Genomic DNA, 72,089 nt, shown 5'->3' on the forward strand with positions numbered 1-72,089 from the left:
ATTACCACCACAGTATTCTAGGATAAGCAGTGCTATTGTAGCGTAAATTCTACTCGGTATCTCCTAAGTTGGATCTAGATCCAATTAACCCCCCCTTTTCAGAGCGTCTGTCAGGGGGAACCCACCCTCCAAAATGTCTGTCACTGGTCATTCTGTAATCAGTAGAGTCTGCAGATATATTATATATTAGTTTCATCTGGTATCTCATATATTGGATCTAGACCCAAAATCTAACGAGCAATTAGTGGTGCTTGTTAAGTAAGCCACCCATATATTTTCGGCAGACGGTCAGTTTCACAGTTTACAAGTCTACTCCTAAATACAAATACCAGTAGGGGTTACAGTCGGTATCTCATTCGTTGTATCTCAATGGTCCGGGCTGCTGGTCTACTTTGCCTTAAACGACCGATTTCCAACTCAGGCATATGTTCTTACTCTCTTTCTTCCTGCTGCATTACCAACATTTCTCTCGCTGCATTTTCATTACTTCTCTCTCGCCTGCTCTTTCATCTCTCTCATACTTTTCTCTTTCTTTCCTTTCAACATACTCACGGAAATCATTCCCCTCTAGACCTAGAAGCTTACCCGACTCAATAAACTCTTTCAACATCTCACTCATTCTGGTTCTTTCTATATTCTCCCTGTTACAATGTCACGGCGCTGAATATCCTGGAAAGGTCGCCAATAATGTCATGGACACCTAGGTCCGCTAGAGGTTCTTAATTATAATAAACAAAAAGAATTCAACACCAACAGTTGAAACTGGAGATACGAATATAGAGAGAAACACAAACAGAACAAAGGTTTATTTACAAGCTTACCAACAAAGATAAATGCAGAATGGTTTCTCCTATTTACATAACAAAAATAAAATCTTACAGTATGCGAACTGGGGAAATGGTGGGGTAATGAAATAGTTGCTGACCAGTTTTGCAGCTGTCGAAAATCAATGCTCAAAGCGACGACTTCACAAAGGAGGGCTGTATAACTATAGACTTCTTCTTGACTCCGTACTGCAGAAAACAATGTCTATTCTTGATACTCAAAGGGCATGTTACTCCTTAAAACCACCTTGTAGGACGTTTCTTCTCTGAAGGTTTGCTCAACATAGAAATATCTCTGTCACTCACTCTGACTGGACAACTTGACTCGAATCTGATCCCACTCTCGCGCGCCTTCTTCCTCTCTTATCCTTCGTCTGTTCCTTCTTCTCTCATTTCTCTCTGATGATCTGATCTCTCTCTCGGATCTCTGATTTCTGATGATCTCTACTTCCTCAGGCCATATATATATACGGCAATCTGGGGCGGGGCTGAAGGGGGCAGAGCATAACAGTGAACATCAGACTCCCGAGATGATAGGAACATTTTAGAAATCATAATATGCGGCGTTTCTAACGACTTGTCGGCGCCTGTTGAGTTCCATATCCCGCCTGGCGATTCTCGAACAATCATGAGAACAGGTGCCTCCAACACGTGCACAAATGCCCCTTTGCTGCAGACCTACTTGAAGAAAATGCATTTCCCTTTCTTTTAACTTATCATTCTTTGCTATAAAGCGATTACCATGACATGGCATTAAAGGCCGATAGTCGAATCTCAGAACATGGACATTAGAGGTGCAAAAAATTTTTATTAAGGGGGCCAGCCGGAACCCCTATATATGGTGGTATAGGGCGAAAAATGCAAAGTCATGAAAAAATTCATGGAGCTTCATATGGCAATTGAGAATATGTATACGAAATATTTCGTCAAAATTCCTCTTACTTTCGTAGTTACAGGGTAATTAGTAAACATAACTCAATAAGCCTAAAACATTCATCCGTACAAGAAAATGCAATATTTCTTCTGTTATCGTAAATTTTGATAATTATTGGCAAAGAAATTGTGAGAAATGGCATCTGTAAAGATTCCGTGGCTCGCAGAACCGTCTGAAGCGAGTATCTGGTTCAATCATGATTCAGTTGGACCATAGACGTCAAGTAGATTACACGTTCGAGTTTCACCTCGTGACATTCGCTTGCTTTTACGTATGTTTATGTATGTTTCGGCAAGAAGTTCATCATGCCAATGAGGAAAAGACAAGGAAAACATCTCGCTAACATACAGACGAAGAAAAATCGCTCAAGTATTATCACAGAATATCATAATATACGCGTAGTTAGTGAAGAGAGAGGGGAGGGTTGCCTAGTAATGCCCCCCTTCTTGCCTGACAGCACACGTCACACTGTGCTCAAGGCTAGGATCTTTGAGCAAAGAGATCTTCATTTATGATAAATAACATAGTTTTGGTTTATTTAATACCCAAAATGGAATATGAAATTCATAATAATCATGATTTATTAAATTGTCTTTGTAAAAAGAGAGTACACCTTCGAGTTTTACCTTTGACATTCTCTTGCATTTACGTTTGTTTATCTTTGTTTCGGCAAGAATGTCATCATGCCAAAAAGGAAAATACAAGGAAAACATCTCGCTAACATACAGAAGAAAATTCGCTGTAATAAGCCGAGTTAGTGAAGGGGAGAGAGGGGGTTACGTAGGAGGGAGTGCCCCATCTTGCCTCAAGCAGTGCTCCAGGCTACGATATATGAGCAAAGGGATCATCACTTATGATTAAATTATGATAAATAAAATAGTTTTGGTTTATTAATACACTAAAAAGAAATATACATTCATAATAGTCATTATTTATTAACATTGTCTTTATAGAAATACGAAGGAAAACTTTGAACGCCCGTATCTCAAAACTATACTTATTGACCTTCAAAATCTATCTCCTCACTTAGTTTTGAAGCTATAACATTGGAATTTGGTATATAACTCAGAAAGACATTATAGAACAATCAAATAGAGCCCTTTTTTCCAATTTTTGTTTCGTCTTTTTTTTATAAATTTTTTTCTCTTGATTTATAGGGTTTACTTTTTTACCATATTGAAAAATTCATATCTAGCAAAAAAATGACTTAGAAAAAAACTCTCCATTTGATTGGAGGTCGACATCAGGTCTATATATGGTAGTAATCCCATGTCTTAATATTAAATATCAAGGGAGGAGATAGAATTTGAAAAATGGTTATTTTCGGGATAAATTGCTCTGGCGTCACAAAACCGAAGGTCAGAGGCAAAAATCATATGTGGTTTGGAGATGTCCCAGGTCACCTTATTAAGTGGTATGAATGTCAAAGTCCTGTCGTTAAAAAACGGCATTAGCCGGCCGGCCCCCTTAATGAATTCTTTTTCAGTATCTCGAACTGCTTGAGATGACGTGCGATGTGGCTGAAAACCTTTTCCTCTCATGTTGGATTCATGAGAATTATTATCATTTTATTTTTGTGAACTCATTGGTGAGATGTATCACTGTTCTGTTTATGAGATTTATTATAATTTTATCTCATTAGTGACATGTGTGCTAATAACAGTTATATTTCCTTATGACAGGAAGTCTGTCGATCTGTCACTCTGTCGGCCTTTTTTTTATCATTCATAATGTTGTTGAAGAGAAGAATTTATTTCCTGCATGACTATTTCATTTTTGTGGAATTAATATGTCAGAGTTTGGAGAAAGGTGTCTCATCTATCTGTTTCATTTGTGGGAATTTTTCAGTTCCCCGGATCTCGTTCTAAACAGTCCGTTTTCTGTGTTGGGTTTCAATTAACGATTTTGGGCTTTCGTTTGATCATCTTAATCAAGCAGTTCTGGCAAAAGTTAAAACTTTGCTATTCTTTTAAAGAATGAAGTCTATTTTTGTAGTTCAGAGTCTGATTCGGTGCCTTAATTCAGTTTTGTAGCTGTCTTGTATGGTGATTAGAGGTTGCAGGTTACCGTACTCCTTCCCCACTCCAAAGCTGAGAAAAAGACAATTTTTTTTTTATTTCACAGACTTCAAAAGAAAAGAAACAAAAAATAAAAGTGGACGAACTACTGAATGCCATTTCAGTGACTAAATCTTATGTGATATCGTTGTTGATAAGCTTACTGCATTCATCGTGATTTATACTCGTCTGTTCTTACAGATGAATACATTTTATTTATATATGGATCCGGCATCATAACTTTCCCATATATTTGCATAAAGACAGCTATTTACTTTTCAACAATTATATATAAATCTAAGAAGTACTATGTAAATATCCTTCCTCTGAAGAAATAAATGCTATTTGTTAATAATGAAACATTTCCCAATCGCTGCATAGGAACTAAGGAGGAGTCAGGAATGAGAGAATCCGCTGATCTGTAAAACTCTTGCCAAAAAATATTGTGGCATTTGCCCTTAATTCAGTGAGTGTCAGAAATAACCGGAAAAAGATTTTTAAATCTAGCCACCCCGATTCCTTAAGGATTGATTTCAGAAAACTACTATATATAAAACAATTTTTTTCCACAACTTAAAATTATTATCTTAATTATTACCTTTAGGTATTATTTATTATGAACTGATGCAAAAGTGACAAATCTTATATTTCTAAATTTAACCTAATTGGGTTAGCTTTGATTGGTGATACCTACTATTCAGATTTTACTGGGTTCTTATCCTCTATGCTATAAAATCAAGGACAAGCTGGCCTAATTAAGTGACATGGAGATTAAAGTGAAGTTATCATCAAGAATTTGCTAGATAACCTAGGAAAGCTCACCAGCTTTAAATTCTATAAGATAGTGAATCGTCACCAAACTCGGCTTTGTCATCACAAACAAATAATATGAGATCAAATGCACAACTAAAATACATTCTACATTAACCCAGGCAAACCTAATATCTACATTTGTAGCACTTATATACTTAAAATATTTTTTTTTTTTTTGAGGTCCTCACAAGTACAATATTTTGTGTTAAAAGTCCTCATTAGTAGTACAATATTTTGTATTATAAGTCATCATAAGTACCTGCAAACAATTTTAAGAATTCGCAAGTATACGTAGTATTTCCTTACATTTGTGATTGAAATGTAGTAACCTGTAACCTTCCTTTTTCCCATTGTTTTAGGTTAAGCTGACCTTGTGTCAGCACGGGCTCTTGCTCACCAAGCAGCCCATAAATTTTTTTCAAAATCTCCATTCGCCCCCATGCATCCTCCCTCCCGTAGGGGGTTATACATAGAGTGCTTCCAGTTTCTGTTCAAAGAATTAAGGGATGGTGAGGAGTAACTTTGGTCAGGAAAGCTGTGGGTATGGAAGAAGTATTAGGAATGAAGGAGACAGGAGGGAGAGAGAGAGATCAGGAGAGAGAGAGAGAGAGAGAGAGAGAGAGAGAGAGAGAGAGAGAGAAATTGTATCGCGTCTAACACCATAAAATTATGATGGCGACGAGATTGTAGGAAATATGATGCTGCCACGAAAACAAATCAGCCCAACTTGGTTACGACTAAAATATGGAATAGTTTACCTATTGCATATGTGGATGTTTAAGCGAGAAACAAATTCTTTCCTGCTCTCTCTCTCTCTCTCTCTCTCTTCTCTCTCTCTCTCTCTCTCTCTCTCTGCTGTAGTTCGGAATTTTTTAATCTTTGTATTTTATGACTTCCTCCTTTCCTTATTTTTGAATTTAATTTAAAACCTTTCCTTCAATCTTATAAGACCTTGAAATTATAACAGAGGACAGCAGTCTTGATGGTTCCTTCCCCACATTAGACCCTGGTGGAACAAGGCACCGGCTACTTATGACTTATAGTAAGCTAACCTATGATCTATGATCCTGTATCAGTCAATCTAAATATGTATAAAAACTTCGAATGTATGAAGATGGAAGAAGGGAAGGAGGAATATGACCTATCAGACTACCACCTTACAAAAGTCCAATTCAATTGTTATACAAGAGCAAGAATGACCAATTTATGGATGAAGCAAAAGAAATCAGATACGTGAAAATAACAGAAGAGTCCATCAGGACATACCTCGAATATATGGAAAGTAAATAAAGACACCAAGACAGAAAAGGAGATCTTGGGAAACAATTGGTGAAGCAAAAGCGAACACCCTCGAGAACGCTATGAAGAGGAGGTTAATACTAAAGGGAAAGCAAGATGAAATAGAGCCTGAATGGGTCACAAAGCAATAAAGAAAAAAGGAAATTTTAAGCCAAATAAGGATATATAACAAATTAAAAAGAAAAGCCACAAGCACAGAAGAAAAGAGATACTATGAATAAGCATGTTATAGACAAAAACAAAAAGTAGATAGCTACAAATCATAATAATAAAAAAAAACATATGAAGAATATGAAGAAAATGTTAGAAATGAGATAATGAATGACAAAAACAGTCACAGGAAATCCTGGGAATATATAGACATGCAGAGTGGAAAGACCACCTGAGAAAAAGAATGGATCAAGATATTTGACGAAAATAAGAAGCAAGAGATTAAGGAAGAAACCCTAGGGAAAGAGCTGATATAAAGTTTGGAAAACAATGTACCAAAAAGAAGAAAATAAAATAGGAGAAATATGGATTGAGAGCAAGAAAGAACAGTATAAACATGACATGGAAGGAATGATGAAAAGATTAGGACAGCATATGATATACCATATACCATTAAGAAAACACATAGATAGAGTGTATGACTTAAGAAAGACAGAAATTAAGCCCGTGGAAGAAGTCAATAAATAACTGGAGAAGATGTAAAATATCAGCTCAGGAAAATGAGGTCAAATATATTAGGGCTGTTTGCCTTGTATAATAAGGCGCCCTATGAGGTAATGTTAGACTTGCGATAATCTTACGCTAAGTCGGTTGGTTATGCACTTCAATACTCATTGGAGTGTCTTGGGGTTGTAGATCACTTACGAAGTCGGTATTATCTTCTTTGGTTATGACGACGATGTGTTAAACTCATGATGATTCGGCAATGATGTGAGGTTCTAGTAGAAAACACGAAGTATAAAAATATACTTATATTCTCTGAGATTACATGATGAAGTTCAGAGGAATTTGTACAGGTCTCCTAATGACGATGGCTTGATCGCTTCTGCCAACGATGATGGCTAATTCCACTCTCTACCATCTCGGTTACAAGTCATAAAGGAAGTAAACAGTAGCTCGAACATATGAACATACATACAAAATGAGATACATTAGAAATCACGTAGGCCGTTTGAATTATAGGTCGCGGTAGTTGTCTCAAGCAGGGAGCTTGGACTAATGTTTCAAAACAAATGAATGACCACAGGTGACGGCACGTCACCTTAGCCTACTTTATTGTATACGTCATCTTAGCGTCTCTAGTCTGATCACATTCCTGCAAGCAATCTGGTTGACCTCTTTAGTTTTAGTCTTTTTTATATATGGAATAACATTCCATATTTTTATTATGTAACTCTTACAAATAAAGCACCGGGGCTAGACGGAATGAAACCAGTTATGTTAAAACTATTCTTACAAAGCACCAACATTCAAAGAGAAGTGGCAGAATGTTTAAACAACCTATAAAGAAAGGCAGGAAAACACAGAGCAGCTGGTTTAAGTAAAAAACAACACTTACACCCCACAGTCAAAGATCTTAGGTCAATTGCATTAACAAGTGTATCATATATGGTTTTCACTGGGATCCTGAAACCAAAATAGAAAACCAATTCAGAAATATAGGGAAAACAAATGAACTGCAATCAGGCTTTAGTGTACAAAGAAGAGGAGTTGATAAGTTATATATCTTAGAATATTGCATTAAAGAAATGTATAGGAAAAAAGGACCCATTATTTGCGGTATCAATTGATGACTAATGTCCTTTTATTTAAAGATCTGCTGATGGGAAGGGTGAAAATAGAAAAGAATATATAAAAGATTTATGGTATTGCAGAGAGGAAAAACTTAAACGAACATTAACAAAAGAGGAATAAAAACAAGCAGGGGAGCCATTTAAAAACGAATTCCACCTACTACTACTAATACCCATCGGCTAGAGTACTTATCATTATTCTAATTATCTATTAATGAAATAAATTAGCTACATTTTTTCATTACTTCTCAAATTATTATATCTAACTTTCCCCTTTTCATCAATTAGGTTTGAATCAAAACATCAAAATTCAAACGGGAACACGAACGAGAAGTCCTCAGGAGAAGACGCCCAAAACGTAAACAACCGACATTACCGGAATCCATTATTTGCCTTAAGAATACCATTAAGTTATCCAGTCCGGTAGTAAATTGCATGAATTTTTAATTATATTCCCACTGATTACTTACAGTTATCCACCAATTGACTTATTAGAATGAATGAAAACAATCGGAACCACTTTGAAACCAGAACAACAAACATAAATAATGTTAAATAGAAGACGCTTAAAATGTCAACAAAGCGACGCCATTGACTGGGATAGTAGGATAACTTTATTCAAACTTTTTATCTTATATAATAATTGCCGTCTTCAGAATCAAGACAATTCTTAATCACTCGTAATAATTGATAAATTTCAAAGGCAACTGATAATTACGGTAATAATGTGAGTTATAGATGTTTATAGATAATATAATTAACTTATATAGTTATGGTACTCCTATAGACCTTATTAGCCCTCTATGGGGACTTAACGTAAGATTGTCTAAATGAAATGAGTTATATTTTATGATTTCTTAACGATTTACTCATAGGCTAATGTCAAGTTTAAGTTGTAAGTTTCTGTAGGATCTCATTGCTGTAGGCTACAGGATGCCTGTATCCGGTATCCTGGCATACTTTATCCTAAGACTGTCTGGTTCAATGATACTGTATGATTTCTTAATGATTTCACAGAAGGTATAGGTACGGCAATTTAATCTATAACCTTATAGCCTAGGCTAGGCTATAGCCCCATATCCTAGGATATTTTTTCAATTTATCAAAAGACGAGAGTAGAGGAGAATTTATGCTACAAAATAAGTGGTGCAAATTGTGTCTTTCACCAGTTTTTGTCGTTTATTTTTACAGGTATTCTCTTACTTACATGGGATTACTATGAGATTCAGGGTCTCTGTAACATGGTTTTTTGGACTTTGCTCCTTGTCAAAGCATCGGATGTAGCTGAAAGTTGACGTATGTATATTTTACAACCACACACAAATTTTGTCAGCATTATCAATAACCTAAACCCGATAGTTTTAATTTTTATAGAGTAAAAATGATCTAGCCGACGCCATGGCCAATGATTACGAGCCAAGAGTCGAAAAACACTCATTACGTAAGCAAGGTAAGTAAGCGCCTTTTGACTAAATGTTGCACCGCCCATCCACCAGACAGAAATGCCGTCGGCTCTGAAACCCAAAGACTTTATGAATGGCGGAACGATACATAGATGTGGGGTATCAGTGCTAGCATAGTAATACTACTGTAGCAGTAGTGCCGCAACAGTATAGCAATAATATACATGAATTAAACGTTTAGACCAACTGCTGGGATCCTTGAGGATCATTTAGCACTTCTTACAACTACTCGAGAAATTAGTTTTTATAGCCAGAAGTTAAATTTTCTAATCCAACAATGCCCATGGTAGCCTTAAGTGTTATCCTGAATTATAACGAGGCGAAAGTGGGTGGAGCCTCATGAAGTCCCCATTCTGACGATAATTATTGGTGAAGGTTTAAAGCCAATATACGGTACCGGCTATTTTTTTTCAGTAAATAGGTTTGATAGCCAATAAATAAAAATTGCTTAACATTGGATATAGCAGTTATCAAATCAAGCTTGTCTACTATGTTTTTGGTAATTACCAACTATTCCCTACATCTTGTCAATCTTATTGTGACCTATAAAGTAGAATGTAATTTCTTTGGAAACTTATTTTGGGAGTTAGACTAATAATCGAAGTGTTTTTGTATTTATTAACATATTTTGTTGGTTTGTTCATTATGACAATTATCAGTGGGGAGGTTCCAGAGTTCATAAAGGTGTACTGCTTTGCTTGTATTTAAATTTGTATGTCATTGTTGCCAGAGGTTTAGCCTTCGTTACGTATAGCCAATCATCCATCGAGAAAGAGGGAAGAAATGATGTAATAAGTTACGTAACGAGTGCGTTCGAAACCTTTTCTCTGAGTAAGTTGGCCCGTCTTCAAAAAAGGTCACTTTTACATTATAAGTACCAAATTTATTCAACCTACGTAATGCAGAATACACTCAAAATTTATGTGTTGACATAATATGTATTCTGAATAAGCGTTATATTTATGAAATGCATAGATAAAAAGTTATTGCGAAAAAACTGTGTTACAGAGGCCCTGAATCTCATAGTAGGTTCCAAAAAACACATCGTTTGTTGTAAAAGTCGTATCTCGAATATAGCCTTACCTACACTGGGGTAATCAGTATCATCCTTGCAAATATGGTAGCCTAGCCTACACTACACACTATACTCTATACATATGTGGCATAGTAATTACTTAAATCAGCTAATTCTCTACATTCAATGCAGTTTGACTTATGATAATTCAGTACAAAGTGAAATTGAATAACACTAACAAGAGTTAGCCTAGCGTAGGGGAAAGAACCGAGTGGACTAGCTGATCCAGCCTTGGCCGCTTGTTGATACACCCTCTGAAAAAGTGCTTTAACACGTTCTGACACCGGAGATGGGTACCAATCACGAGTCATTGGTGGTGAGAGCAACACCTTGAGACCTATAATCTCCTTTCAAAGTAAGTATTTTCTCCAAAATTAGAAATTAAAGTCATATTTTAAGATTAAACAAAGGTTAATGAAAGTTTAGCCATGTGCAGTGCTAACATACCTCCATGACGCTTCCAAAATTTTTACTTAAAACTCCAAAAATGTTGAGGATTGACGCCATCTTGATGTTTTCGGAGTCACTTGTGTCCATAAACTTTCCATTCCATGTGCTAAATCTGCACACCACTTGTACCCATAGATGCTGGGACACTGTCTTCACAACCATCGTAAACAATGACGCCATCCGCCTCGGATCCAAGAAAAGTCACGATTTTTTGGTAGAAAGAAGAAGCGTGTGCTATATAATTGTTTAAATAAATAGTTAAACATCAGTATAATGTCAAGAATTGCATACATTTTTTTACATATTCTTGATAATTAAAAGTAACTAGATTCCTGACTCAAATATCAACAGTTTTGCTGTGAACAGTACCAGGGAAACAACCGAGTGGACTAGCTGATCCAGTCTTGCCCACTTGTTGATCCACCCTCCGAAAAAGTACTTTAACACGTCCTGACACCGGAGATGGACACCAGTCATGAGTCATTGGTGGTGGGAGCATCACTTCGAGACCTCTACTCTCCTTTTGAAGTAAGCAAAAGAACTTTTTTCACATTATGTTGAAGGAACTTCAATTTTTTGAATGGTATGCTTAAAGATGTAATTGTATTCTTGTTTAACCAATTAGATATTGAGTGAATAAGGGTGATCCACCTGAGTACAATGGATCTAAGGCAGTTGTTTCCCCTAGAGGATTTATGCTACAAAATAACTGGTGCAAATTGTGTCTTTCACCAGTGTTTTTTTTTTCTTTTTGCAGATATTCTCCTACTTACAGTGGGGTTAGGTTCCAAAAAACCCCATCATTTGTTGGAGAAATCATATCTCGAATATAGTCAAACCTACACTGGGTAATCAGTATCATCCTTACATATATGGTAGGCTAACCTACACTACGCAGTATACTCTATACATATGTGGTATAGTAATTATTTAAATCAGCTAATTCTTCACATTCAATGCAGTTTGACTTATGATAATTCAGTACTAAGAGAAATTGAATAACACTAACAAGAGTTAGCCTAGCATATACTATGGTATATCGTATACATATATAGTAGCCTAGCCTACAGTATACTATATATTACAAGTATGGCATAGTAATTATTAATATCAGCTTATTTTGGATGTTCGTTGCATTCTGATGTTTAATTCAGTACAAAAATAAATTGAACACGAATCAGATTCAGTCAGACGTTGTCATAATTGAATGGTGTGAGGGTGATGATGGCTACATATAATTATAAAATACAAACATAGAATATGCATCTTTTCCAGGTAACTTTTAAAAAGTCTTATATTCCTTCATTGTATCCAATAATATGTGTTTCTAAGTCGAAATACAACTTGAATACATGTAGTTGTGAACTAAATTATTTTCTTTGTAATAGATTACATTGGGGGCATGTTTATTGTGTAAAAAAAGTGATTCAGTTCGCTATTTTCACTTTATTTCATTGTGATACGAGCTTTACGTTCCTTATCTTTTATCAGCGTCAAAACAATAGTAAAATATGTTTTTCCTTGCCAGGTATTTTTGATTAAAATAGTTTTCCCTCAATTTTATCTACAGTTGTGTTTGATGGTATATCAAAGTTTACAGGAGTTTTATCCTTGTTGCTGATGCACGATAATAGTCATTAGCAGCTTGAACACTGTTTTCTCAGCTTCAGCTACAACTTGCAGTTTAAATTTACCAGCATATTATCTTCTGATCTTTTATCCATAGGGAATAAAGTTATTACATAGAAATATATCAGACCTGTATTACATAACGTCATTTCTGGGCTCAACCTGTGTCGTCCCGTGAAATGCTCCTTATAGCACTCATTTCTAAGGTATAAATATTGCTAAATATACAAGAGAAAAAGCCATATGGAATGCCAGGGTTATACCCAGCTTGCTCACCCTCATAGGGTGTCGGTATGGTATCTGGGGCGTGTGAAAACCACTACCTGAGGTCCTCTGCCAATTAGACTTCTCCTTTCTCAAATTCCCCCACTCTAAAGAAAGGCCGTTCCATGGCCATCTACTGCCCGCTACAGCTACTACTCACGCCCCGTCCGACATTCCTTTAATAGCACTTTTTGCGATCGCACGTGTGTGATATCGTGGCAAGTTTTTGCGTAATTTCCAATATGTCTGAACGTCAGGAAGCTTCCTCACCTAAGTTGAGTACTGCAATTGTCATTTTTGTTCACAGTAGGGTAGCGATGCAATTTATGAGTTTGTTTTTGATTGATGATACGTAGCAGGAGCCCAGCATGACGCCGCTCCCGAGTCAACCATCTTGTGTGCATCGCTACCCGCATGCATATTCATAACAATATCATGACGACTTTCAATCAGTTCTTCATACTGATTGTAGTCGTGTTTAACATTGATTTAAGCATTTGTTAGGAATTTTATGATGTTTGCATTAGATAAGATCGTTACCTGACGTGAGTGGATACCCTAGCCTACCCGACCAGACCAAGATTGGTTTTGGAAGGTAGGCTAGGCAGGGGATATCACGACCCCCTTCTTAGTTAGTATAGACTGACGATACCAGCCGATTCGTTGGTTTGCTTGTATAGCCAGTACCAGAGAATCGTATTCCTGGCTCGTCTGTAGGAATCTTTTACCGGTCCAGATCGAAATTCGATTTTGGAGGGTTAAGTTAGCCCTTATAGTGGCCTCCTTGTGATGTCCTATAGAGCCACCCTGGCCTACCTGACCAGATCGGAGTTACACTCCGATTTTGGAGGGTTAGGCTAGCTGCTCAAGTGGTCTTTCACACTCCCCCTCCCCTCTCCCCCTTCTCACGTCAGGACCTCCTGTATTATCTTATCAATTGTTTATTATTTGTAAGTGCGTGCCTATTTTATTGAAGGTGCAGTCGACCTTTAAGTCTTCTGCCCCCTTTGGAGTAGGTTGGTTCACAGCTTCTCGGAGGGTTGTCCCATCTGATCGGTTGCCGTGACCAACTGACCACGAGTGTGCCACTCCTCTCGGCGCCTCCCTCCCTCCAGGGCCCACTTCAGTGGGGCGATAATGGCTCACCATACATTACCTTCTGGTAATAACAGCTAGAGCCGTAACCTTGGTTGGAGGAAAAGGGGGGTGGTTGGGGGAGTGGGATAGCTCTTGACGCTCTGTGGGTATGACACCGGTTGGCGTCCACCTCGGCGAGGTAGGGATGGCCACCTAACTCGTCGAGATGGTATATGCCGGGTTTGGATTACCCTGTTTTCGGCACTCTATCCCCGGATTCCTATTCTTTTGCTACTTCCCCACTCCAGTGGGACCGGAACTAGGCTAGAGAATTCGTTCCCATTACATTGACAATAGCTACGATTCCCAAGTTGAGCAGACTCAGGCCTAGGTTTTACCTATTTTCCCTGTTTTGCTCCTACTAGGCCAGACCCGGAACTATAATTATAGCAATAACGAATAGGCGGAATACAGAGTAGGCGAAGACAGACAGAGTTTAATTAAGTAGTTTTAGAGTTTAGTTTTAATATTTATACCTCCAGGGTATGTTTCCGGTTCGTTTTTACTACGTCAGGTAATATCTCACCCCGCCGGGTATTCCGGGACTGGAACAACACATACCAAGTTCCCTTTGCTCCCCCTTTTCAATACTCTCTGTCAGTGATCTCTGCTTCCCACTCCGGTGGGGGCGGATTGGGGCTAAGAGAAGCGCTCCCAGAATACTGGGAATTGCTACTCCGGTGTGATCGGACTCAGGCCAGGTTTATCCTTTCCCTGTTCTGCTCGTACCAAGCCAATCTTGTTAAAGACACTCACGACGAGAGCTCGATTATGGATCCGGAGCACGCAGGAACTTTAGGAGATGAAAGAGTGTATTATTAGTAATTTAGTAAACATGCACGTCCCGCCGGACTCAACTCCGGCGGGTTTACTTAACAATATTCATGCCTGCCGGATGCAATTCCAGCGGGCCTATTTAGCCATACTCATGTATCATTTAAACTTACAGATGGTTCGGTGTCAGGAGACTGCATGCACGGCGGTTCTTCAACAGCCATGCGGACACGAGGTCTGCAGGTCCCATGCCGGGTGTGCAGTCCAGGTGGATGACCTCCTGGTGTGGCACCCTGATGGCTGCGAAGTGTGTTATACACTTGTGACTGACCTCACTAACGAGTCGGTAGGTACCATTTCAACTAAGTGATACTCTGAGAATTATATTGAGTTACATTGAGTTACGTAGATCAATATTAAATTATGGATCAATAGACATAAGGACAAGAGGTCCTGATTCAACTATCTCTTACAGACTCCTCAGGCCCTCAAGGCAACCCTCAAGATCTGGGTGGGCGGATTTGGTAGGAACGTCAAATCCAAGCAGCCCTACATGCTGTCAGAGGAGATGTGCTCCCTCCTCTACCCCAATGCGAAGATGTTGGCAGCTGTAGCGGCGGAGGTGGCGGCTCCTATCATAGCCAAGATCCGCGAAGAAACCCAGGTCTTACCGGAAGAACTGGAGGGACTAGGCGAAGAGGTCCCCGAGGAGGTAGCAGCCATCAGTCTAGAGCATGAGCCGATGGTCGTCGACACACAAGGACAAGGTAGGGAGGTAAGTGAGGCAGGTGGTCTCCGGACTAAAGTTATGTCCTTTAGTTCGTCTCATTCTTCATCTTTTTCCTTCCAGGGATTTACTGGGAAATCCACGAACTGTATGGACAGGTCGTGCTCAGTAATTCCTAAAATAAAAACCATTAAGAAGCCTCTACCGAAGGCTACCAAGCCCCCAAAACCTCCCAAAACGAGTTCCGCCAGTACGTCATCAGCTTCTAAACCGGTGGCGGACTCAGCTAAAGCTGCTCCCCCGCACCAGGGGTCGAGAGCTAAAGGTTCCAGAGCCAGACCCATGAAGTCCGGCTTTGACCCAGCAGCCTTTTCAAGTCTGCTTATGCAGGAGGTGGGCAACTTGGTTCAGACCAAGTTCCAAGAAATGTCATCTCAGCTCATTTCAAGCCTAGAGACGTCGGGACAGTCCATCCAGTCCCTGACCCAAAGGCTGCAAAATCAGGAGAGCTTGATGGCAGAACTCCTCCGGTCCGGACACACACAACAATCCTTTGTGGTACCGGACGCATCAAAACTCCCGCCATTCGTTAACAACAACCCATGGCGGCTCGCAGTCCATGCCCCATTCTCAGAAGGCATGTTGACAATCGAGGGATGTGGGACCCGGCCAGTAGAAGACTTTCAGTTCTACCCGCCGGGCCTCCAATTCCCCTTCCCGGGCTACATCTGGCTAATGGAGGAGGCATTGGTAAGGATGGATAAGGTCCCAAAGGAGACTGTTATCTACCCGAGAGACCAAGCCCAATCGGCATGGGTTCGTACTCTAACAGATTGGGAGTGTCTCAACACCAAGTTGACACCACATAAAGGCACATACACCATGTTCGTGGTAGGGGACGAAACTCCAACTCCATGCACATCATAAGTTGTAGAGCTAACCTTGCAGGCGGCAATGGATAAAAAACCAATGCCTCAACTCAGGGAGACAGACCTAACCTCCCTGCTCTTTCCGGGAGACCTGGAGTGCTGGGTGGATGCCCCAGCAGCATTTACAGTAGGAAAGCTCAACCCAGACTGTGCTTTCACTCAAATTCAGCGAGCGACTACCTAGGCTCCCGGAGGTTATGGTCAAGGCGGAATATGAGGCAAGATGTAGACTGAGTAGGTCCATTGACTCAGTCACTACAGCGGAGATGACATCCCTTGTCTATGCTGAAGAGTCTCTATTCAAGGCCCTAACGAAGTCACTATTACAAACCCTTCAGTGTGATGTATATGACTTCACCGTGGCAAGAAGGAACTGCAGGAAGCACATCTTAGCCGATGCTTCTATCAGACATGAGCCCAATAGGCTCATTAAAGCTCCAATCTGGGGAGCCAACCTGTTCCCTGAGGGTATGGTGAATACTGTTCTCGGGGAAGCATCCAGGACAAACCCGAACATACGAGTCCGCTGGGGTCTTATCTCCAAGAGGGAATTTGAACCCTCTGGAGCGGATCCCAGAGGCAGAAAGAGGCTCAGGAAGTTCCAGTCCTTCCCGACCTCCCAACCCCAAGCTGTAGTACAGGCAGTCCCTGTAGCCCAGCTTAGCCAACCCTCTACTTCAAAGGCTCAGCCCCAGCGACAATTTGTACTGTTGCAGAGCCAGCCGTCTCAGCAACCCCAGAGTTCGGCTGCGTTCGTCTCATCCCCGGCCTTCAACGCCTCCTTTGAAGCACAAGGGGCGTTTCCAGGCTATAACAGATTTGCAAGGGGTAGCCGGAGAGCCGGCGCCAGAGCCTCCACTAGAGGCAGAGGTTTCTGGGGGACCCTGGGAGGTAGGCCCTCATCTAGCCAGTGAGAATCCCCAGGTAGGAGGGAGGCTGTACCTCTTCCGGAACCGGTGGAAGTTCAGCAAGTGGGCTCACAGCATAATATCAAAAGGACTGGGGTGGAGTTGGATAAAAAGGCCTCCTCCACCAACCAGTTTCTATCAAAACCCAACGACCTAGTAGACTACACCAAAGACCTTCTTCTAAAGAAGGTAATAAAGAAAGTCAAATACTTGAAATTTCAAGGACGCCTGTTCAGCGTACCAAAAAAGGACTCGGACAAACGAAGAATAATTCTGGACTTGTCCCATCTGAATTCATGCATTCAATGTGACTAAGTTCCGCATGCTAACCATCTCGCAGGTGCGGACCTTACTTCCCTGTGGGGCCGTCACCACCTCTATAGATCTTACAGATGCTTACTATCATGTCCCGGTAGCAAGGCATTTTTCTCCATTCCTGGGCTTCAAACTAGGAAATCAGGCTTACGCCTTCAAGGTCATGCCATTCGGGCTCAATATAGCATCCAGAATATTCACAAAGATAGCAGAGACAGTAGTACAGGAATTAAGAGCTCAAGGGATAATGCTAGTAGCCTATCTAGACGATTGGCTCATTTGGGCAACCAGCGACAAGGAATAGAATCCCTAGAATACCTAGGATTCCAGATAAACAGAAAAAAATCCCGCCTCGTCCCGGCATCACGTTTTCAATGGTTGGGAATACAATGGGACCTGACCACACACAAGCTATCTATCCCACCAGAGAAGCGCAAAGAGATAGCGAAAGCCACGAGACAATTCCTCAAGGACAAGCAGACGTCTTGGAGGAACCAAGAAAGAGTCTTAGGTTCACTTCAGTTTGCTTCAGTAACAGACCTCCTGTTAAAAGCCAAACTGAAGGACATCAATCGAGTCTGGCGGACAAGAGCCAACAAGAGATCCTGGGACAAAATCTCCCGGATCCCGCCGATATTGCAGAAGAGACTCCATCCTTGGACGAAAGTCACGAATCTAGCAAAATCAGTACCGATACAATTTCCTCCGCCGGCTTTAGTAGTCCACACGGACGCCTCACTAAGCGGTTGGGGAGGCTATTCCCAGTACAAAAAGGTTCAGGGGACATGGTCGGTAGCATTCCGACACCTTCATATCAGTGTACTAGAAGCCATGGCTGTGTTTCTGACCCTAAAGAGACTAACTCCGGCCAAGAAAATCCACATCAGACTAGTTTTGGACAGTGCAGTAATAGTTCACTGCATAAACAGAGGAGGTTCCAAGTCGGCCACATAAATCATGTGATGGTAGCATTATTTTCACTGGCAGCAAAAAACCATTGGCACCTGTCAGCCACTCACCTGGCAGGAGTAAGGAATGTTGTCGCTGACACACTGTCAAGGACAACTCTGCTGGAGTCAGAATGGTCTCTAGACGCAATATCGTTCAATTGGATTTGTCGACAGATTCCAGGCCTTCAAGTAGACCTGTTTGCCATGGAATCCAACCACAAACTACAGTGTTATGTGGCTCCCAATTTGGACCCTCGGGCTCACGCCGCAGATGCCATGTCCATAGATTGGAACATTTGGCAGAGGATTTACCTATTTCCACCAATAAACCTCTTAATGAAAGCTCTAAACAAACTCAGGTCTTTCAAAGGACAGATAGTGCTGGTAGCTCCCAACTGGCCAAAGAGCAATTTGTTTCCTCTTCTGGTAGAATTGAGACTCCACCCCAGGCGGATTCCCAACCCGAGGCTGACACAAGTAGTACAAACTCGGACTGTGTCAGCTTCCTCAAAAATTCAGAATGCCCTAACTTTATGGACTTCATGAAGTTTGCGGCACAAAAGGATGCCAATATTGACATTCTAAACACATTGTTCCTAGAATCAGACAAAAGAGAATCGACGCTACGGCAGTATGATTCAGCAGTAAGAAAGCTAGCCACCTTTCTAAAAGACCCAAGGGTGCAGACAATGACTACGAATCTGGCAGTTTCATTCTTTAGGACTCTGTTTGAAAAAGGTCTAGCAGCTAGTACCATTACTACAACTAAATCCGCCTTGAAGAAAATATTTCAGTTTGGCTTTAATATTGATCTAACAGATTCGTATTTCTCGTCTATCCCGAGAGCTTGTGTCAGGCTGAGGCCAGCAGACTGTTCTCACACGGTCTCCTGGTTTCTATATGATGTACTTAAACTAGCTTCAGACACTGATAACTAATCATGCTCATATTTAACCCTTCTCAGGAAAACATTATTTCTAGTAAGTCTGGGCTCAGGGGCCAGAATATCTGAACTGTCGGCTCTCTCCAGAGAACCAAATCATTTTGATTTCCTCCCGTCCTGAGAAGTTCTAATCTCCCCAGATCGAAAATTCCTGGCAAAGAACGAGGACCCACAGAACAGGTGGTCTCCGTGGAAGATTGTCCCTCTTCCACAAGATCTATCTCTATGCGCTGTAAATACGTTGAAAACCTATCTGGACAGAAATTCTAAAAAGTCTTCAGGTCCCTTATTTATTAGAGAGAATGGCGGAACTATTTCCCTGAAGGCGATCAGACAGCAAATTCTTTATTTTATTAAACAAGCCAACCCCGACTCAATTCCACACGTACATGATATCCGGGCGGTGGCTACCTCAGTTAATTATTTTCATCATATGAACTTCGATGACCTTAAGAAATATATGGTTTGGAAATCCCCGACAGTATTTAAATGCCACTACCTAAAGTCCTTAGAGGCCCTTAAATATTCAACAGTGGCAGCAGGGAACATCGTTCCCCCTGATACAGCCTAGTTATAATATACTGACTATTCTTAATGGTTAATAACTACCTTTTAGTACTTTCTCTCCTACTTGCCTCGCTTATATTCCCTATCCTTTGCCTTGGCCCTCATCTGGATTGTACATCAACCCTCTCCTGTACTGTACATATTCATAGAATATTATACTGTATATAGTTATTTTTGTACTACTTGGTGATGGTATTACTTTGGTCATACCAGAAGCTTTGTACATATTTACCTTTGCTTATGATGTCATAAATTTAAGGATCACTATTGATAAGGAGCTCTATTAAAATGCATTATTAGTCAGATTAATTTTATTTCTCCTTCCAGTAGCTTCGTTCACACTGTACTTACCAAACTTGTGTGGCCAATTCTCTGTTTTCTATCTCACGGGACGACACAGGTTGAGCCCAGAAAAGGGATTTTGACAAGGGAAAAACCTATTTCTGGGTGAGGACCTGTGTTGCCCAGTGAACCCATCCCCCTCTCTCTTCCTCACCCTGAGATGGCCCAAGCTTGGGTGCTATTTCAGGAATGTCGGACGGGGCATGAGTAGTAGCAGTAGCGGGCAGTAGATGGCCGTGGAACGGCCCCTCTTTAGAGCTGGGGAATTTGAGAAAGAAGTCTAATTGGCAGAGGACCTCTGGTAGTGGTTTTCACACGCCCCAGATACCATACCGACACCCTATGAGGGTGAGCGAGCCGGGTATAACCCTGGCATTCCACATGGCTTTTTCTCTTGTATATTTAGCAATATTTATACCTTAGAAATGAGTTCTATAAGGAGCATTTCACTAGGCAACAGAGGTCCTCACCCAGAAATAGATTTTTCCTTTGTCAAAATCCCTTTTATAACATAACTACAGTAATTGTTGCCTATTGTACGATGGTTGAAATCAAGCAAGGCAGATGTTGTTATCCGATTCGGTTATACTTAGCTAAAAAGTTGTTTCTTGTTCAGTTGTTCCTGACTGTACACATTTACATAACGAGTATAACGATAAAACTACTTTTATCATTCTCTTTTAGTTTTTTGAACTTACTTATCTAGAAGATGGGATAAAGAACCTGCCTGAGGGGGTATCAACCCGGTATGCTTCACTTACTGCATGGTAGTTCTACAAATTTTTAATGTTAGATTTGATAAACTTACTGGTAAATCTTGGCCTAGAATGAGAGAGAGAGAGAGAAGAAAAAAAAAATTCACCTTTTTCAGACTGCTAACGTTTGCTCCATGTCTGTATTTATCATATCTTCTAGTACAATGAGTTAAAAAAGCAAAAGAGAATGATAAAAGTATCGTTAGTAACGTTATACGGCACTCCCCCCATATTCGCGGGCAACGGGTACCAGACTCCCCAACAAATAGCTAGAATCCACGAATAGTTGAAACCCTTATAAAACGCTTAAAACTCCCTATTTTGTTAGTTAAAACTCAAGAAAAACTCACTAAAGAAGTTTGTACCCATTTTTTTTAATAGTTTTATCACAAAAAGTGTATTTTATGGTGAAATTGCTAAAACAACTCAGGAATTTGTAGATATTTCTCAGAAAAATACAGCAAATAATGGGGGTTTATGTTCCAGAGAGAAATTCGTGAATACGCAAGTCTGTGAATACAGCGAGTTGACTGTAATCGTTGCTTAAATGCTACAGCCATAAACAACTGAATGAAAACAGTTGCTTTGCTACAAAAACCGACCAAATATGATAATAACAATGTTTTGCTTGCATTTCAGCTATTGTTTTATAGTACAAAAATTACTGTAGATATGTTAAAAATGACATTGATTAAGTAGAGCAAATATTTTATATTATACCTTTATTTGATACCAAGAAATTATTGGTAAGGAAACACAGTATTGCTAAATTTAAGATGTAGTCGCAGCAGAGGCTGATGAAAAAAATGTTCACACTACTAATGACTATATATATTGATTATATTATTGTCCATCAGCAACATGAATGAAAGTCGACTGCAAATAATAGAGGAGAAAAAAGTATTTTAATAAAAAATACTGGTCATGAAAGAACACATGCCAATTAAAGATAAATATGCAAATCTCGTATTATGAAATAGGATGAAAATAGCTAATCGAGTCTGTGAATTTTATTACATACTTACCGAACAATTATACAGCTGTAGGTTCACTACATGGCAGACAAAAGATTCAAACTTTCGTGGTGGCACCGCCATCACCGATGTAGGTGAGGTCATCTACCGCCACTCGAGGGAGGAACAGTTACAACAGACCAGGTGTAGTCAATTCGTTCTCTGTCGGCTTCTGGTTAACTTCGGTGGTTGGTGCAGACTTTTTCTTCATTGTTGGATGGTTATTGACTGTCGTATTTTGGTGAAGTACTCAACTTCGTGATTTTGCTAGTTGTTTGCTTTCAGTTTAGTTGAGGCATTTAGGCAATCATGTCAGATTCTATCCCGTCAGGTGTTAGGTTTTGTGCCGGAGGGTGCAAGGTTAAGCTTATTTACTGTCCACACGTGAAGTGCATTAAATGTAGAGGTATTGGGTCTGAGTGTACCCTCGTGAATCGGCTTGTGACGAATATAAAGATTGAAGTGACAAGTAATGGAAGGTTTTTCTTGCACATTCTGATAAACTAGTCAAGGATAGGACGAGGAAGGCAGCTCTAAGAGCTGAAAGTAAAGATAGTGTAGCCTCTTCTGCATCTTCTGCAGATCTAGTTTGTCCTGTCTCTCATTCTCCTCCTCCTCTAGCCATGTCCCCAATCTTGAGTCTTCCCTCTGTTGCTCCTTTAACTCCTTTACCAGCTCCCTGTGTAGTTTCTCCCGACACAATTGCCAGCCTCGAATGTAGGTTCGAGAAAAAGTTTGATGTTCTTGCCAGTACAGTTATGGAGTTAGGTTTTTTTGTTTAAGTCTTTTCTAGAAAAGGCTAATTCTAATAATGACGTGCCGAGTGTTAGTGCAGTGCTTTCTGAGGTGATGGCTGTTTGTCCCACCAGTTGTCTTAGATGAAGGATCCTGTCCCGCTTCCCCGCCTCAGTGAAAAGACATACCGGAGGTCCATGGGAGAATGGTGGGGTTTGCCCACAACAGCCGCTTCCTCCATCAATCCTGTAGTGTGCCAGCAGGTTTTGACAGAACAAAATTGGTAAGGTGTTTCGTTTGCCGCTCTGTTGTCATCTGAGTTGAATGATTCCTCACCCGTAAGGCGTCATAAGTGGCGCATTTCGTCAGTTTTGCATCCATTGAAAAGACACGCGACTGCAGGAGATTCCTCCCCTCCTCCTGCTAAGAAGGCCAATGAAGGGGATGAAGGTCCACGTCCTTCTTGTAGTGTCGCTATTTCTACTTCTCCTCGAGATCATTTTTTGACTTTGAACATTTCGGACCTTCAAGGTTGTCATCGTATTTTAACTTCTTCAAAACGTTTGACGCTTGTACATTCGTCGAATACTCCTTCGACTTCTCACGTGACATCCGCTTCGATAAGTATGGATCCTCCGGTGTCAAAAATTTTGACTCTTGTGACTTCTAGCATTTCAACCATGAGTTATGCTATTTTGACTTAGGATAATTCTAATCCGTTCCCTCTGAAACAGTTGGAAGAGTTGATAGTTTATTTGAAGGGCATGCAGTCAGCCCCTAAGCCAGCTAAACCTTCTCTTTCTCCAGTTTTGTCGGAGGAAGGAGAACAGGAAGCAGACTCTATTCCATCATCAGTATATTCGAGTCCTCTGCAGTATCTCTTGGATACATACCCTGATTACTTTAGCCCGGCAGCTCCCAGGTCTCCCACTTCGAGTTTTATGATGAGAGGGAAGCATGTAGACACCCTTTGCTTCCCAAATTAGTTTTGTCAAAGGCTTTGAAATAGTCTTTTCTTATTGTGGAAGACTGGTTATTGACTAAGAGAGTCAGGCAAGGCTTCTTTTGCTTTTCCACTGTTAAAGCTATCAACAAGAGATACCGTTTTTATGTGACAGGAGAGGCTCCTTCCTTAGGAGTTTCTGCCTCCTCCCAGGAGGACTTCTCCAGTCTTGTCGACGATAATCACACAGTGGCATTTTCAGCAGCGAAGTTGTTCTTTTCTTCCCCCATATTAGACGATTTGGTCAAAAAACTTTTTCTGGACTTGATAGTCAAAGCTCTTGGTTCAAAGATTCCGGAAGATGTGATGTCAGATTGGTTAGGGGTTCTTTCGTGTACCGACAAATCTGTCAGGGACGCTTCTGATGAGACTGCCTATGTCTTAGCCTTTGGGACTCTTAAGAAGAGACAACTTTGGTGCTCCTTCTTCACGAAAGGAGTTACTGGTTCCTAGAAGTCAGCTTTGCTTTTCTCACCATTAGATAAGCAACACTCATTCCTGGAAGAGACAGTTAATGCTATTCTTTTTACTTTGGAGAAAAAGTCAACAAATGATCTGTTGGCCCAGTTGACTAAGCAAGTGAAAGCCACTCCTGACAAATCTTCGTCTCCTTTGCAGCAGCTTTTCATGAAGGTAGAACCAGGTCCTTTGTCAGCACTCGCTCAAACCTGCGGCCCCCTTCCAAATCCACAACAAAACCTGCTTCTCCTGCTTCTAAGTCTTCCTCCAAGTAATATAACTATCCTTCAATCTCTGGTAGGTGCCAGGTTGCACCTGTTTTGGGAGGAGTGGAATTGCAGAGGGGTAGACCGTTTGGTGGTCCAAGTTCTTCACCTTGGTTACTCTATTCCTTTCCAACTCCTCCTCCTCCTCTCTCCAATGCGATGATCACATTGTTGGTTTACTCTTCAGGCTCGGAGAGGTTTTTAGATCTGGCCCAAGAGGTGAAAGCTCTCATTCAGAAGCCAGCAATAGAGTTAGTAATTGACAAGTTTTCTCTGGGGTTTTACAACTGCCTTTAAGTAGTCTCCAAGGCATCGGGGGGCTGGAGACTCATGTTGGATGTGAGCGCTCTGAACTTTTGTCTCGAAAACAAAGTTCAATATGGAAACAACCCATTCGTTCCTAGCGTCGCTTGGCCAAGAAGACTGGATGGTCTCCTTGGACATGCAAGATGCTTATTTCCATATTCCAATTCATCAGGAATCAAGGAAATTTCTTCAGTCTATTTTCATGGGCAAAGTACTCCAATTTCGAGCACTGTGTTTCGGTATTTCAATGGCTTCTCAGGTGTTTATCCAAGTATTGGCACCTCTAGGGAAGTGGATACATCTGGGTATCAATGTGGCACTTTACCTGGACAACTGACTTCTCTGCCCCTCCTCGGAAAGCCTGTGCATGAAGGATCTAGAGAGAACTCTTTGTTTGACACACTCATTAGGGATTCTTGTCAACGAGAAGAAATCACAACTGATTCCGACTCAGAAAATTTTATATTATGGAATGACTTTCAATACTCAAGCTTTTCGGGCTTTTCTCTCCCTGAAAAGAGTTCAGTCGTGTCCTCAGGTAGTTCAGGAGTTCCTGAACTGTCGATCTTGTTTCACTCCAGTGGATGAGTCTTCTGGGCACAATATCATCGGTAGAGAAGTTTGTAAGATTCGGAAGTTACATATGCGACCCCTTCAATTCTTCGTGAAAGCATTTTGATGCAGGAAGTCTCAACCCAACACGAAGGTATTCGACATCACGAAGGAGATAAAAAAGGATCTAGCATGGTGGCACTTGGAACCGAGACTCTCGGAAAGCATTTCTCTTCCTCTCCACCCAACCCTACAGTTCTTTTCCGGCACTTCTGACGTAGATTGGGGAGTCTTAGGAGAGATGAAAGTGTCGGGAATATGATCGACAGAGCAGAGTTCCTTTCACATCAGATTAAAGGAGTTACTAGCGGTCCATCTAGGTCTGCAAGTGTTCGTTTTTGCCAGATCACAGGGAAAGTGGTGGTAGTACATGCAGACTACTCCACGGCATTGTCTTACATTCGAAAGCAAGGGGGAACACGCTCTTTTTCGCTTTACGAGAAAGCAAGGGACCTTCTTTTATGGGTGGAAAGGAAACAAGTGTCTCGATTCCTTGGTTCGTCCAGTGGAGGATGAACGTTTTGGCAGACAAATTAAATCGGGGTCAACAGGTTCTTCCATCTTACTTGCCACACCAGGCCCCTGGTCGCTTTCGCCTGATCAGCTTGGCTGGCTCAGCTCATTCACTGCCTAGTTCCAAATCATGTTTACGTGATCTGCTCTGCTAACTCAATTCAGCTCAACCTGCTTGGATAAGCCGAATCGAGTACTCAGCACTGTCTGAGAGAACTTTCCACTCTCCTCAGGTTGGTGCTTTGCTATGGCATGAGCACCCTTTTTCCCGTGCTGTTATCATCACAGGTTGATGATCACCCATGGTCTACCTCTTTTGCTGGTTCTTCTAGCAGGACAGGTAGGAATGCCTTTTCTCCTTACCTGTTCTCTTGACTCTCTCGGTTGTTACGAGAGGTGTAAGGTGGACAGAGAGAATTCTGAAGAGTGTGTCTCTTTTTTGGAATTTGGCTACAAGGTTTGGCATCTCAAGATCAATCCTCAGATTGTCTTGTTGTACACTCGGGTAGTCAAGGAAAGTTTCCTTGGGTCCTGTTGAATCTCCTTTCAAGGAGAGAAGATCAGGAGTTTCACACCCCAGAAAACCTGGGAGTGTTTTCTTTTTAGATACAAATATCCTCGATTTTTAATTACCAGAGATCTTTGTGCACATTGATCTCGGGGGATGGGACTGTAGCTTCCCCTGTGAATAATCCTCACTGCTAGAGGCCCTTGCTCTTCCAGGAGAGACAAGGTTTTCTTAGGGGCGCTGCATTCTTTGTTTGTGAGGGTGTTCTTGACTAGATGATTACCTATCCTCCGAACGAGGAGTTCATTCAGAGTTTCGAGACACCCAGTCAAGCTCTATTCCTCTCTGCTGCCACGACAGGAGTGATTCTTTTTTACCTCAGAGAGTTCCTGTGCTGACTGCAGATTGCACTGTCTCTGTTTTGCCTAGACTTAGGTCTCACATTGTTTCTCTTTGCCACGAAGGGTATCTTCTCTTGCAATATAAGACAGTGAGCCTGGATGATGCCTCTATGGTTCTCCTCCAGGCAGTCTCCTGTATTATCTAAGCCTTCATTCCTTGAAGGCTTTGTCTTCTTGGAGTCAATCACTCCTAGAGAGGACTCTGCCTTCTGGAGACCGGTGGGGTTGCGGTGGGGTTGTTTCTTCCCTCCCAGCATCAGCCAGCAACCAGTGGGCAATTCTGGTGCTAAGAAAAGGGACATTCTCCTAATTCAGATCTCTAGTTTTGTAAGTCCCAAAGTCCTTCTCGACCCTTAGGAATGGCAAGGAATGTGCCAGGGCATCTGCCTTGTTCTCTGGGCAATGGCTAAGACCCTTAGGTCTCTGTATTTGCTTGGGCCGACCTTAGGGTCGGACCAGCTCCTCCTTGATCCCTAAGAAGTCTCAGGCTTTGAAGGACAATTGTGGAAATAGCCAGACTTTTTCTCTCGTAACAGGTGTTCTACTGCTGGTGCTTGGAAGAAGGGTTGTCTGTTGAGTCTGGACTTCATAATACAACAAGCTGAGACCAGGTAGTAGGTATCCTTCCTTCAAGAGAAACACCTGCTATCTTCTGGGTTTAGACAATCTTCCATCAAACTTCTGTGCCGCATCCTCTCCCGTTTTCTCGTTTGGGAAATAGCTAGTTCGGCTAAGAACTAGTCGTCTACGGTGTCCTGTTGACGCCATAGAAGCCTCCCCTTGTGACACCTTTGCCTTCACTCTTCATTGTAGAATGAAGGAGGTCTGCTTCCCAAATGATGAGTAAGGAATTAGGCTGGTGCTCGTTCAACAGGACCTTTTGGCCTGCATATTCTCCTTGTGACATGCTTGAGTTATCAGATGCACTGAACGAGTATGATAGGCTCATACCTGTAGGACTGCTGTCTTCAAGATGTTCTACCAGATGATAAGTACTTTCTTATAACATCCTGAGATTCAAGGTAGCCTTTGGGGCCTCCCAAGAGTTTCAGGATTTGGTTTTGAGGCACCCAGTGGTGTTGTTGAGCAACACCACCATATGTAGTGGCATTTATCACCAAATAAGAGGAGTCTCATTTCTCTCCTGTTTCAGTTAACATGCAGGTGCTCAAGTGTAACTGTAGTGCACTTGATAGCTCTATCAGCCAAACACATTTCTGGATAAAATGTATCTGCAGCAACTCAGCCTCTGGATTCGAGTGATAGGGCAGGTGCTTCTTTCCTCAATCTTTCACTGAGAGATTGCTCGTCATAGTATTGTTTCTCCTCCGTCGAGATTTAAGTACTGATGAGAAACTTTTCTCTGTCTTACCATCACAGGGAACTACCCCAGGTGTCTGGGTAATATTTGACTCTCATTTAGGGTTCCTGTCTCATGCTCCGCACACTATCTTGCAAACATCACCAGACAGAGGTCTGTCTTGGAAGACTCCATGTCATCTTTTTGTATACTGCTCAGTACAACAGAATTCTGTGTGTCTTCTACTCCATCGCACCTGACCCATGGGCCACTACAATGACTCAGGATGACTTTTTAGGGACAAACTTGGCAGTTTTTGTCTTCTCTCCATATTTTTCTAATTTGCAAGTTGTTCAATAAACATTGTTCACCCCTAAATAAAAATGAATGACGGCAGACTTCGCCTTTCACCTGACCTGTAGCTCTGCTTCCTAGATACTGAGAGGAGTTCTTCCCTGACCCAACCTTCGGTGTCAGCAACACAGGAAGGGTTCCTCAGGCAGTACATTCCCTGTGTCTTCACGACTTAAGACTATCCAGTTTTCCTTGCAAGCACAGGCTTTCTAGTTGAGCAGGAACAGAAATAGCTGGATAATTCTTGCAGTTCTCTGTTAAATCCAAGGGATTGGAGCCATTTTTGCTAGTTGGTGTCGTTGATGGGTCTTTTTCTTCGGTCAGAGCTCCCAGAGTTGCTTCTCTCCTATTCATTTTTGACAGATGTAGGTCTACATTCGTCCTAGTCTTTCACCTGAAAGTAGTAACGTTTCTCCTCAGTCGAGACTCAACCACTGATGAGAAACCTCTCTCTGTCTTGCCATTACAGGCACCCCGAGTCTCTTGTTGGCATTTGACTTGTTTAGGGTTCCTGTTTCCCAAGACGGCACCTCATCCTGCAACAGCATTGGCGAAAAAGATAGACAATTTGCATGGATCTTCATCAATATCACAATGACTTTTCACTAGTACTACTGACTCACACAAGGAAGAAGTGTCTAAGGACACATCTTTCTACTGGTTTTGTGAGACAATCGGGAGGAGGTTCTCTGCAGCTGATGACAACATCACCTCTATGCTCCTGATGAGAGATCAGAAAACCAGTGGCTTAGTTCATCCCTCGCAATCTAGAGGAATCTGTCAGTCTGGATACAGAAATGTGGTCTCATTGGACTACATTTATATCCATCTACATTCGGGTGTTGCCCACAAGTCCTCAGAACCTTTTATCCTTGGACCTGTGGTGGCTGCTCGACAAGTTGTTTTCTTACCCAGCTCCTTTAATAGGACAGATAGCATCTCGCCTAAGGTGTGGCACTGAAAGTGAGAGGGATTACAAGAGTGCCTGACCCCTCCTCCCCCTACTTCTCTTCCTTTGGGTGGCTAATAGGACTCGAACCTACACTTGCTGGAACTGGCGTCTGATGCGGTAAGTCTACACATCGAGCCCCCTTTTTATTTTTCTTTCTAGAAGCGTAGAAACAATCCCACTCCATCTTCTAGCAAGAAGAGGAAAGAGTGACTGGCAATAAGACAAACCCTTTTTGGATCTTTTCCTTACAGCCTCTGACTAGACTATTCCCAGCTTTTTTTCTAATGACTTATGATACCTCACCCATTCAGAAAGGTTCAGAAGTTTAACATTAGATCCCACAGTTTCTATACTCCAATCAGTATGTCAGAGCCATGGTACTCCCTCGCTCTTCCAACCAAGAGGAGTAACCTAGGTGTGTAGAACTCCAGTCATTTCAGAGAGACTTACTCATATCCCTCCCTCCAACTAGTGAGTATTCCTAATGTTAAGGACCAATGGTTTGTATATCTGTAGGAACAAATTACAATTTTTGTTAAAAGTAAACTGTGTTTTTCCTAACTATACAAACCTGAGGTCCTTTACATTATGTACATTTCAACCCGCCTCATTCCACCCCTCGATCTGAAACCTAGGCTGAAAGGCAAACTGTAATATTTATATCTAGACAGGCAGGTATTGCCGCCTACCTGATGGTAGTTAATGCCTAACCACCTGGTTCAAGAGTTTAATGGATATTTTCCAGCTTCACCTAATGTAAAGGACCTCAGGTTTGTATAGAATTGCAGTATCTCCAGATTGATGTTTTTATCTGGGACTCTTGTAAGTAGTAACAAGTCAAAGGTTAAGTTTTGAATCCTGGGGTTTGATGGACCTGATTTTATTTATCGCTGTAAAATCCCACATGCACAAGGTATGGCTGATTTCACTAAGTTTGGACAATCTATTTATCATCGGAAAAATTTGGAGTGTAGTTGAAGTGAACTTCTTTGTTTATGTAATTGCTATTTACGATTCTATATACTATGTATACTGACAGGGTGGGCAGGACTTCCACTGTAGTCAGTGGTTAACTATGTACTCCAACTTGTTTAAAGTTAAACGACCACTTTCAGCTGCACTGAAAATAATTCCTATTAAAATTTAGTTATTTTATAATGCTGCATTTGTTCTGAATTAGTTTTAGCTACCTCCAAAACTGAATGTGCAGTATGATATTTCTGTAATCAAATCAGACAACCATTTCAGTTAGTGATCATTTAACATCACTTAAACCCATTTCGTATCTTGAATGTCAGGGTTTGTGGAATATTGAACCTGATATCAAAAAGGAGATCCAACCTCTGGTAGAATTGTTTGTTTCCAAATAAAAAAGGCTTGAGAAGTCATTGCATCTCTTATCAAATTTGCCCCAATCATGGCCCGTGTGTACTACTTGAATGGTCCACAAGGCCCAATCTTTGTATGAATTAAAAGGAAGCAGGTCAGCACTGACTGGCAGTTGGACATCTTTTATGTGAATGTCAAAATTTCAACAGCCAATGTAAATTTTTGGAAACAAATTAATCTTTTAGACTAGCCCAATGAGGGTCAAATATTTTGAACAAATGGTCTGGTTAAACAACTAAATGATAAGTGTTGTTAATGAACAAGTTTTGGTTTTGTAGTTCACAGGAATTAAACCTAGTATGGTATTTGTATCTCTCTCCATAGATTTATGTACATTACATTGCAGAATTATTGTACTTTCTTTTTTAAGTGGTATACTGTATGTAAACCAATGCAAACAAAACTTTAGATTAGTTCTATAGTACATTTTCATTTTGAAATATTTAAGTGAAAGTAGGATATTTTAAAATGACATATTTTTAGTTCATATTAATGTGGAATTACCCACATGGACACGAATGGGAAGAATTACATTTTTTCACACATGTTTTGCACTGCATTAGTCTAACATTTGCATTGAAGCTTTTAAGTGCTTAGTGTACAATCTATTTGGTACTCTACTGTGCAAAGGAAATTTCTTTGTGCTAATGGAGATCACATCTCTTTGTCACAGATAACCTGTACTGTTGTTACGGATGATCACTGATAATCTGCTCCAGAACAGGTTTTCTTCAGTATCCTGTAAATTTTCCTCAGTAACATTCTAGGAAAGTGATATAAAAGTGAAGACATTGCTGTAAGAGAGAATGTCCATGAATTATATGTAGTAGTTAATGTAAGCTATATAGAACCTTTAGTCACTTGATGACACAAATGCATTGTTCAAAACCCAGTCTGTTAGTTATTCATGATGCACTGACTGACATTTGTTCCGACACAATACACAAACTTGATGTTCTTTGCAATAGGAATTACTTACAGCAAAGCTGGCACACGGCTGATAAAATTCTTGAAGGTTGTTAGGCAGTAACTACCATCTGGTAGGCAGGGAGACCTCCCTGCCCAGATCTAAACATTCCAATTTTGTTTTTGGCCATCTTCAGATGAAGACGTGTTTTCATGAGATCTTGCTCAACTGCCATTAATTGATTTTCCTGGTGGTATCTTTCTGTTATTGTTTTGATATGTTTTCAATATACTGTATTTGATATTAATACTGTTGATATGCAGACCCACTTTGTGTGATAGCCTTGCAAGCGGCCTGTCCCCTTCATGTATATAGGGATCAGCAATGAGGGTATATGTATATACACCCTTACACTATTTGCACCCTCTAATAGTAAGGGCACAGCAGTATATATTTAGTATTGAATTTGAGATTCATGCTTACGCTCCAGGAGGATTTACTGGGGGAAACTTCAGAAGTTTGACCATAGTTTTTTTCTCCCGGTATTCTTCCTTCTCCTTTGCCCTCTTCTCTCACTTGTCGGGCAAGGAAGAGGGGGTGGTGTGTATGGTGTTGATGATTGGGGATCTCCTCTCGTTTCGGAGGGCAATGCCCTTTGGTATGAGAGGAGTATCATTCTTTATTAATCATGTTTTCTTTTTTTCTGCTGGCTGACAGTGAGCGATAGTAAATCACAGCAGTAGATGGTTGGCTATCTCTTTGTTTTGGTTATCTTAAACCTTGAGATTGTACCTGTGACATGATAGCATGCTCTGGCACTGGCCCTCGATTGTGTGTATTGTTCTCCTGCTGTGAATCATATTAAAATGCTGCTGTTTTCTTGAAGATTTATCACTGGACAGCATCTATGCCAGCTGCCTTGTGATTATTGACTCTACTTCTGATAATGTCTGTTCTTCATCCTGTAGAAGAAGTCCCGCTGAAGAACATCTTCTCCATCGCCTTTCCCTTCCTTTTCTGAAGCTCAAGGAGCCTGGAATCTGGACCGGCCTCCTCTGGCCAAGAAGAGGAAGGATGATTCTCCTTCCCTAAGAAGTCCTCCTGCAGGATTTCTAAGGGACTGCCTCCTCCTGAGGAGGTAATTGGAGATTTCATCGGCTCTTCCCAACCATCGGGTTCAGGAACCGATTCGCTTGCCCCTGGGCTTGTGTTTCAGGAGCAACGGGAGTTCAGGTTTTGGCTTGTATTCCCGTCACCTGTCGAGAGGTGAACCTCTCGACAGGTGCTGTGTTGGACGCTTGTTCGCAAGTCATTTTGAGTGCTCATGCTTCTGATGACACACGAGCATCCAGAACTGCTGACAGACAATCTCAGTTCAGGCACAGAACAAGAGAAGGTGTCACAAGTACTATTCACTTATTAATAAATATTAATCACAAGCTATGCAATAGCACTTGAAGGTTCTTTTAGTCTTTTAAATGTTGTAGACGAAGTGGTGATAAACAAGTATATGAGCTTTTTAAAGTTTTAATTATAACATTAACAAAAAGATATAACATTTAATTGATAATAAAAGTGAATAACATGGAATAGTCACGTGAGTAAAACAAATATCAATAAGTAAGAACGGTGGTCATTTCATCATTAATAACGTACGCAACAAACAGAAAAATGATTGCTATCTGATTTTACATTTTATATATATATATAAGCAATAGGTATCTTATTTAATAATAACCAAAATACAGGGAAAAGATACCGAGTACACCCGCGGATACTGCCGTGCGGTCGGTCACTTATCCCTTGTGCATAAGGCCACAACCCTCAAACATGCTTTCGTGACTTCGACCGGCCAATAAACACTCTCTCTCGATCATAGCGACCAGTGCCCATTTTGCGATTACCGTAACATTTACCACTAAACATCAAGCACCAATACTTCGGTGACGGTAAACAACCAACGCCGACGAAGAGCACTTTCAAGTAGGGCTGATGTATAAAATCCAAGGTGGCAGGGACCTCAACCTCTTCCGCACAACAGCACCACGAATGCACTCCCGAGTTATTTCTGCTGATCCCCATTTCACTTCTGAAAAGAGAGAAACAGTAACTAAACAACTGTCCAAAACAAAATGTCAATTACCAATCTTCATTACGGTAACAAGAATTCGTTGGTAATTACAGTTGGGTCTTTAACTCGGCTTTAACTCTGAAATCCCTATATACATACAAACAGTACTTATTATGATGTAAATATAGTTTCAACCTAAACACTAAACAAATATATAAACACACGGTGACAATACCTCCCCCCTTAAAAAAGAAAATAACAATTTTCTGTACTTAACTTATATACATTTCACATCTGCTCAAATAATCAGCTCCAACATTCTCTGAACCCTTTATAACTCTTATATTGAAGTGATATGGTTGTAGACTCAATGACCATCTCATTAATCTTGGATTTAATTCTCGAGCAGTCTGAAGATAAGCCAAGGGCTTGTGATCAGTCTCCAGAACGAAGGATCTTCCATACAAATAGACTGCGAACTTCTGAATCCCCCAGACTATGGCAAGGCACTCCTTCTCCACGGCGCGCATACTTAGTTTGTTCCCATCGGTAGCAATTTTCTACTTTCATAAGCAATCGGACGCTTCACTCCATCCACTTCTTGCAGAAGTATGGCACCCAATCCAGCGTTCGAAGCATCTGTACGTAATACGAATTCAGCCTGCAAATCTGGAAGTAAAAGAATAGGCTCGGCAGCAATTTTGTTCTTAAGAGAAACAAACGCGCCCGGTCATGCATTCCCTCCCACAAAAGGTCATTAGGCTGATTTTTCTTGGTGAGATCTGTAAGACAGGACGCGATGGTAGAGTAATTTGGAATTAATTTTCGATAATAACCGCATAATCCCAAAAATGAACGTAATTCCTTCTTGGTCCTCGGATGTTTTGCACTAACTATTTTCTCCACTTTATCTTTAGTAGGCCACATTTTATTCTCGCCTACAACGTGTCCCAAATATTCAATTGAATACATGCCAAAGAAACATTTAGTAGGTTTAGCAGTTAGTCCAGATTTTTTTAGTCTACGCAAAACTTCTTCCAAAAGATACAAATGCTCCTCCCAAGTTTTTGAATGAATTATCAGATCATCTAGGAAAAAACTCACCCCCTCTAAACCTGCAAATAAACTTCTCATCATCTTATTGAAAGTGGCTGGGGCATCACAGTCCAAATGGGAGCACTTTAAACTGGTACAGTCCTAAATCTGTTTGAAATGCAGTATACTGTTTACTATCCTCATCCAGAGGAATTTGCCAATATCCGCGGGATAAATCCATCTTAGAGAAATATATACTTCCACTTAAGCTGGCAAATATCTGCTCTGGGTCACACATAGGTTCACTATCAAAAATAGTTAAGGCGTTCAGTCTTCTAAAGTCTAGACAAATTCGCTTTGAGTTATCAGGTTTCGAAACTACTACCATAGGGGCTGAATATGGAGAACTTGAAGGCTCAATAATATCCAAAGCTTTCATAGATTCTATTTCTGAATTCACATCTCTGCGCAAAGCATAGGGAATTTTGTAGGGTTTTACTTTAACAATTTCTTCTCTTACCAACCTGATTTGGTGTTTGATCACGTGAGTGCGTCCGGGAACGTCCGACATTACCTCTCTGTAGCGGCTAAGGAGAGCCTCCAGATCCTGCTTTTGATTTCCTGTAATTCCTTATTCAGATTAGTTTGTTCCCAGGTAGGTGAAGGTCCAGTATCAGGCACTAGTAGGGGTGAGAAATCCTCCTGTGGATCCTCCTCGACCACTGCAATTGTACCTCCACTTTCTCGAACTTCTACAGAACTTTTATTCCTAGGAATGTAAGCTTTAAGCAAGTTAGCATGATAAAGTTTCCTTTTTCCATTTATTTGAATTTCATAATCCATCTTCCCCCTCACACCAACAACAGGAAAAGGACCCTTCCACTGAAGTAACAATTTATTATTAGCCTTGGGTAATAGTAAGAGAACTTCACTGCCAATTTTAAATGTTCTATTTTTAGCCTTTTTATCATAAAATAATTTATATTTACCTTGCGACTTCTCAATCCCTCTTGGCTAACTTACAAGTTTCTTCTAATCTTTCTCGGAGGTTGAATACATAATCGTAAGTAGTTCTTACCTCTTCCTCATTTCTCTCCTTATCCCACAAATCTCTCAGAATAGCTAAAGGGCCACGCACCGTTCTCCCATATAATAATTCAAAAGGGGAAAACCCCATGCTTGCTTGTGGAGACTCTCGGTATGCAAAGAGAACTGCCGGCAGGTATCTATCCCAAGTAGTAGGTTGTTCAGCACATATTTGCTTTTTAATCATAGATTTCAAAGTTCCATTGAACTTTTCAACTAGACCATCATTCGCCATCGCATGATAAGGGGTCGTAGGAAGATGCTTGATTGACAAAAGACCTCTAACTTCGTCCATCATCTGCGATGTAAATTGACTGCCTCTATCAGTCACCATTTCTTCAGGAATCCCGACTCTGGAAAAGAAACTCAATAAGGCATCAGCTACACGCTCAGTTTCGATAGATGGTAAGGCTATGGCTTCAGGGTATCTGGTTGCATAATCAACCATGGTCAGGATATATTTGTTACCAGAACTACTTCTTGGCAAAATAGGTCCTATCAAGTCAACAGCAACACGTTTAAAAGGAGTGTCAATGAGTGGTACCTCTCCCAAAGGTACCTTCCCAACTTTTCCTCTAGGATAAGTTTTCTGACAAATGTCACACGACTGACAGAATCTCTTTACTGCTGCCCCAATACCTGGCCAGTAAAATTCCTGTCTTATTCTACCTAAGGTCTTCTCAGCACCCAAATGACCTCCAAGTATTCCTTCATGTGCCATGCTCATCACGCCCTCTCGAAGCTTAAACGGTAATACTAGTTGCTTGTGTTCAATACCTCTGTCTGAATAGATTCTGAACAACAATCCTCTCTCCAAAACTGCCTTACCTTTTCCATCTCTAGTAATAGCTTTACCAGTTCTTGCATCATCTCGCAGAGATCTTAAGCTTGGATCCTCTTCTTGCTCTTTCTTGATTTCCTTTGAATCCATGTCCCAAGAAATCTTAGAGGCTGATGTTTTCAGCTTTTGGAATGTAGATTGAGATTTCTTTGCACCAGCTCTCGTTAATACAGCGCCGGATGTGGGTTCCTCCAACCTTGTTGCTCCAGGGATGTTGCCTATAATGATATCATAAAGAGGGTCCTCCATGCACACAGCAAGGGTAGTACCCGTGAAAAATGGAGATTGAATGTAAATTTCAGCCAAAGGATAAGTTTCTACAAGATTCTTGTTCATATATCGAATCCTACTGCTCTTACCAGTAAAATGTTCAACAGGCACCAAGTCTTTTCTGGCTACGACAGTTGTACAACCAGTGTCCCTCAAAACTTTCACTGGGTTTCCGTATAAAATACCCTCCTCGACAGGCATATCAGAAGCAACACTTGCCAACTCAGTGTGATCATTTTTTAACACTTCATTATTTATATCCGCAACAGGATCTTTAAAATTTCCTTTACGGCCCTTTCTGGTCCAATAAACAACTTCTCCTGCTGCAGCATGACCATTTTTCTTGGATCCTTTTGCATGTTCTAGACAATTTGAAGCCTTATGACCCACTTGTCCACATTTATAACACTTAATAGAGGGTGGACATCTAATGGGTTTAGCCGTCTGCTCAGGATGCGCTTCCCCGGATAAGTCAACTCTGTCACTACGTACTGTAGAAAAATATCTAGAATTATGAAATAAACCTCCATGAGCTTGAACATAACTTTCTGCTAATTCAATCATTCTGTTAAGCGATAATGGTAATCGCTCTCTCAGATGTACCTGCAACTGCCTGCCACAACTCTGCAAAAATTGCTCAATAAGAAATAAATCAGTTAAGCCTTCACATGTCATTTCACACTTTGACATTTCAATCCACCTCTTCAAGAGATGTCTTAACCTAGACACAAACTGTTCAACTAGCTCATTCTTCTGAGGTTTAACTGACCGAAACTTTACTCTGAAACCTTCCTCAGTACAATCAAATCTTTTCATAAGTGATTCAGAAACCTTATTATAATCCAAAGCCTCCTCAGGTGAAAGTCTAACGTAAACTTCCAAAGCTGCACCCTTTAAATGTGAACTTAGAATTATAGCCCAATCCCCTTTAGGCCACTTGGCTGCACTAGCAAGAACTTCAAACCTCCTAAGATATGCATCAATATCATCTTTGTTTTCATCAAAATCAGGAATAGAAGGACCTTTAACTTTTACTCTTACCTGGTTACCTTCAGTGTCGGAACCTTCGGTATTAACTGGAGAGTCCTTGATTTCTTTTTGCAGTTTCAATTTCTCAATCTCCTGTTTTTGCAAAGATTCTTGCATATCATACAAACGAATCTCATGAGCTCTATCTCTCTCACTTTTTTCACGGTCATATTCACGCTCCTTTTCTTTCTCCTGGCGTTCCCTTTCTCTTTCCTCACGAGCAGCTTCTAGTTTTTCACGTTCTAATTCTCGTTCCTTATTTCTAATATCCCTTAAAGCACTTTGTTCATCACTTACAAATCTTCTAAGGTCTTCGCCTTCATTACCAAGCTCTTTGCCGAGAGCTGTTAATTCCGCGATGGAAGACATAATTACCGACTGATTTTCATATTACTCAATTTTAACACAATTTATCTTTTTAAACCACTGTCTACATCCTGGCAAGGTCGCCAGATGTCACAAGTACTATTCACTTATTAATAAACAAGTATATGAGCTTTTTAAAGTTTTAATTATAACATTAACAAAAAGATATAACATTTAATTGATAATAAAAGTGAATAACATGGAATAGTCACGTGAGTAAAACAAATATCAATAAGTAAGAACGGTGTTCATTTCATCATTAATAACGTACGCAACAAACAGAAAAATGATTGCTATCTGATTTTACATTTTATATATATATATATAAGCAATAGGTATCTTATTTAATAATAACCAAAATACAGGGAAAAGATACCGAGTACACCCGCGGATACTGCCATGCGGTCGGTCACTTATCCCTTGTGCATAAGGCACAACCCTCAAACATGCTTTCGTGACTTCGACCGGCCAATAACACTTCCTTCTCATCATAGCGGCCAGTGCCCATTTTTGCGATTACCGTAAATTTTACCACTAAACATCAAGCACCAATACTTCGGTGACGGTAAACAACCAACGCCGACGAAGAGCACTTTCAAGTAGGGCTGATGTATAAAATCCAAGGTGGCAGGGACCTCAACCTCTTCCGCACAACAGCACCACGAATGCACTCCCGAGTTATTTCTGCTGATCCCCATTTCACTTCTGAAAAGAGAGAAACAGTAACTAAACAACTGTCCAAAACAAAATGTCAATTACCAATCTTCATTACGGTAACAAGAATTCGTTGGTAATTACAGTTGGGTCTTTAACTCGGCTTTAACTCTGAAATCCCTATATACATACAAACAGTACTTATTATGATGTAAATATAGTTTCAACCTAAACACTAAACAAATATATAAACACACGGTGACAGAAGGGACGAGACATTCATGTGCATCGTCCCTTTCTTCTTATTATGTTGTGTCGGACGCTTGTTCACAAGTCATTCTGAGTGCTCATGCTTCAATTGATGTGTCAGTATCCAGAACTGTTGACGGACTTTCCCGTGTTGCAGTCTTCATGCAGTCCTGGTGTCGTCTCGACAGACAATCAAGTGCCCCAGGAAGGGGTCATCATCTTCATCCTCGTCCGTCTCGTCTTTTCTTGCCTCCTCCCTTTCTTCTCCTAGACTTGATTGGTCTAAGAAGAAGGTATATTCTCCGCCCTTAAGAAGCTCTACGAGTGGGACTTCGAAAGGCCTGCCTCCTTTCATAGAGGAAGCTATTGGATCTCCTGTAGGCTATCCTAATCTTTTGGGGCTAGGGCCAGTTATGCTTACCCCTGGGTATAGTGTTTCAGGAAGCTATAGGAGCACAAACTTCAGTTCGTTCTCCTACCACTAGGTCTAGAGATTCCTTCTCTAGACCTAGTATACTGTATTGGAGCGAGCTCGTTCACGAGACACTTAAAATGTATAAATCTCTATGGGGGATTGTACATCCAAATTTAGTACCGGAGAGACAACTCACCATCCCAATTTTGGCGTGGGACAGGAGAGGGGTGTGAGTCATTCAGTGACTCCCCTGCTTGTAATTGCTAGCATTAGTGTCTTACAAGTTCCTTAGATGTCTGTCTTTTAAGACAGGGCATTACAAGAGTCAGAGAGCACGTTCTCTGTATGGTCCTCTTTGTGAGGTTTTGATCCCAGAGAAGACAGATGCTTGGCAAAATATTGCAAGTTCTTGTCAACTTTTGGCGCATTTAACTCCACTCAATGTTCATTCACATTCATGCAAACGAACCAGTCGGTAGAAGAGGATCCTCCATTTGGTGTGTGAGAACCTCCTAAGTCTGTGCATTGCTATCATCACTGTAAGTTGATGATCGCATGCGCTATCACCCCCTCCTGCTAGTTCTGACAGAAGAGCCGGCGAGAACAGTCACTCCTCCTCCCTTTTTCCCTCTACTTCCTGGGTTACATCAGGATGGACAAGGGAATAAGAGGAACGCTACAGATTCTACTCCCCAGAGTTTGGATACGAGAGACCGTGTTCCTGGTTTTTGTCTTTGGATGTCATCAGACATACACTCAATCTATTCAGAATGGATAGCATTAAGAAGTTTTGAACTCCACTTCTCCAGTGTTACCGTTGTGTGAACAACCAGTTCGGAATGAACGAGTCATCTTCAGTGTCCTGTTATCACCTTCGACTCTCTTCATTAGAGGATAGAGGTCTGCTTCCAGGCCTTATTTTTTTGCTCTTTCGAAGTGAAGAAGAATTAGGCTAGTGCTTGATCAGCAGGAGCCTATGAATATATGTGTATATACTCCTCATGACAGTTACATCACCCGAGAAGTAGGTGCACAATAGTAGGTTAGTTCATCTGGTGTGTGACCGAGACGATACATACCTTCTCTTAATTAACCTGAAACTTAGGAAAACATTTTATGCCTCCCAAGAGTTTCTGGTTTTGGTTTTCAGACAACCAGTGGAATTGTTTTAGCAACAACACCACAGGAGTGGCTGAATCACAAGCTAAACAAAACAAAAGCGAGCAAGCCCCCGCCTGCCCCCATTTACTTTAAACAATCCGGCTGCCAAAATTACTCTCGGCCACGCTTTCCCCTTACATTGTTTTAAGTGCAAGATAGTTAGTTCAACGCAAACTACAGACAACAATTTCACACTCTCGTGCTTACCATTTATGACAGTCTTCAAGGCAAAAAGCTGTGCTCTCCTCTGGATAAGGTTAAGACACAACCACTGCCGAGAATCACAACACCAAACAACCAACTGAGTACTACAACCATACAACAACTCAACAACACAACAAATCACTTTGCAGACAAACACCAACAGCATCAAAACAACAACCTTACAAGTCCATATACAACCACTCACAAACAACACCAAGAAATCACAACAGCTCACCAACAACAACTCATATACAACTCAACAGAAACTCACAAGCTCAACAGCCTTCCAACACACAAGCACAACAGCCTTCCAACACACAAGCACAACAAATTCAACAACACAGGCACAACAACTCTAAGCATACGATATCAATAGCAAATCAAACAACAATTCAATCCAGAAACACAACACAACTGACCATTAACAATATCCAAGATCACTGCCAAACACGACTGTCCAGTACAGACACTGATCCAAGACTGCCCCGCAACCGCACCAGCAGACAACCTCAAAACGATCCCCCCAACAAGCAAACTATCCACCCACCATTTACGCCCCTTTTCTCTCTCATGCAACCCTCGAAAACGTTGTCAACTGTTACTACCACATCACTCCTCCATAACATGCAGCAGCTCAAGTGTTTCTGTAGTGCACTCAATAGCTCTATAAGCCAAACACATTCTAAGTTGGAATCTACTACCAAGCATCTCAGCGTACAGAGTCAAGTGAGGGGCAAACTACTGCCTTCTCACAGAGATATTATTCATCTTAGTATTGTTTCTCCACTGTCGAGGATTAACTGCTAATTTGAACCTCTCTGTCTGGCCATCACAGGGTTAAGTATGTGGGTGGTTGTTTATTCTCGCTTATGGTTAATATATCATGATCCGCATATGTCATTGCAAGAATCATCAGACAGAGATATGTCTCATTAGACTCATTATCATCTTTCTGTTTACCCCATGGTACAACAGAAGTCTCTAAGTCTTCTGAAATGCCTCAGTGGCTTGGTCGGTATGGTGTTGGCGTGCCACCTTGTTGGCAACGGGTTCGATTTTCGGGCATTCCATTGAGTGTGAGAGATGTGTATTTCTGGTGATAGAAGTGCACTCTCGACGTGGTTCGGAAATCATACAAAGCCATTGGTCCAAGAAGTTTGAACGCCTTTCTGGTGCTACTGTTTTAGGGAACAACCAGTTCCACTTCAACTAGTCGTCTTTGGTGTCCTATATCACAGTAGAAGTCTCCCTTTGGGACAAGTTCGCCTTTGCTCTCTTCACTAGAGAATGAAAGAGGTCTACTTCCAGTCCTTTATTCTTGCATCTTGAATGAAGAAGAATTAGGCTGGAGCACAATTTACAGGAACCTACGAATATACTAGTATAGTCCCCTCGCAACATGTGTCAGTTATCAGTTGCACCATCCGAGTAATAGGTGCATATCTGGAAGTTAATTCCTCTGGTATGTGACCAAGACATAGTACCTTCTCTTAATTAAATCGAAACTCAGGACAGCCTTTCGGGCCTCCCAAGAGTTTCTGGTTTTGATTTTGAGATGACTAGTGGTATTGTTTGCCAACAACACCACAGAATTTGTATTTTCACAGAAGAAGAGGGTTTCTTTTCCTCCCATTTCAGTTAAAGTGCAGATGGTGGGGTGTATCTTTTTTTTGTGCTCAATTGTTCTAAGCTGAACACATTCCAACATGGAATGCACTACTAGGCAACTCAGTATATAAGGATTAACTACCAATTCGAATCTCTCAGCCCGGCCATCACAGACTCAGGTCTCTGGTTGGCTTGGAATTCTTGCATATGGCCCATGTCTCGTGCTTCACATTTGCCATTGCGAGAATTTTCAGACAGAGATATATCTCGTTAGACTTATTATCACCTTTCTGTTTACCCCACAGTATAACAGAAGTCTGTAGTCTTCTGTTCCATCGCACCTGCCCCATCTGCCGCTGGGATTTGAGTTTTTTTCCAATACCTGTACATTTTCTAATTTGTAAAGTGCCCAATTATTCTTTGTTCACCCTGAATTGAAAATGAATAATGGAAGACTTTGCATGTTCCCAGCCCAACTAGCTCTACTTCCAGAGTATATAGAAAATTTATTCCTGATCCAACCCATAAGAAGAAGTTCTTCAGGCAGTACATTCCCTGTGTTTTCATTATCGAAAGAATTTCTGCCTTCATTGCTAGCACCAACTTTCTCGCCAAGCAGCAATGAAATAGCAGAATAACTTTTTCAGTCCTCTGTAAAACACCCGGGATAAGAGCCGTATTAGAGCCGTGTTCTCTGGTTGGTGTCATCGACAGGACTTTTTCTATTTTCAGAATCATGAGAGTTCACTTCTCTCTGATTTATCTCTGTAGATGTAGGTCTACATTCACCTTAGTCATTCACTAAGTAGTATTGTTTCTCCTTGGTTGAGATTCATCTACTGATGAGAAACTTCTGTCTTGCCATCACAGGGACCTTGGTCTCTAGAATGCATTTGACTCTCTCTAATGTGCACATACTTTGCGAGAATCATATCTCGTCTCTCAACATCATTGGCAAACAAGATACACAATTTGCATGGTTCGTTCTCAACATCAAACTTCAAAAGGGGGGTGTTATGTTGTGACTCCGTCTTAGATGCGCAATCATTCACCATCTGTTGACTAGCCCAAAACTTCATGATCTCCTGCTCTTTGGACTTTGTATTGGTTGATCCAGATCAGTTATTATTTTGTCCTATTTGCTGTACCTACGAAAGTTTGACACTTTTCATTGAATGTCGATACCTTTATTCACTGCTGACTTTCAATGCAGAAGTGTCTAATGACAAACTTTCCTCTGAATCTTACAAGATCGTGAGAAACTTCTCTGCTGTTGGGTATGTCCAATGTTAGCTCTATCAGAGAGAGAGCAGTGCCAGTGGCTGGGTACATTTCATCACTTCATAGAATATGTCGGACCGGATGATAGATGCAGTCTCATTGTGACCATATTATTTCTTTCTTCCTTCAGGTCTGCTCACAGGTCCTTGGAGCCTCTTTTCCTTGCATCGGTGGTGGATGCTCATAGATTGTATTTGCTTACCCGGCTCCTTCAAGAGGACAAGTAGCATCTCACCTATGGTGTGCAGTTCCAGAGGTAAGAAGGATGCGAGAGTGATTGGCCTCTCCACCTTCTCTTCCTTGTCCTTCTACGCCTTTTCCTTTGGGTTGAGGATAGGACTCAAACTTACACTTGCTTATCGGGCGTTTGATGTAGTAAGCATGCACATAGTTTCCTTTCTATTTTTGTTATTGGAATCATAGAAGCAATCACGCTCCTTCCTCTAGACATATTTAATGATGGACAAAGCTAAAGCCTCTGGATTCGAGGCACAAAAAGACAGGGTGACCCTCCTGGTTTGCAGGGTGGCTTTATGCTGAAACCAAGCCTCATTTACAAGGCTGGAAATCCCATGGCACTCAAAAATAAGAACAAGGCATTGCTGCCTATGTTCTGGATGCACAATCCAAGGCCTGGATCACTAAAGTACTATTGCTAATGGCCACCCTCTTGATCTTTATTACAAGTGAGTCCAGCTTGAGTTCCTCCCTCCCAACACCACCTCTCTCCTCCAGCCTATGGACTAGGGCATGATCCGTACCTTCAAGGCACTCTACACCAGGAACTCCCTCCAGCACCTTGTTGATGCAATGGACTATGACAGTGAATTTACTCTGAAAGCCTATTGGCATAAATTCACAATAGTTACCTGTTTGTCTCTCATCGACTGGTCGCTGAAGGGCATGAAGAAGGAGACCCTGAATGCCTGCTGTGGTAAGTTGTGGCCAGACTGTGTCCATAATTATATGGGCTTCTCTCCTGAGTAAATCCGGCAATTAGCCATTAATAAGACAGTCCAGTTGGCGAGAATTCTTGGTGGTAGGGCTTTGGCGATATCATCAAGGATGCAGTGGGCACCCTTATTGATGCCCACTCGACCCCCTGACCGACCAGGATTTGGAGAACCTGACGAAGTCTGCTAGCGAAGGTGGAGATACTCGAGGTTCAGGAGCACGAGCAGAAGCAGGAGCATGAGGGCCTAACTTTGAAACACCTGACCCAACTTAGGAGAATGGTAAATGATGTTCAGAAGTTTGTTTCTACATGGGATTCTTACATGGAACGCTACTTCTTGATACGGCATTGGAGTCCTATAATTAAGCCCTCACCACCATGAAGCAACGACAGCATGTTCATCACACATACGAAGAAGGACCCTCCAAAGCCTTCCAAAACCCCTGAAGTAGTACCTCTCCAATTCCCTGAGGTAGTACCTCTTGATTCTCCTGAAAAAGTGCCTTCCTAATTGGCGTAGCTCAACAAGCAGGGAAATTGTTGTCCATTCAGCTCCACATGTTGGCAGTGCAGGTTCACAAGTGGGTGGTAATACACTCAGTAGAGCTGTCAGCCAGGTAAATCCTGGGGAACTGGAACATAGTAGCAGACAAGCTCAGTCGCTAGGGTCAGGAGATAGGGACAGAGTGGTCCCTACACTCAAGACATTGCAGAAAGATTGTTCAATCTTTTGGGGCTTACCAGCTATAGACCTCTTTGCAATCTGGCACAACAGAAAGCTCCTGGTGTTCTGTTCTGTTGTGCCAGACTCACGGGCAGTAATAAAAAATGCTTTCCAACACCCATGGGACAATCTCCCAGACCTACAATTTTCCTCCATTTTGTCTGATTCATTGGGTGATCAACAGGGTCATGATCACCTTAAATCTCAGGATAACCCTGGTGACTCCCAAGTGGCCACATCCTGAGTGGTATCTGGACCTGCTAGCTTTACTTTCCTAGGTGCCAAGAGAGATTCCCCCTTGGCACAACCTGCTGTGCCAGCTGCTCTTAGAGAGGTATCACCAGGCTATGAGAGAACTGTCACTTCACGCCTGGAGACTATCCAGCGTCTCTTGTGAGCAAGAGGTTTTTCCTCGTCACACAGCAACCAAGATTTCTGGATATCTTTGTAAATCCTCAGTGGCTTTGTACCAGGGAAAATGAACTGTCTTCTGTGGCTGGTGTCGTCGATGGGGTGCCTTCCCGGTTGGAGCTCCTCTTCAGCAGGTAGCAGACATTCTTGCCTTTCTTCACTGAGAGAAGTTTTGATGTGTCTCGGCTACTAGGGGCTACAGAGCTGCCCTTGAACTACTTTTTTTGAAGGGTGTCGATCTCTCTTCCTTGAGGGAGATCTCAATGCTGTTGAGAAGGTTAGAACAGTCATGCCCTCCCAGGAAGTTCAGTCCCCCTGAGTGGGATGTGACTCATCTCATAGAGCCTGACTTGTGATCTTAGCCTTTATGAGAGCAGTCTGGCAGGGATCTGACCTTCAAGACTGCATTCTTGCTTGGCCTGGCATCAGCAAAGAGAGTTGGGGCCCTTCATGGCCTTTCCATTGATGTTAACCCTCTTGCACACAGGCGGAAAATATGAGAATGTAAGGTACATGACTTTTCCCCCGGGCCGAAATGAACACTGGCAAGGAAACGTTTTTTGGTAAAATTCGGTACGTCTGAACTATAGCTGATATATGCTTCTGGTTAGTGTTATTATGTCGACAAATGATTTAATTTTTTCCTAAAGCAATCAGAACATCTTAACGAGGCTTAGAAATAATAAAAACAATGTAATGAACATACAATTCTTAAGAAAAATCGTAGATATTTTTTGGAAATAATCATGAAAAATAAAATATTTGGGTTTGGGGAGTTTATTTTTTACCTAAATTGTGTAGAAATGATGAGCTGTAATTGATTAAAAAATGCAAATTTTTTACGGAGGGCAATTTTAAGATTTTCCAACCTACTTATGTTGACTTCTTGTATCGTAGCTAAGTAAGCTAGCGGCGTCAGGTTTGCGTTTTCTTCAAGACTCATCATCTGTCGCCCAAATGGCGTCAACTATGTTTTCTATGACTGACACGTTTTTTATTTCTCGTGAATTTTTCCCGAAAATAACTTATATATGACGTGCCCGGCCCGTCATCTGTGCACTTACGGAAAAAATTTATTGACGCGCTACCCGTCATCAGATCACGAGAGGGTTAAACACTTGAGTGGATGAGGATCTGTCACACTCGGAGTTTGTCCTAGAATTCAAGTTCTTTTCAATCCCCTCCCTAGATGACTTTGTGAGTGAGTGACTGGCCTCCTCCCTTTCTCTTTTTATACCCTTCCTCGCCAGTAGGGCAGAGGGAAGTTTGGTGAACCGTCACATGCTGGACAGGTGTGCAGTGCAGGTGAGCTACATAACTGAGTACTGTACCCTGTTTATAATCTATAAATATGTAGATTAATAGATGTAATTCCATCCCCTCTCACTAGCAAAGGGATAGAGGAGCTGAGTATAGCACAAAACACATTGGTTTTGTTAGCTTTTTATTGTCTCTGATGCTATGGGTTCATCCAAACCCTTTTTGAATCAATGATGCTATACATGGCCATTCATTGAAAAGGTCCAGAAATCTGGCAGTTGAACATCACATAAGCTCAACAGACCAGAGGCATGAGACTCCTCCTTTGCTCTACATGACCAGGAAGGAGGCCCAGGTGAATGGAACTACCAGTCAGTTCAGAGATTTACTCAGAATCCTTCTACCAAGAAGTAAGTCTCCATATGTAAAGACCGAAGGTTTGTATTTGTTTAGAAACAAACTGTAGATATTTTAAGTAATAATTTTTTTCTGAACATACAAATTGAAGGTCTTTATATAAATTGCCCACCATCAAGCAACCCCACATTCTGTTACCTGAGCTGAAAGGTTGAAGTGAATGCATAAGGATGGGAGTTGAACGGCCATTTTCCTAGCTTTCACTGCAAGTACATATATCCATATGTAAAAACCTTTAGGTTTGTATGTTAGGAAAAATACAAAGTACCTCAGAAATCTGTAGTTTTTCCACCCTTGCAGGATGGAAAACCAAAAGGCTTTTTACTGTATTCATTTTTATTTATGTATGTATACATTCATGTAGATTTTGATAGGCTGGAGTTAAATGTGAATATATTTCCAAGTCGCAAACAGTGTATATGCAGAAACAGTAATCAAGGAAATACTGTAATATGAAATTTTTATAGGTATTCAAACCAAAACCTTATATGATATCTCCCATCTCAACTACCTCTCTTTGTTCGTCAGTCCAAAAGGAGTGCTTGGTGATGGTGTGAGTGAGGGGAATTCCCTTATTCACTCTTCTTAACCACCAGTTAACAACATTTCCAACTTGCACTGAAAGATATTCCTTCATATAAAGCTCTGGTTCTTATGGCTCTGAAAGAAATTTGCCATACGTATTTGAGGAAATGTAGCAACACGTACCTTCCAAGACTGTCATCAGCATTGCTGGTCTTAATAAGTACTCATGTATTGCATTTGCAGTAACAATCAGTGAAACTAACTTGAAAAATTGCATACCTGTTGAAAATACTACTCAATTCGCCCTTATTATTTTTTCTTCTTATTTTCTATGTCTAACTGGATCACATAATTAAGCATTTACCATGTACAGTACTCCTCCTGCTGTTATTCCACAAAATTCTTATGCTTGTCTCTTGCATTTTCTATTCTTGGCCTTTGATTTGTTGATAAGGCTATACGTATTCATAAATAATACTGTAATATTAAGCTGAGAAGGTTTATAGATGTGGGAGAGTGGGAGTCTTAATTGTTAGTCTGTTGTAGTATAGTTGCCTCAGGAATGTTTTGATGCTGTATCTTGGCAACATTTGATTAGATTGAGTTAATGTTTGGATAATACTGTCAAATGCACACCTTGTTAATTGGCCTGAGACCTTTATAGAAACCTGAATTAAATTTATTTTGCTTCAGTTCTGGCCTTGTGTTTCCTAACTAATTGTTGCATTCTTTGATTTCAGATTCTCCCTCAGAAGAACCTTCCTTCCTTCGGCAGTTTTGAGCAGCATCAGGATTTTAGGAATGCATGTTATTTAATGATACTACATGGAACATTACCAATAGCAGCTCTTAAAGTGTAAGAGACAACAGTGAATTATTGTAGTCCTCCTTTAAAAATTACAAGTTAAATCTGTCCTGAATATTAGATTCATACATCAGCAGTGAAATCTGGTTGTAGTCCTTTAAGATATTTTAAGATATTTTACATAAGTTATAACAGATTTTATTGTGTAATCATTTGTAAACAATTTTGTGTTAAGAGTTGTCAATTGAAAACGTTGTCATTATAAAACAGGACAGGACAAAAGGCTAAAATGAATCCAGAACATACTTTAGAATTACATTTGAAAATTGAAGCTGAAGGTGCATTATCACTACCTTCCATAAGTCAAGAAAATAGCAACATGGCTGCCTTTAGGGACACCAGTGATGGTGACTTTTTGTCTCTGGATCCATTGATGGACATCAAAATAGAGCCAGAGGAATACAGTGAGCCTAATAAAGATGATGAATATTCATATGAATTGAATTCAGTAGTGAATGAAAAAGATCCACTAATTTGCAAAAACGAAGTAAAACAAGAAAGAAGGAATTGTCATAACGGAGAGAAGGCTTTCAGATCCACTGACTGTGAGATAGCATTTTATAAGAAACTTAATGTTACAGGTCACATCACAAATCCTACCAGAGAGAAAATATTCATGTGCAATGAATGTGAGAAAACATTTTCCAGAAAAGATACTCTTACACATCATATTAAAATACATATGGGAGAGAAGCCATTCATGTGCAACGAATGTGGGAAAGCATTTTCCAGCAAACAAGCTCTTACATATCATGTGAGAATGCATATAGGAAAGAAGCCATTTATGTGCAATGAATGTGGGAAAGCATTTCCCAGGAAACCAGATCTTACAGTTCATATGAGAATACATACTGGAGAGAAGCCATTCGTGTGTATGGAATGTGGGAAAGCATTTTCAAGTAAGCAATCTCTTACATATCATATGAGAATGCATACAGGAGAGAAGCCATTCATGTGCAGGGAGTGTGGGAAATCATTTTCCAGGAAACCTGTACTTACACTTCATATGAGAATGCATACAGGAGACAAGTCATTTATATGCAAGGAATGTGGGAAAGCATTTTCCGGGAAACATGCTCTTACTGTTCATAAGAGACTGCATACTGGAGACAAGCCATTCATGTGCAATGAATGTGGGAAAGCATTTTCCAGTAAGCAAGCACTTACATATCATATGAGAGTGCATACAGGAGAGAAGCCATTCATGTGCAGGCAGTGTGGGAAAGCATTTCCCCAGAAGCAACAACTTACCAATCATACAAGAATTCATACCGGAGAAAAACCATTCATGTGCGAGGAATGTGGGAAAGCATTTCCCAGGAAACAAGCTCTTACATATCATATGAGAAGGCATACTTGAAAGAATTCATGCTGAAGAAACCCCGTAGGCGTGTAGTGCCATCAATGCACCTCATGCGGGGTAATGTAGGTATTACTTAAGGATATTTACAGTATTGGTCCCTTGTTGCAACGACTTTGACTGTTTCTACTATACTTCTGTTCATATTCTCTTTGTTCTATCTTACTTTCCACCCTCTCCCACTTTTGAACTTTTGAAGCTTTGCAACTTGCATGTGAAGTTATAGTGCTGAATGTGACTGTGTAATAGTTAAATTTGAATCATTGACAGTGCTTTTATTTGCTCTGATAAAGACTGTGAATTGCCTAAGGGCCCCTCTGTTCAGATTTTCTCTGGTTTGCGCATGCGCAGTGAGAACCATCATGGCTACGTCAACAAATTTGGAACAGGTGATTGAGGAGCTCAGGGTAATTGAACCATCGCTTGAAAACCCCACTTGGGACTACCTTTTTAAAAAAATTCAATGAAGCAGAACTACAGAAACATTACTGACATCTAGGATTTTCGAAATTGTGAGTAACAAAAGATAAACTAGTAGATATGGTAATAGGGCATCAATATTCTACATCCAAGGAGAGTTTCCTGCAAAGACCAAGAAATGGACTGGCTTGAAAATGTCCAATTAGAGGTAGAAAAAATAAGAGAGCTCATGAATAAGAAAGACCTGGAAATAGAAGAATTGAACACTGCAATAAAATCAGCTCACATAACTGGATGATCGTATCTCTTCAATGGAAGAGCAAGTTCGGGAGAGAGAGGAGAGAAGATTGAATGTGCTGTATACATCAGGTGAAAAAATTCTACTGATTGGTGATGAAAGTTTGAGGGATATCAAGAAGACGGATTGTGAGGACGATTGTGCTATCAGAACGATACTGGAGGTTACTTTGGATTTGACAAAATGTTGGGTAGATGAAAAACTTTCTTGGACACCAGATAAGTGTATAATATATTGCGGAATACACGACTTGATGGAAAATTGAAATGTAGATATTGTATTAGATAAATTGGGCTGTCTAGTCACTAAACTAAGATATAAAAATATTGTAATGAACATTTATGAGCTCGTGCCATCTTTGAATGCTGATCTAAATTCTGTTATTGAAGAATACAATGTAAAATTGATGGGATGGGGTCATGCTAATGGGATTTCAGTAATTAAGACTAATTTAATGTTCAAATTTGGCAAAGGAGACATTGATGAACTGTTTTAAGGAATAAAAATTCTGGGATATTTTTGAATAGGAGTGGGGTAGTACGACTGCTTTCTGCACAGAAAAAACACTAACAGCAATGAAACCTATATACCAAAATTGCCATTTAGTCACTTCAATAATGCAATTAAAAACAAGCAAAAGCTTACACCTCTGTATTCCCGAAATCAAGAAACAACAATGTAATGGGCCACCTCGGACGGTACCCATCACCGATTACCATAAGCACGATATACTAGACCCCCTCCGAAAACTACCACTGCATAAATAGCTCAAGAAATTTAAAGCAAGGAAGTGTTAATAGAATTGGTTGATATAACTGTGGAGAGTTTAACCACAGAGTATCAAACTGCAGGTTTGATCATAAGATTAAAATGTAATAACTGCAATGCTTTTGGTCACAAGAGAAAGTTATGTAATAACTATGTCTACTAGGTTAATGACCAAGAAGATTGCACCGTAGAAGGTAACTATCAGTCAAAAGATTTTGTAAATATACCTTATCTAAATGTACAATCACTGCTGTACCATAAGACTGAAGTAGAGACTATGTTAATGGATTTGGAGGTGGATGTTTTATGTGTCAGTTGGAAATGGCTTCTTCCGTCTATGGATGATTCCTTTACATAAGATGTTTTGTTATGATGAAGTGTTTGTTTATATTCTTATATATTGTTACTTAAATAATGCATAGCATCCTCTCTTTAACTGTATGAAGTGATGTAAAACTGTTTGCTATATTTTCAGATTCCTTATTTATCTTAGAGTTAGTATGTTCTAATAATGAACATTCAGATTTTGCATAACATAATTTAAAAGTTAAAATAATGTAGAATGTGAAAGGAGAGATTAGCATTGTCCATTCAAAGCAAAAAATTGTCATCATTACTCGAGATAAGGAGAACTCGAAGTCTCTATTTTGTTTTGGAATCCTGTCAATCTTATTCGCCCGAGTCTGTTTTGGACATATACATCCTTGTCGAGAAGTCACATGGATATTTCACCATGTTCCTATGGTATTGCATCATCTTTTCGTAAGATCGTTCAAGAACCTTCTGTTTAAGCATATGTCATCTTCGGGGAGTGACGTCATTTAGTTTTGCTTTCAATATAAATGATTATTCCCTTCATATTAAAATACTTTTATTGTTTTAAATCTAGTAATAATAAATGTTATTTACGATTGTAATCCCACTTTCTCTCTACTTATTGTTTTAAAAGAGAATTTTTACAATACTAGCTGAACTTCGGGTCCAAAACGATTTGAACCCATCATGCCTGTATGTCTCGCCCGTACAAGAGAGAGAGAAAGATCTCATTCCGAGACTTGCCAACGTGTTCCATAGAAGGGCGTGCAGAAGCCTCTCTCTCTCTCTCTCTCTCTCTCTCCTCTCTCGTGCGGGAGATTTTTTATTTTACATTAACGTAAAGATTTTATACTTAGTGATTGGTTACTCATAAATTTTAGATTTCGTACGTCTTAGAGTTATTTAGTACTACTTAGTGCTTATTGTGGAATCTGAACAAACATTGTACAAGTGTGAAACGGCGCCTTTTATTTTTTGAAATATTGTGTGGAGCTAGCTGCAGCAGAAAATTGGTACCAAGGTAATGTGTTATTAAAATTTATAACTTGCAACTTTTATAAACTTTAAAGGTTTGGTGAAACTTTAATAATGTTTACAGTGGTTTGGTGAAACAATTTCATTTTTCACACATTGCAAATTTTGATGTTCTGTGTTTGTTTCTTTTAAAGTGATTTTCTGTGCATTTATCCATTTTTCTTATTGAAGTGATTTTTTGTGCATTTGTCCATTTTTCTTATTGAAATGTGGTTTTTTTATATTCTGTGTGATTAATGCTTTCTTTTTGCAATTTTGGTATTTTCCACATTTTTCTGTGTTTTCATTTGCATTCACAATTTGATGAACTTAATTGTTTTTATTAATTAATCGTTGCATATTTATTGAATTTAACACTTGTGAATTAATTTGCATTTACTTAGAATTCTTTTCAAGTTTTAGTGTTGTTTAGCACTTGGGAAGTAATTTCCAAATTTTAGTTATTACCTAACACTTTAGAATTTCAATTGAATGATTTAATTTCTTTCTTAATTAATTTTACTTAATTAGTTTAAGAATTAATTAAACTTTCTGTTGTCTTCAAGTAACAGTAAATTTCCCTGAGATTGTGAATTTCACTTATAAATTTTGAGTTCGATAATAAATTTTTGTATATATTTAAAATTTTTGTAAGTGTTTTCTTTTTCACCAGTATATTTAATTTTGTTTAGGTAGAAACATAGAGTTGCAATTGAGCTGTTTTCCTTCAATTTACTTGAAGTGAGTTAGAACCAGAGAAGTACTCAGAGTTTTAAAATACTTAGTCTTTTAAAGTTGTTGCTGGAGTGATGCCCTTTAATTAATTTAATTACATATAAGATTACCTCACACCTGTTTTAATAAACTTAATTTGATTTTCTGCACTACTGGTAAGTTGTTTAAGGGATTACTGTTGCCTTAATGTATTCAGTTGTATTTTACCTGTGATGAAGGTTCAGGTGTCTGGCTGTTGTGAGGTACTCATTTCATGATTGGTAATTGTAGTAACCAAATACTTGTCACTTCGTCATAAATATTAATGGTGCCCAAAGACCCGGGAAAATAGATAACATTATCACTCTAGTCTATATTGGCGGTGTTAGGGATATATTTTGTTAGGAGAGTGACCATATAGTTTTTGTTTTGCATTTATTGTGTTGAATTGTTAGTTGATAACTTAGAGAGAAAATGGCCCAGTTCAAGGTTCAGGAATTTTTAGCAGCCCCTTCCATCCAATTGTTATCTGAAACCACTCTGACTAAGGTACAGTGGAGCGCTTTAGCAGTGGCATGTGTCTACTAGTATGGTAAAGGCACAAATAAGATGTATTGCAATGGAATCATTGATAGACTCTGGTAGAATAACTAATGAAGATGAGTTAGAATTGGCTCAAGATTTGTTGAATGTAGCACAGGCTGATCTTATAAATAAGCAAGAAGAAAAGAAAGGGAAAAGTGATGCAGAGTTACAGCTTAGACGTACTGAAGCAGAAGAGAATTTGATTAAGCTGAAAATGCAGGACTGAAAGAGAGAGAATAGAAAGGGAAAAACATGGAACAAGGAAAAGCAGCAGAAGAGGAAAGAGAAAGGATAAAAGAGGAAAGAGAAGTTGCAAGACATGAAAGGGAGATGGAATTGATAACAGCTAGATCTACATTACCTGTAACACCTTCTAACCCTAACCTAGGTAATCAAGACCCTGTATTTGATGTAGTAAGAGTACAGAAGTTATCCCTAAGTTTACTGAAGACGCTCCAGATGAGTTTTTTTATCACTTTGAGAAAGTGGCTTCAAGTATGGAATGGCCAGGAGATATGTGGTCAGTTTTGTTACAAAGTGTCTTAATTGGTAAAGGGAGAAGTGCTTATCTAGCCTTAACAGCTGATCACTGTAAAGACTAAGGTACTCAAACACAATGTGCTACAAGTTTACCAGATGACCCCAGAGTACTACAATGAAAGATTCAGAAATTTAAGAAAAGATGACGTGGGAACTTTCTTAGATTATGCTTATAAAGTGAGCAGGTGTTTTAAATGTTGGTTAGAAACTGCTAAAATTAAATCTTTTGATGAGTTAAAGAAATTATTTGTTCTTGACAACATGACAGTATAGTGGCATACGTCAATAAGCAAGGGAGACTTGCCTCTCTCGAGCTTCATCAGTTGACAGTACAGGTGCACAAGTGGGCAATAGCGCACTTGGTAGAGCTGTCAGCCAGATACATTCCAGACAAGAGGAATGTGGTGGCAGACAAGCTCAGCCGTCAGGATCAGGTGGTAGGACTGAGTGGTCCTTTCACCAAGACGTTGCAGAAGGGTTGTTCAACCTATATGGGTGTCCAGTCGTAGACTTGATTGCCACCCAGTTCAAGAGGAAGCTAGAGACCTTCTGCTCCTTTATTACGGACCCAACATCCATGGAACAACCTCGATGTTTATGCATTTACCCCGTTCTGCCTGATTCAAACAGTGATCAGCAGGGCACTAATCACTCCAAATCTTCAGATGATCTTAGTGGCACCCAAATAGCTTCAGACCATTTGGTATCCCGACCTTCTGGCTCTTTCTCTCTGAGGCACCAAGAGAGATTCCCCCATGGCAGAAGCCACACGTCAAACGGTACTACCAAGCAGTGTCGTCTGTGTCTTCACAGCTGGAGGTAATCCACCATCTCTTGTGAGCAAGAGGCTTTTCTCTCCGAACAGCGACAGAAATTGCAGGACACCTCAGACAGTCCTCTGCAGCTGTATACCAGGAAAAGTGGCAGGGTATCTCTCCGGTTGGAGCCACTCTTCAGCAGGTCGCAGATTTCCTTGTCTTCCTTCGCTGAGAGCAGCTTCTTTCATATCAGCTGTAAAAGTCTTGAAGATGGAGGGTATTGATATCTCATCCTCCTTTGAGATCTCATTACATACTCATAAGGAGCTTCCTGAGTGGGACGTGACTCGTGTTGCAGAGCCTGACTCGTGCCCCGTACTAGCCCCTTCGAGAGTCCTCAGATAGGGATCTGACCCTCAAGACCGTCTTCGTACTTGCCCTGGCATTGACGAAGAGAGTTGGTGAACTTCATGGTCTTTCTTATGATGTAAGACACTAGGGGATGGGGATCGGTTTCGCTCGATTTCGTCCCATATTTCGTAGGGAAGACTCAGAATCCATTGATCCCTGATGCCAGATTCTAGTCCTTCACCATCTCCTCCCTGAATAACTGTTGATGATGACCCAGATGAGATGCTGGTTTGTCCTGTTAGAACACTATGGCGCCACCTGAAGAGAACTCGACGTCCCCAGCCTGAGTGTCGACTGGCTCTTCATTAGCATCGGAAGTTCCAAGAAAGTGTCCAAGAACACTATATCTTTCTGGCTTCGTGGGATGATCAGGAAGGCGTATTCTGCTGCTGACGACAACACCAGTACACTTTGTCTGAGAACTCATGAGGTCAGGGGCATTGCCTCGTCCCTCGCATTCTTTAAGAACCTGCTGGTTCATCAGGTTTTGAAGGCGGGGGTCTGGGCAAGCCAGACTACCATCACCACTCGTTACCTTTGGGATATTACCCACAGGTCCTTGGACACCATCTCCTTGTGAACAGTGGTGGCTGCTCAACAAGTTGTGTAGCTTACCCAGCTCCTCTAACTGGACAGAATTGCATTTCTCCTCATTGTATGGTAGGAATGAGCGTGAATGCGGAGTGACTGGCTCTCCTTCCATCTCTTTCATCCTACTCTTTTCCTTTGGGTAGAGAGTAATGCAGACCAATACATGATGGACCGAGCAGCCGATGTAGGTGAGACACTCCTTGGAGTAACCTATCTATTTTCTTTGTTTAGTTGATCAAAGTAAATATCTGCCTTTTCCCTTCACAAGGCAGGGAAGAGGGACCTAGACATAAGACAAACCCATAACTTGTATTTGCCTTTTGTCTCCGACATATGGTTCTTAGCTTTCTGTTAAGAGGAACACTTACTCCCCCTTATGAGCAAACCCAGAAGACTGACTATGATCTTGCAGTTCCCTAACTCCGATCAGAAGTCAGTGGCTGGATATCCTTCTTCGCTCTTACGAACAGGAAGAAAATCTCAGGTAGGCTGAACCCCAGTCGGTTCACTGGAGATCACTCAGATTCCACCCACAGTCAGCGAGTCTTCCTATTGTAAAGGACCGAGGGTTTGTATTTCGTGTAGGAACAAATCACAGTTTTTAAAGTAAATTGTATTTTGCCTAGTTATACAAACCTGAGGTCCTTTGCACTAACTCCCCACCTCATGCCACCCCTCAATTTGCTACCTTGGCCGAAAGCAAATTGGAATGTTTACGTCGGGTAGGGGGGACTACCAACGACTGGACCGTAGTTAAGTACTGAACCACCTTGTTAAAAGATTTCAGCGGCCATGTCCAAGCTACGCCTTAAGTAATTCCTATAGTAAAGGACCTCAGGTTTGTATAGCTAGGAAAAATACAATATACTTTAAAAAAAATTGTGATGTTTCACTCCTTCTATATTTGCTGCTAGTCTATTCCTTTTCCTCCTTCGAAATGCACTTGTTCGTTCTTTACACGCTTTTTCTTCTGCTACAGACAGTCTCTGGTTATTGGCTACTCGATTAATGGCAGTCCGGTTTTTTATGCCGCTTGTCTAGAGCCATAAAATCGCCATTTATGGCGCCTTAACACAAAGTTCTGGTATTGGCACATGAGGTGCCAGCAATAGTTATGGCGTCATAACATACCTAACAGATCCGCCCTTAACCGGTTATGACCACCATTAACTGGAACTCGGTGCCATAAAAGCCATAAATCAGCAATTTTCTGTTAATGGCAGATTTGTCTCTTATCAGCACCTCAATGAGAACGGAAAACATCGGTGATAACCGGGGACTCCTGCAGCTCAATCTGCAATGTTTTTATTATCTATGGTTGTTTCCAAGCTAGATATTATTGTAGCTTCATAGCTTTCTAACAAGTGTTGTATGTGAATGAACTCAAGTCTGACGATTCACTTTCAGATGAGGCGGAAGAGTCGGTGTAGCTCCTCTCCCCTCTGACTCCCAATCTTTCCCAGTTTCTTTAGCGCCTTGTTATCTTTCACTTGGCTGTCTGAGAGCCGAGTCGCTTAAGTCTGTCTAACTTTCATTGAGTCTTCACTGCGATACAGGTTTCGGCTGCTGTCTATTCCTGTTGCTAGGTTATTCCTCCGTCCCTGTTTGGAGATTTCACTTCTTGTAGTCTGTGTGCAACTGTCTCCTGTTGCCCTCTGGCAGAAGAATTGTGTTGGAGCATCTCCAGTTTGTTCAGAGTTTGTTGGAAAGTTGGACAGCAACTTGCACTGCCTGCATCATCATTTAGTTGAAGAAAGAGGCTACAAGAGAGTATGTCTCACTTGTCTTAGAGTATTTCGGTTCCCTTTTGGGCATGTTTCAGGACGTTTCTCATGCTTGGCTGCACAGTGGTCCCTTCCTGTCTGCTGTGTCTTGTCTTTTGTTTTTTTATGATAATGTGCAGCTGCTTGGCTGTCTTCAGTTGTATTCTGGCTTTTTGTGAAGACGCGGGGAGTGCCTCTTTCTAGGAGTGATAATGGTAGTTACATTTGACAATGTCTTAGAGGGTTGAGAGAGAGAGAGAGAGAGAGAGCTTTGTTGGGTTAAGAGTTAAAATGTTATCGTATGTTTGATGTTTAGTGTTTCGTGTTTGGTGTTGCTGTATGATAGTATGTAAGTGCGTATGTGTTTTTCTGAAGAGTGTGAGTGAGCGACCGATCGAGAGAGAGAGAGAGAGAGAGAAGATCGTAATTGGTGGATGGATAATAAGGAGTGGTTTGATGGCGGGAGTAAGTGTATGGGTATTGTCTGTTGTAGCGATAGCCGAAGAAGTCAATGGTGAGAGTCAATTACAGAGAGTCATGAAGGGTCAGTAAACGGGATAAGAAATAGCCAGTGTTATTTGGTGTTTTCTTGGTTGATATTGATGTTGTATGGTTGTTGGACATGTGTCTGTCTGGTGGTTGTTGTACTTGATTTTGCATTTTGATGGTTTCGTGAGTTGTCTGTTGGAGACAGTGTTGGTGGTTTTGGTTTGTTGTGCTGGCTTTGAGTTGTCGTATGATTTGTCATGTTGTTTTCGAGCTGTTTTTATTTGTTTGCTTAGCAATTGGGGTGTTTTTTGAGTTGTTGTATTGTTTTGGTGCTTGTCTGTCTTGGGTAGTGAAATTCAGCAATTGTTGTGTCTCGACGACTAGCCTATATCCAGCGGACAGCACAGCACCTAGCCCTAAGCATTCAGAATCTGAGGTGAGTACATGTGTTTGTGTTTTGTGTGTTCTATGTTTCGGTAGGCCAATTGTCCTGCGTGTATTTAGTAACGTGAAGAGGAAAGTGTGGCAGAGGGAAAGTTCGATAGTCAGTACGACTAAAGTAACTGTGGGGAGATTTGCTTACTTGTGATCCCGCCACATTGTGATGCATGCACTAAGCCATCGTCAACTATCTTTTGTTTTTGTTTTTTTTTTATGAAGAGGCAGAGGCTGCCCCTTGTGATGTGGATGCTCATCTTTCTTCAGTGGGAGGATCGGTTGATGAATGCGAGTCTGACAACGCTTTTGATGTGCTGTAGTGGAGTCTGTCTAACTTGTTGGTTTTATCTTTGTCAATATCTTGCCTCTTCTCTGCATCAGCTTGGATTTTTATGGGGCTAGCTTTGGGGTGTTGGCAACAGAGGGAGTTTAGTGAGGGGTAGAGTTGGTTTTGACTCTTTTTCTGATGCTGCAGGCTGTGTTCTCATGCTTATACTAACTCAGTTTGGAAGAAGTGAGAGCACTTTTGCTTCCATCTACTTGTGCAGCTCAGGTTAAGGAGTAAAGGGAGTATATGTTTTATACCTTCTGGGGATAAGTTCAGCCCTCAGGTTGTGGGACATGGACAGTTACAAGCTTCCTGCCATGATTGTCGAGAGTTAGGAGCAGTACCTTATATTGTGGAGATAGTGAAAGGGAATTATGATACTTTGTGGTTACCCACTAGTGGTTTAATCTCCTTTAGCTATTTTTGAGTCTTCTCCTACAGAAACTTGTCTTTCTTTAGTAGGAGGTTATATATAGAGAGAGAATGAAAGTGACCATGAGGTAATTCTCTAAGATCTTACCCCTCTGACTTTCCTAATTCCATAGAAAATTGGAGACAGACTCTCATTCTTGGACACTTTGAGACTGAATAACATGACGTATCTGTCCCCATATATTTTGGTGTTCTTAGCATGGTTTTAGTGGCTTTACATGGAATCTGATCAGACTTGGGTGGATGGACAGGCAGAAGACGTTTCTCTTACATCAGCCATGCAAGTTCCTTCAAGGTGTATTTACAAGGTGTTGCTGTTAAGTACACTTTGTTTTGGTTAGTGTGCAGTTCCTACATCAGTATTGTCTGGGAATTTGTTGCCCATAGGTGGATGGTGTCAGTTTTTAGCAGCAAGAGTCTTTTCTACTGAATCTCTGGTTCAAGTTATCCAACTCAATCGACAATATTACAAAGGCCAAGGTCCTGTTGCTTCACCTGGCTCAGTTATGTGCATTACGATTTTAATCGACTCCCTAAATACTCCTCATTCTTAGCTAGTGATGGGGGATGATACTAGATTAGCAGGATTGTCTGTCAAGATGATTGGACACTTTCTCCTTGAAGAATGTTAGCCCTGAAGGAAGCTATCTAATTGGTAAGGGCTTGGTTTATTAGGAAACTTGGCCTCAGTGAAGATTTTTATCAGATAATCAGGCTTAATTAATGTACAGTTTCAGCATAAAAGATTAATTACTTGACTAATATTCTTTGAATTTATAAGTAATCCAGGACAACCTTTGTCACCAGGATCTGTAGGAGGGACTCAGTAATTAAGAGTTGTTTGTTTTATTCTTAAACCTACATCTAGGCTTTGGTTTTCCCTCTGCTGTGCAACACAAAACAAGTTTTATATATGAAACTTACCAGGTAGTTACATAGCTATAGTTTCCACTCGTACTGTAGATCAAATACAAAATTTCGTGGTAGCACTTGAATATACATTATTTGTGTAGGTAACAGCCTATCCCACCAACCGAATACTAGAACAATATAGTAGACAATCCTCATTCATTTCCTGTCATCTGTGGTGGCAACAACTGGTGTGGCAGTAGTGCTTAATTATTTTCCAGTTATTTTAACAGACTCTGATGGAGGCTTTTTAAGTTAACTATTGGAATGCATATTTTGTAGCCTTCAAGCTGACATCTTTCAGGATGAGTTTTTTCCTTGTTTTTTTTTTTAGTTGATTCAATAAGTCATCAACAAACCGAAGTATGACACCATCTGCATTATGGTTGGTTTACCAGTTAGGCTCTTAGGCTTTTGTTCTCAAAAGTCATTTTTGAGTGTTACGACACGGTCCACTATACAGGGCAGTCCCCGGTTTATTCAGCAGACCCTTTGTTTTAAATGGCGATCCAGTTTTGTTTTGCGCCATAAAATCAGTGATTTGTGGTGCCATAACAGGCTGGGTTTCGGTTATCGGCGCCATAAGGTGCTAATAATAGAGTTATGGCATCATATTATACCTAACAGAGGTGCCACTAACCGAAATTTGGCGCCATAAATTGCTGAGTTTTGGTTAATGGCAGTTTTCACTTATCAGTACCCTGCTGAGAATGGAACTACTAGCGAGTAGTCGATATAGTTTTGCTTAAAGTAATTCTCGGATGTTTCGGCATTTAGTCATAAAGTAATTGGTGCATGTTGCTCTTTTTATCTATATGCAGTGGACCTCCTGTATTCGCATTCTCAGCATTCGCAGACTCACACATTTGCGGATTTCTCTCTGAAACATATACACCTATTATTTATGGGAAATTCGCGTATTCGCGGTATTTTTCTATGAGATATATACACAAATTCCTGTTTTTTTATCAATTTCATCATAAAATGCACTTTTTGTTATAGAACTATTAAAAAAAAAACAAAAAAAACCAGGTGAAAATTTTTAGTGGGTTTTTGTTCATGAGTTTTAACTAACAAAATAGGCTGTTTTCAGCGCTTTTATTGGGGTCCCAACTATTTGTGGGTTCTAGCTATTCAGGTGGGGGCAGTGGACCATCCCTGCGAATACAGGGGGACCACTGTATTAACTTTTGCAATTCATGAATTGATTTCAGACCATAGGCTTCTGGCTAGATGTCGATAATGGTTTTAGCTTAAAGTATTTCAAATTTTACAACATTCTGTTATTATCTTTGCTTTAAGCCATAAATTATTCAATATATGATTTGTTATAGGACTTGGCTTCACGCAAGCCACCATATTGCATTAGATTGAATAATTCTTGGGTGTTTGGTCATTTCATTTGGCCTGTGATTTTTACAAACATATGCTTCCAGTAAGCCTCTGTTAGATAAAATTTTGACATAACCTTCACATTTTCCTTTGCAGAACTGAAAAGTGTTAAGGCAGAAAGTAGTAAGGAGAGAATGGGTGTGTTGTTGACTGCGACAAATAGGCATTTTCGTTAGCCGAGTTTCAGCTCATGCTACAAAGTTTTCATCTTTCTGGATGCCTGGCTCTGATATTGGGCTCCAGCGACAACTGGAACCTCTCTCATGCACTAGGTGCCAAAGATGAGCGGCCTGGTGCCACTTCTTTCCGACTACCCTTTTGCCACTTGCTCCTGGCTCCTGGCTCCTGGCTCCCTTGCTTCTTTTTCATACCTTTGCCAGTCACATCTCTTAAGTTAACTGATGTACACTTTGTGATAGTGAAGTGTAGTGTAGTGGAGGATTTGGCTACTCATTCCCCAATGCTCCTAGAAAAAGGTCCTGTCAGACTCCTATGCACCAGGGAGGAGGCTTACTGGAAATCCAAGAGCGGTCGGGGATTACACACGGGTAGTTGGCCCCTCAGTCGAGCAGGCTGTCAGTCCCATGTATCAACAGACAGCCACTGAAAAGGCATCTTACGGATGTGTAGTGAAGGAGGTGAATATCCAGCTCCTCAGACTCCTAAACCCAGTCCCTGTCAGACTCCCAGTTGAGCCTGCATTCTGCAGTTTTTGATGGACGGCTATTGGAAGGCATCCTGAAAGATGTGTGTTCTTTGTTCTCTAGTAGTGATATGAATCGCAGTGTGAATGGATGCAGATCCCATTGTACACAAATAGTTTGAGGTGCTTTTCGGTCATATTTCGGCTGTTGAAAGGCAGATCTTCCAGGGTTTGGCATGCTCTCCCTATCTGAGCTCCCAGCAGTGTCAGAGGACGCCGAGTGGACAGCGTCCAACCACCCATGTGTCTAAGTGCCCAGGGGTCCACCTGTATCTGTGCTTCTTTGGACCTGAAATTAGTATTATATTCAGTTATGTAAGTGAAGCATATAGACTATTTGAATCTAGGTCAAATTGTGAGGTACTGGGCCATCATAAGCTGGTCCTTCCCATCATGACCCTTTGACCCCCTGGTTGTCGGGATCTGATTGTTGTATGAAGCAAACCAACCTTGGACATGTTGGCTTCTTCAAGGAACCTTCACTTTACTCCAGTTATGGCTTGGGCAAGAGACACCATGATGCTATAGATGGCACTCCTTTCTCCATGATCGAGGAGAAGCTAAACACTCTCAGGCTCAAATTCCAGTTACTCTCTTAGTCTGTTTTGACACATGTAATAGATTCAAAACCTACTACTTTGGTTGGTGGACTTCCCAAGATCTGTCCTCCAAGCCCAGTCTTCTCAGTAACCTAGCTTCAGGGTGGTCCGGTCTTGCCCAGACAGATGACTGACTGTCTGGAGGATTGTTTTTCAAAAAATCTTCTAGAAGTATTGCAGAGAGTCTTTTACAAGGTTCAGAAGTCACCCTCTTCCACTGTCTACTAGATTTAGTGACTCTTTCAAAACCTGGTGTTTCGGACTCTTCGTCTCTTTCTTTCTGGACATCAATGAAAAGGCTGTCGAACACCCCTTTGTTTCTGAGAGGATCTAGGATCTCTAGCGTTCCTTTAAGAGGTACCAATATATGCTTATCTCTGGTTAAGCACAGAGAACTGGATTTCATCTTTTCAACAACATCTCAGGTGAACAACTTTGCCCTCTTTTAGTGAAAGCTACAGAGTGGCCTCTACTTATATAGGTTTCAGGCTTATATGCCCCTTCCATTTCACATAGACCTACTGCAAGTATGATCGGCCTTCACGTCTCACTATCACAAGGAGTGAAAACCGAACTACTTGCTCTGATGGTGCCAGCTACAGCCTGTGGTCAACTAGCGCTTCCAGAATTTCGAGTTTCTAGCTACCCTGACTCCCAGAACTTTGGGTCGGCCTGTCGCCAACTTTAGTGCTTACAGCTCCACAAACTCCCAGTAGCTCGACTACCGCCCAGCTCTCCTACTGCCAGCTACAGTCTGACATCAGCAATAATTATACCCCTCTGCGAGTTACCACGGCTTACCTAGTGCCATCTCCAGACTGGGGTCAGCTACAGTCTGTCGCTAGCTATGGCGCTTCCAGAACCTCAAGCTGCTAGCTCACCTGGTGGCTTGCTCAGCTTGCTTGGCACCAGCTACAGTCTGCGCCAACTTTGGAGCTTATGGCATCCACAAACTCCTAGCAGTTTGACAGGCACCGAGTTCGGCTGACACCCAGCTCACCTAGCACCAACTGCAGTCCCTCACCAGCAATATTTATACCAATCTGCAAGCTCTTATGTCTCATCTGGTGCCAACTCTAGACTGGCCGCAGCTTAACAGCATTTTAAAAATTCTGCAGTACCATGGGATAGGGACTGGCATGATATGGTAAGAAGAAGCATGGGTTGTTCTCCTATCTCTTCACCTTCTATGAGGTATAGAGTTTTAGGAGCCAGGAGGTAGAAAGTATCTGGAGCACCCACCACTCTCAGTGGATGGGTTGTAGTGTTAAAAATATTACAGTGTGGGTAACAGTGTTTCTAGTTTTTTTTTTTATATTGGCACTGTGCCCAGGGCAAGAGCACCTATTTAAGTTTTGCTAGCTATTGGGTAACTCCTTAGATAGCATAACTTCCACTAATACTTTGATAGCCATCGGAGTACTCCTTTGCTACAAATCTCCCACTTAAGTAGAGGCAACCCTTGGCTCTACTGCCACACCACTATAGATTAAGATGAGTGGCAACCAGTTGAAGTTTTATACTCAAGTTCTCTTAACTCATAAGGAACGACATGCATTGTATTCAGTGCTAGGAACTTTTCTATTCCAAATTCATTGCATGAATTAATTTTTTTAAGTAGAATATTATGTCCATGTATCCCTCCTCCTACTAATATGGCATTCAGTTCATATATAAAAATGACATTATCATAATAAAATAAAGTTTTACATATATAGTACTTACCAAGTAGTTACAGAATCGGAGCCCTCCCTACCCTCTGATGGACATTAGCATAAAACGAATATGAAGTTATTCCTATGTACTATAGAAACCCTCGGTCCTTTATGACAAACCCATAACTTGTATTTGCCTTTGTCTCCGACTTATGGTTCTTAGCTTTCTGTTATGAGGAACACTTACTCCCCCTAATGAGTAAACCCAGAAGACAAACTTTAATTTGCAGCTCCTTAACTCTGATTAGAAGTAAGTGGCTGGATTTCTTTCCTCACTCTTTCAACCAGGAAGGAAATCTTAGGTATTCTGAACCCCAGTCGGTTCACTGGAGATCACGCAGATTCCACCCACCAATCAGTGTCTTCCTATCATAAAGGACCAAGTGTTTGTACTATATCGCATAGGAAGAAATAACGAATTTTGAAAGTAAATTGTATTTTTCCTAGCTATACAAACCTGAGGTCCTTTGCACTAACTGCCCACCTCATACCACCCCTCAATCTGCTACCTGGGCTGAAAGGAAATTGGGATGTTATTATACAAGGCAACAGCCCTAAAAGTGGTGGCATAACCTATTGTATTTACATAATAAAAATATGGAATGTTAGTCCTTATATATGTTACGCAAAATGTGGATAATTGCCAAATGTGTACATTTTGCGAGAAAGTTGCAAAATGTACACATTTGGAAATTGCGCTTGCCAAATGTAGATAATTATCCACATATGGCAAAATTTTGCCATTTTTAAAGAAAAAGCAACGGCATTTTGCCGATGGTACACAATAGGCAGAATGAAACAAGAATCAAAGAGAATTAGTATTTATTGTTCAAACTAAAATTAGTATTTATTAGTATTTATTGTTCAAACTAAAAGGGATTGACACTACTTTAACACTTAAATATTGCTACAAGAACGACCAGCTTATTTGTGCAGGAGCATCTGAAAGTTGTGCAATTTTTTTTACAGGCACACTTCACATACCCTTGGCCTCCTGTGTACCTGGTTACAGCGGTTCTCAAAGCCATTTCAACGTCGGGAACCTCATCTGGGGTGAGGAGCTTCTCCTTAACGGGCTCCATGTCAGCTGCCGTGTACCTGGCACAGGTCCTCGTCTCTCTGCAGCACCACAACCAGGAGATTCCTGCTGTCACTCGGCCCACGATCAAACTCGGGAACTTTCAGCGTTGCGTTGTCACCCACTTGTAGGGCACTTAAGAGGTGTTTCGCTCTCCTTGTCATTCTAAGTGCGGTTTTTTCTTGGCTGGCTGCAGCCAGTTGCCGAGCTTCAGCGAATTGCGGCGCCTCTTTTCCATCTCGTTCCTTTTCTCCTTCCTGTTCCTCCTCTCCTTGTTCCTCTTCATCAGCCGCCCCTTCGGCTTCATTTTGGAGGATGGTGTCTAAATATTCTTCAGTTCTTATATTGCCCAGCATATTAGGTGGAATAACAGTGGATGCTAGGCCTACCTTGGGTTCGATCCCGAACATGACTTTAAACGGACTTGTTTTTATGGTTTCATGTTCCGAATTGTTTTTTTGATTTGGCTACTGGACAAAGTGGACCCCAACGCTCCACCTGCTGGACTTGTTTTCGTGCATCCAAGTTTTTAATTTGTCTTGAATGACTCCATTAAATCTTTCAACTGCACCTATGGCATCGGGAAAAAATAGTCTCGCTTCTAACAGGCTTCACCACCAGACCTTTATGTACTCTACGTTTTTTCTTCTCTTGACACTCGATGCAAAAACTTATGAACATCTGGCAGAACTGCATAGTCAAATTGGCCCGTTTCTTTTGTCCTTCTTTGAAAGTTTTCTTTTCACCGCCATGACCCACAGCTGAATGCGCGACCGAAATGGCCTGATGAACTTCCTCAAAGCACACTATAAACTTAATTCAGTTTCAATCCTTTTACGCTTCCGAATAAGTCGGTCATCGTCACCAACTCTGAGAATTTCGAATCTTTTTTTCATATTATAGTCATCGCTGGTTTTAGGCCCTTCCTTTTCAATTTTAAGCAGCTGAGCTATCCACTGTGCACGTTTCTCTTTCCGAGGAATGACCACATTGTCATTCTTAGACTGTAATAAGTTGTCCAACTTCTGCTCAAACTGCTCTTTAAAGTCCAACATGCCACTTGTGAGTTGGTAGGATAGACCTCTGTAGTAGATCTGGTTTAACTGCCCCCCTCCTTGCCCAACTGCACGATTTCAGCTCGTAAACAAGAAGTGTGTCATATTAGTCTTAGTCTGAGAATTTCGAATCTTCTGCTCAAACTGCTCTTTAAAGTCCGACATGCCACTGGAACAAAAAAAAATCTGTTAACATTTGGCAAAATACTGTTGCAAAATCATGTTAACATTTGGCAAAATGTCCTTGCAAAAAGTAGAAAAACTGCCAAATGTGTACATTTTGCAATCAATTTTGCCTATTGTGCACAATCGGCACAAGCGCTGCAAATTGTACACAATAGGCAAAATTAATTGCAAAATGTACACATTTGGCAATTACCCACATTTTGCGTAACATATATAAAAGACTAAAACTAAAGAGGTCAACCAGATTGCTTGCAGGAATGTGATCAGACTAGAGACGCTAAAGATGACGTATACAATAAAAGTAGGCTAAGATAACATGCCGTCACCTGTAGTCATTCAATTGTTTATAAACATTAGTCTAAGCTCCCTGCTTGAGACAACTACCGCGACCTATAATTCAAACGGCCTACGTGATCTGTAGCGTGTCTCATTTGTATGTATGTTCATATGTTCGAACTACTGTCTGTTCCTTCATAACTTGTAACAGAGATGGTAGACAGGCAGAACAGAGTTAGCTATCGTCATTAGAAGACCTGTATCTCTTTACCTAAGCTTTATCATGTAGAGAGAATAGAATTAGCCATCATCATTGGCAGAAGCGATCAAGCTATCTTTATTAGAAGACTTGTACAATCATACCTGATCTTCACCATGTAAACTAAGAAGAATATATATATTTTTATACTTCGTGTTTTCTACAAGAACCTCCTCACCGAATCATCATGAGTTTAACACCTCGTCGTCATAAACAAGAAGATAATCCCGACTTCGTAAGTGATCTACAAACCCCAAGTCACTCCCATGAATATGGAAGTGCAATACCAACCGACTTAGCGTAAGATTATCGCAAGTCTAACATTACCTCATAGGGCGTCTTATTATACAAGGCAACAGCCCTAAAAGTGGTGGCAAGCGTACCAGAAGGACTCTACAACTTCTCCGAAGAAAAATCAGAATAATGAAGTATCATATAAGAACTCTTCAACGACGACGAAAGCAACAGATTCTTCAAGCAACTTAGTATCATCGTTTAGTGAATAACTTCAAGAAACAAAACCGACGTGTCCTTTTCCTATGGCAACGCAAGCTTCGTCTCTCATTAGAATCATTCAAGAAAACATCGTTAGTGAGCGTTTCCGGCACTTCAACAGAAACAAACCGAACGTGTCTGCAGCATCGGATCTTTCAAGGGCTTGAATCATCGAAACAACGCACACGGGGAAACTGAAGCCAAACCAGGTCATCCGCTAAATAGAGAAGGAGGACCAAGGCCGTGTGTCGTTATCGGAACACCGTGACTTCCCACAAAAGCAAGCTAGTAACAATTTTTTATTCATTTCGAGTAACTTTGAGTGTTTCCTTTGCAGGTCGAATTTCGTTATTCCTGTGGCTGAAGTTATGAGACATTCTTAATCTTACTTTTTTTACAGAAATTATCTACATCATTGAGATTTCGCTACTGCGAGTTTTTTTATCTTTGAGTGTCTGTTTCCAGAAGTTCTACTGAAATATCATAATCATATATTGTGTTAATTTTATCATTTTGGGTGATTATTAATCCCTTACGTAACAAATTATATTAAACAGTGAATATGCGTTTACGCAGTGGACGTCTGTATTTATACAGATGCATGGATAGGGTCGTTAAGCACCGTAGTGATTAGAAAACACACAAAAAACAAGTGGAACACCCGTACAAATCTATATAAATTAGAGGTAACACTATTTCGGGTCATGACAATAAATGCTCCTTTGCAAAGTCCCGATCGCAGTTTTAGCCTTGAGTTTTTGAGTTATATAAAATATCGAACCTCAATGACTCACTTAACTTTAAAAATATGGCTGGATTGCAAGGAATAACATGCTATAAAAAAAAACTTTCATTAGGCTAAATGCGCTGACCAGGATCCCTCACTATTTCAAATTTTAGCAAAAAGAATGAAGTAAACAACAGCAATACAAACAGTTAATATTGAATGCAGTAGAGATAACTTGTCTTAATAGTAATCGCTCAGTGCCTATAGTTCGTCATTCATTGCTTTATACGTAACCAGCAACATAATGCTAAAACACACAATACGTTGCCGATGGTAATAGAGAAGGAATCCTAATTATTACAAAAAAAAAAAAAAAAGAAATAGAAACAGTGACTAGGTTACTGTGCACCTAGTCAAGCGGTCAAGGTCATTTAGATCTGCCGAAGTGTTCAAAGCATAGCAAATTCCACACACTAAGCGACTCTAGCAGAGTGGGGAAAAGTGATGTTGGATCAATTATGCCATACCTTTTATTTTTTTATGCCAATACCTTTTTGAATTAAAAGGATTTTTCCTATGAATCACACGACCGTATCAAGTAATCAGAGCAGGTTCTAGTAATTTTAATACAATAAGTTATTATAATAGTGGTGGAATTAAGCCCAACTGTATGCGCCGTAAAAATTAGAAAATTTTGTTTTATTCTTTAGTACACGTAATATCCTGATTTACGGACTCACCGTCTGGTGTTTCGAACTTCCCTAATGAGAATCCGGATAAGCGAGCGCTTACAGATACCTCTATCGTTATAAAAAACATTGATCTGTATCTAGTGTAATTGTAAGATATCACCTCCTGCAAAATAAGGCGTGTTGGATCAAAGGAAAATTCTATAAACCTTCAAACATATTAAATCCGTTGAACAAAAAGAGACAGTTCAAGCAAATAATAACTTATATAGAGGAACTATACATTTGTCTCATAAATCGTAACATTGTTCAAATGACCCAACAGAATTCTCCCACAACCGCAGTCGTAGTTTGCACGCAAATCTCGAGAAGCATGCACCCTCGAATGTCTTAGTGCGTGTAAAAAAGACTTTGCTGGGAAATGAAATTTTAATCCTTCCCGACACTCTGAAATATAACGATTTCCGCGAACAAACAAAGCCCTAGACAACGGTTGACTAGCAGCAACAAGTTAATCTAGTGATCCACAAACGTATACATATCGTGATACGGAAGTTATAAATATCGCATTTTTTATTGTTGCTAATTTTTAATCCACGCCCAACCAGTCGTAGATGAATCTCTCTGATAATCTATTTTTTCTAAAGTAATATCCGTAAAGTCATTCAAGCAGAGGTGATTCAGCAGAAATTTTTTTTCTTTTTACCTGAATACCAGGAAGTTTATCCACTAGCGAGTGATCTCTGGGAGAAAACGGATGTCATTGAAAACAAAATACGGTCTAAGGACAAACATAAAGCTATATACGTACCTTCGTATAGACTCTCACTGAAATTTCAAAATAGAGGTAAATGACGCAGTTGAAAAATGTTAGTAATAGGAGCCATTAGGAAATCAAATAAGCCCATATAATTTTTCCCTCAAACGTCGTGCATAAAAGATCGGACTTGGCGTATCTGCGTAGATTTTCTGTCGCTTAAACAAGGAAACGACTCCCGATAGTTTCCAGTTGCCATGTTACCGACGACATCTTATTTCTGTTAGGTTAGAATAAATTTTTCACCAGCTTGGACTTACTTAAAAGCTTTTACCAGATACCATTACCTAAGTGTTGTACCTCATACTCCGTTTTCAGCACACTCAGGAGACATTATCAATTTTTACGTATGCCTCCGGCTTACGTTGTGCCCCATTAACAATATAGTGTTTGGAGACTTTTAGGGGATAACCTACATGCCTATATGGATGATCTTGTAATCTTTTCTAATACCTTAGAAGTACATTCACATAAACTAGAGTTAGTCTCAGAGTAAAATATCTAAATGTGAGTTTTTAAAAAACCGAACATGTTTATCTAGGTTTTATGTGTCTTGTCAAGGTCTTAAAGTAGTCCAAGGTAAGGTGTCGGCTATTCATAACTTCCGGTACCTATTAACGTAAAAGGGGGATACAGCACTTTTGCGCTGTAGTGGGTATTACAATCGTATGTAAATATGTAACTCTTCAATCTGCACAGCTCCTTTAACAGATCTTACAAAGAAGAGCGTAGATTTATTATGGTCAAAAAAGCATCACAGGCGTTCGATATCTTAAAAGCGGAATAATGCAGCTCACCTAACTTAAAATCCCTGATTTAAATAAGGATTTTTTTTTTTTTTTTTGGAACAGACGCCTCAGACCAAGGGGTAAGAGTATTAC

General features: G+C 40.6%; 2 protein-coding genes across 4 annotated transcripts; one reads left to right on the forward strand and one right to left on the reverse strand.

Annotated features, from left to right (window-relative positions):
* The first annotated feature begins 8,300 nt into the window (after positions 1-8,300).
* LOC135204662 (gastrula zinc finger protein xLCGF3.1-like) lies at positions 8,301-51,833 on the forward strand. Of its 3 annotated transcripts, none has more exons than XM_064234812.1 (2): positions 8,301-8,438; positions 48,960-51,833. In XM_064234812.1, the coding sequence occupies exon 2, from the start codon at positions 49,314-49,316 to the stop codon at positions 50,442-50,444; it is 1,131 nt and encodes a 376-aa protein (XP_064090882.1). In that variant the 5' UTR covers positions 8,301-8,438; positions 48,960-49,313; the 3' UTR covers positions 50,445-51,833. The 3 variants fall into 3 exon arrangements, with proteins under 3 accessions (XP_064090882.1, XP_064090883.1, XP_064090884.1); XM_064234813.1 differs by having other exon boundaries at positions 8,304-8,430; XM_064234814.1 differs by lacking the exon at positions 8,301-8,438 and adding an exon at positions 8,483-10,604.
* LOC135204395 (uncharacterized) lies at positions 34,888-38,358 on the reverse strand. Its single transcript, XM_064234610.1, has 3 exons — positions 35,842-38,358; positions 35,338-35,645; positions 34,888-35,227 (listed from the first exon to the last, which is right to left on the reverse strand). The coding sequence occupies exons 1-3, from the start codon at positions 38,356-38,358 to the stop codon at positions 34,888-34,890; spliced, it is 3,165 nt and encodes a 1,054-aa protein (XP_064090680.1).
* Positions 51,834-72,089: the final 20,256 nt, after the last annotated feature.

Source organism: Macrobrachium nipponense, chromosome 47 (assembly GCF_015104395.2).
Source record: "Macrobrachium nipponense isolate FS-2020 chromosome 47, ASM1510439v2, whole genome shotgun sequence".
Lineage (NCBI taxonomy): Eukaryota > Metazoa > Arthropoda > Malacostraca > Decapoda > Palaemonidae > Macrobrachium > Macrobrachium nipponense.

Bases quoted from the DNA above. Each gene is read 5' to 3' on its own strand.
- LOC135204662 (XM_064234812.1), top strand. From the start codon at position 49,314: ATGAATCCAGAACATACTTTAGAATTACATTTGAAAATTGAAGCTGAA.
- LOC135204395 (XM_064234610.1), bottom strand. From the start codon at position 38,358: ATGTCTTCCATCGCGGAATTAACAGCTCTCGGCAAAGAGCTTGGTAAT. The intron at 35,646-35,841 runs GTAAGAACTACT...TTGTTACTTCAG, and splicing joins AGGAGAGAAATGAGGAAGAG to TGGAAGGGTCCTTTTCCTGT. The intron at 35,228-35,337 runs GTAATGTCGGAC...TGCTTTGCGCAG, and splicing joins TCCTTAGCCGCTACAGAGAG to AGATGTGAATTCAGAAATAG.